Source organism: Amphibalanus amphitrite, unplaced genomic scaffold (assembly GCF_019059575.1).
Source record: "Amphibalanus amphitrite isolate SeventyFive unplaced genomic scaffold, NRLGWU_Aamphi_draft 000488F_arrow, whole genome shotgun sequence".
In the NCBI taxonomy this organism is placed as follows: domain Eukaryota; kingdom Metazoa; phylum Arthropoda; class Thecostraca; order Balanomorpha; family Balanidae; genus Amphibalanus; species Amphibalanus amphitrite.
The window spans coordinates 4,292-76,080 of record NW_024881982.1 but is presented as its reverse complement, the minus strand read 5'-3'; the positions used below and the strand labels follow the sequence as shown (position 1 = coordinate 76,080).

The 71,789-nt window shown below is 48.9% G+C and overlaps 2 protein-coding genes across 4 annotated transcripts; one reads left to right on the top strand and one right to left on the bottom strand.

The window, feature by feature from the left end:
• The first annotated feature begins 39,828 nt into the window (after positions 1-39,828).
• LOC122392507 (protein amnionless-like) lies at positions 39,829-43,382 on the top strand. The gene is made up of 8 exons (XM_043387431.1): positions 39,829-39,864; positions 40,037-40,157; positions 40,547-40,756; positions 41,010-41,178; positions 41,495-41,672; positions 41,993-42,169; positions 42,501-42,611; positions 42,922-43,382. The coding sequence occupies exons 1-8, from the start codon at positions 39,829-39,831 to the stop codon at positions 43,153-43,155; spliced, it is 1,236 nt and encodes a 411-aa protein (XP_043243366.1). The 3' UTR covers positions 43,156-43,382.
• Positions 43,383-43,683: 301 nt separating this feature from the next.
• On the bottom strand, positions 43,684-58,064 carry LOC122392508 (tubulin-specific chaperone C-like). 3 transcript variants are annotated; one of them, XM_043387434.1, is made up of 2 exons: positions 58,028-58,064; positions 43,684-45,069 (listed from the first exon to the last, which is right to left on the bottom strand). In XM_043387434.1, the coding sequence occupies exon 2, from the start codon at positions 44,972-44,974 to the stop codon at positions 43,916-43,918; it is 1,059 nt and encodes a 352-aa protein (XP_043243369.1). In that variant the 5' UTR covers positions 44,975-45,069; positions 58,028-58,064; the 3' UTR covers positions 43,684-43,915. The 3 variants fall into 3 exon arrangements, with proteins under 3 accessions (XP_043243369.1, XP_043243368.1, XP_043243367.1); XM_043387433.1 differs by lacking the exon at positions 58,028-58,064 and adding an exon at positions 57,935-58,024; XM_043387432.1 differs by lacking the exon at positions 58,028-58,064 and adding an exon at positions 54,467-54,541.
• Positions 58,065-71,789: the final 13,725 nt, after the last annotated feature.

Genomic DNA, 71,789 nt, shown 5'->3' with positions numbered 1-71,789 from the left:
CTGATTACCCAACATGTGTTACCAAGACAAGATGCGTTGCATACCATGTCATGTCAAGGTCAGGTCAGGTTACCAAAAATGAAATATAGAAAAGGCATGCGCAACACATGTCTTAAGTGTCATTTTCTTCATATAATTCAAAAGGCACACTCAGTTAGTGATATGGACCACATTTGGAAGAATTTCAGGTCGAGGTCAGGTAAAGTGAGGTCAAATTTTGAAGTTGATTGTTAAGACCTAAAAAGGTCTTATGCAGTTTTCCACGACGATTCGAATGGTTTTATTTTTTGTTCCCATACAAGGTCTAGATCTTCCATTCCGCTAAATATCGGAATGTAGGTGCACAGAGACTATTTCTATAACATACATTCCGTTTTTATAAACTAAATACTTTGGATTTTTAATGATTTTCCAAATATCATTTTTTAAATGGGGCAAAATCCAAACTTTTTAAAAGAAAACTAAGATAGCCATTTGAAAGACAAAGTAGAATCACAAGCTTTTGGTTACGTCTTGATTGCTTAAAACTGAAGCCGTTAAAGGCGTTTGAAGAGTTGCAGTTTTTAAGCGAAAATGGCGTGATATGAGGTCACTAAAACGTCATTTTCTCAAAGCCTTTCCGACGGATTTCGTTCAAATTTACAGGAAACATGCCAACTAGAAGTTTGATAAGATACTGAAAGTTTGACGCTACTGGCTTAACGTGTTTGGAACTTATTGGCTAAAAACGGAAGGGGACAGAACATATTTTATGATATTTTCAAATTATATAATTTTTTAGTGATAATGCATCAACTGGAAGTGGGAATGCCATCAGTTTTAACCTTTGCCCGGGTGGGGAGAGGCCGTTTTTGCCCCCAGCTGCCCGTCTTTTGCGCGTGAAAAGAAAACCGCGGCGCACAGCGCCTCGAAACTTGGTACCTATAGCTTTTGATATATCCATTTTGCATCAGGTTGACCCTTGGTCACATAAGGTCACATCACCAGGTCAAATTAAGTGACCGTGCCTCTTAAAAATTGTGTGATTCTGTCACTCCTGTCTCCTACAGCTAAATTTTGATCATCGGGAGTTAAATTGAACAGCTCCTTTTTACGAAAACACTCAAACCCCGGGTTAGGTATAAGTAAACATGACACACTGAATCGGAGGAAAATTGTGCTCTTGACAACTCTTTATGCCCCTGAGGTCATCTCAGGTCATGCAAGGTATGCAACATCTTTTTGACAATTACTTCAGAAAGAAACATGCTTGAGAGACGAAAACACCTTAAATGCATTCATCTTGACAATACGAAATGACTGATACGCAGCATGACCCTTTCCAAAACCTGAGGTCAACTTTTGAAGTTGATCTTTTCATGTTGTTGAGATGCTATGGCATGACGATGCAGCTATATTTGGCCAGCACAGACACACGTGAGTACAGCTCGATCGCAACTGCCCCGCCGCGTCCGAGCGGCCCCGCGCCCGTCCGGGTAGACACCGCCCGAGGGCAGGCACGGTCAGATAGAGGTGCAGGTTTCACCCACAGACAGACACCAACACACCTCCCCCGCGCGGTCCCCAACAAACAAGAACAGAAATGTCATCACTGACGAAGGTGAACAAACACGTGCCATTAGTCTCCTACATTTCCTCAATAAGACGACGAACTGGTTTGCGGACACGCGTCGAACGGCGTAGGTTCGAAGGTTCATCAGGACACGCATCAGCCTTAACCGGATCAGATCGAGGCACCTCTTTCCCGATGTCGACGGCAGCCGGGATTATACCGTAACGCCTCCGTAAATGGCACCGGTTACGCTCCACCTCCCGACCGTCATCATACCTCACACGGTACCGTCGATAGGGACCGACGTGGATGATGACCCCGAACTTGTCCCATCGTCTTGTCCTAACGTCTTGGACCCGTACCTGCGTCCCCACAGCGAACTCTGGCAGATCTCGGGCATGCTGGTCGTAGCGGCGCTTGACGTCCCGGCGGCGTGCTTCTAATCGATGGTCCCTCGACGTTGCAGGTGTTGCTCCCCGGTGCGTGACGTCATCCAGCCGCTGCGTGTCCCGGGATTGAAGGGTCGAGCCGAACTGCGTGGGGTGGATCGGTAGATCATCCCGCAGCGGCCTTCCGAAGACGATCTCGGCAGGCGGAGACCCACTGGTGCCGGGGGTGTTGCGCTGCTGCAACATTCCCCTCGTCCAACTCTCCTCGTCGAGGCATCCTCTGTGAACATCCCAGCAGCGTCTTAGAAGCTTCTTAGCGGACTTGACTGCCGACTCGGCGAGCCCGTTGGATCGAGGGTAATGAGGGGACGACGTCCTATGCGCAATACCCCATTGTCTCAGGAACTGTTGAAACTGATACGATGTGAATGATGAGGCTCCATCGGTCCTGACCATCGTGGGGACCCCAAAATTCCGGAAGACCTTTAACAGGGCTTGCATGACACTTTTAGAATCAGCATGGGAGCCAGTACGTTCGATACACTTCCACCCAGAATACCCATCTACAATTACAAGATACTTGCCGCCAGCGTGATCGGCGAAGTCCATATCCAAGATCTGGAAGGGGCGGACGGCCGTCTCTCGGGGCAACATCGTCTCTCGTGGGTGTGACGGCAGCTCACTTTGGCATCGGCTGCAGCCTCTTGTCACTGCGTCGATATCAGCGTCCAGTCCTGGCCAGTAAACCACTTGGCGGGCACGCGTCTTCGTCTTCTCTTGACCGAGGTGGCCAGCATGAAGAGAAGCCAGCGTTGACCTCCGGAGAGAAGCGGGCACCACGATACGCCGCCCGCACAGGACCAGCCCGCGATCCACCGTGAGTCGGTCGTGAACAGGCCAGTACTTCCGAACGGGTTCGGCAACATCAGCCCTCGACGGTGGGAATCCGTCTACAATCACGCTGATTAACATCTGCATCTCAGGATCAGTTGATGTCGCGCTCCTCACTTCTTCTAGTCGCAGGTCCGTGTCCGTGGCACAGAGCTCAGCGACTACGGTACTCTGCAGGTCCTGGGCCACAGGGTCTTCCCCACACTCATCATCGTCTGTAGCGAGTGCTGTCGGGCTCCTGGACAGGGCGTCTGCCGCTGTGTGTTGTGATCCTGGAACCCAGGTCGCCACGAAGGACCCGACCTCGCCCATCTTCATTTTCAAACGCTGTAGCCGAGTGTTGTCAATTTCATCGAGCGTCTTGCCGTTTAGTATGGGAATGAGTGGCTGGTGGTCCGTAATCACTTGGAAAGTTGGCAGCCCAGATACAAAAAGACGACACTTCTTGATCGCCCAAGCCACTGCAGTAGCTTCCAGCTCTATCGTAGCGTAGCGGGACTCCGCCGGAGTGAGGAAGCGCGAGCCAGCTTGCACCACACGCCACGTGCCATCCTCCTGCTGCTGACGCAGGATGAATCCAATTCCCTTCAGTCGACTGGCATCAGTGGCGGGAGATGTCGCACGCTTCGGATCGAAGTAAGCCATCGTGGGAACGGATGTCAGGGCAGCCTTCGCCACCGCAAACGCCCGCTCATGATGTCCTTCCCAGACGAACTCATTCTTGGAGCTGAGTAAAGGCCGGAGTGGGGTGAGGAGCTCCGAGACCTCTTCAACGAATGGCGCCACCTGGTTCACCATGCCGACGAAACTTCGAAGATCGGAGACCGTCTTCGGTGTTGGGAATGACGAGATGGCGGTTGTGAGCTGCGGATCCGGCCTATACCCATCGCGAGATATGATGAATCCGGCGAACTTGACTTCGGAGCGGGCGAGTTGCAGCTTCTTCAAATTCAGAGAGATCCCCCTCTCCTCGCACCGAGCCATAAACTTGCGCACATGGCTGGCATGCTCCTCCTTGGTGCGGCTGTAGATGAAAACATCGTCAACGATTCTCTTGTAGCCGGCGAAGCCTTGGAAGGCCTCGTCCATCCTCCGGTTGTAGTGCTCGGATATCGAACTAACCCCATACGGAGCTCGGAGGAACGCAAACCGTCCAAACGGCGTTGTGAAGGTCGTTTTCAGGACACCATCTTCGTGCAGTGGGCATTGATGATACCCCTTAGCTGCATCGAAGACTGTGGCGTCGGTACCGACGATGGAGGCGACTTCTTCCAGTGGTGTCGGAGACTGATAGTGCTCTCTGCGGACAAACTTGTTGAGACGTGACAGATCAACGCACATTCGGATGCCTCCTCCCTTCTTCGGTTCCACGACAATTGGAGCACACCATTCGGTGGGTTCCTTAACAGGAACGATGATCCCCTCTGACTCCAGTTTCTGCAGCTCTTCTTTGAGGGGCTCCCGAAGCGACAACGGCACTCTCCTTGGGCTGGTGACGCAAAATGGCACGGCGTCCTCCTTCAGATGTATCTTGAACCGCTCTCCGGGCATAGCGCGAATCCTTCCATCGAAGACTGAAGGAAACTCCGAGACTATGTCAGGGAATGGTGAATAGTCTCCCTCAGCTGTAGCACGATCGGTTGTCGCGTTCCTGATGATGCCGTTCGCTGATTCGCCACACTGCGTTTCCAGCCGGTTCATAGAGTACGCGGTGGGTGGTGCTGGTTGCGTGGGTTGCGCCACAGGCGCGGTAGGTGGCGCCACCGGTGCCAGAGGTGGCGCTGGTTGCGTGAGTGGCACCACCAGCGCCGGTGTAGACGGCCCTGAGTCTGCATTAGCGCCACCTGTCGACTGGATCGCCGGCTGGATCCCGGGTGGTGCCACTGGTGCCCCTCCTGGTGACGCCTGTCGACCAGTCGACGTCCTGTTGGCTTTCTGGTCCTCTTCAGTACTGAGTTCGGCAACTCCCAGCTACGCCGACGACTTCATCTCGCTGATTTGCCTAGGGTAGTCCTTTGGGATGATCCTGAGCCGTCTGGTGGTCTTCCAGGATAGAAGCAGCCCGCATACCCCTTCCAATATGTGGATGTTGTCGGTCGTCGGTACCTCTCCGAACGTGAGGCTCACTGGCAGGACTCCGATAGAACGGATGATCCTCCCGTTAGCTGCCCGTGGGTGCTGCTCCGGAGGCATCAGGTTCTCCGGGTACTCTCCGAGTGTCTCCAGGAAGTCCATCCCTCCGACGCAGATATCTGCACCGGTATCGGACAGCGCCATGACGGATGCGGTGTTCTGCGCCGTGACCTCTAGACGGATCCGTGGAGCACTGTCTGTTGACGTGGCTGCTATGATGGCAGAAGCTCTCGGACGGCCGGGGTTGACACCGCTGGTGTCGTTGCCACTGTCCTCAGATGACCGGAATCTGACACGCTGGTCCCGATGACGGCCGGCCGGCGGCGGCGTGTATCCGGGTGACGGGGATCGATCACGTCCTCGAGACGGATGGCTCCCCTGGGGGAGGCGCTGGTGATCGTCTGTCCGGTAGGTCTGCAGCGGAGGCGGACTGGAACTCCCTCCACGGACAGACTCCCTGACACGACGCGGAGAGCCCGGCCGGAGTCTGGAACGGTCCGCCTGCCACGGCACCTCCGTCGGCCGCCACGGGACAGGGCGAGGGCACATCGCGGCGAAGTGGTGCAACTGCTGGCAGTTCCGACAGCGCTGTCCACGAGCAGGACAGGCCTGGTCCGCTGCGTGGTAGCGCCGGCCGCATGCGGTGCACCTGCCGTCGCCCCGGCCGCGCTCGCGGCCGCGCACCTGGTACGTGATGGCCGGCCGCGGCTCTTCCGGACGCAGCTCAGCCACGCCTCTCGTAGCCGCCTCGTCTTACCTGCAAACAGTAATGGCATGCGCCAGAGACAGATTCGGCACGGCGCAGAGACGTTTTACCGTCTCTGCTGATCTCAGTCCCATCACGATACGATCCCTTATCAGTGAATCACGACACCCGTCACAAAAATTACAGCCACGGGACAATTCACGAAGGGAGGTTAGGAAATTATCAAAGAGCTCGCCATCTACTTGAACTTTCTCATTAAATCTTTTGCGTTCGAGAACTTCGTTGACTTGTCCCACTGCAAATTGCTCAATTGCAGACAGAATAGCGTCTGGGTCGGCTCTCTGTGCGTCAGTCAACTCTAGATTTCTCAAAACCCGCCGGCTGTCCGGCGTCATGCCGTTCTTGAGCGCGGCCAGTCGAATATTTGGCGGTGCTTCCCTGAGCCCGGTCAGGAGCACGTAGTCCTCCCAACTCTCTCTCCAGACATGAAACAACTCACCCCGGTCCGTTGTTAGGTCCAGACAGTCGGGTGCTCTCACTCGGCCTGCCCATGGTACCTGAGCACTTCGAGGCACGACAGCCGACGCACTATCTCTTTCTTGGTCCATCGGCATCGTTGCAATTACAAATCACACCGACACGTGCGTGCACTGCACATTAATGATCTCTACGCGGTTCTTAGGCCGGCTGCGCCATGTTGAGAAGCTATGGCATGACGATGCAGCTATATTTGGCCAGCACAGACACACGTGAGTACAGCTCGATCGCAACTGCCCCGCCGCGTCCGAGCGGCCCTGCGCCCGTCCGGGTAGACACCGCCCGAGGGCAGGCACGGTCAGATAGAGGTGCAGGTTTCACCCACAGACAGACACCAACACACATGTCAACTCGTGTGTTGTATTACGCGTCTCGACCAGAGAAACACGATGCCGGTAAAATCATTCGGAGTTAAATTGAATTACTTTTTTTGGATGAAAACACTCAAATACCGGGTACCAGGAAACGTGAAACACTGAATCAACTTATGTTTTGACTCATTGAGCCAACTCATTGAGCCGGTAAAATCAATGTACCTAATACAAGGTTGGTGTCAAAAGCTGACGTAGAAAAAATGTTTTCCGCAAAAACGTCAAATTTTGAGTTGTTCTCTCCGGATGCGAAACCTTTGACCCTTGGTCAAATCGGATAGTATTAACCCTCGCCCGTATTGGTGTTTTTCCAGCCGCGAACGTATAAGGGGGGGGGGGGGGGGGTCCGTTGGACTTTGCCGTTTCGCCCCTGATCGAGCTAGAGCTTCGCGAAAAAAAACGAGCGTGTTACCCGTGACGAGAGGAAGCCGATGATACCCAATTTCAAGGTCCTAGGTCATTGGTTGACCTTGCAGGTCAGGTCAATGACCCAAAAGTCAGGAAAATCGGGACCTGTTAGAAAGTCGTAAAGTGTGGCTGCTATGGGGTTTTCGGGGTGCTGATCACGAATATCATGTTAGTTTTGATCACAGATGATGTCTTCTTGCATTTAGTCCAGGTCGGGTCAGGTCAGGTCAGGTCAACCAGTAGGGGTCCTGCCGGGTATTCCTAGTAGGTGTCAACCGCCTCTGACAGCTTCGTAACATGTTACGAAGGCACCAAAACTACTTCGTAAATGTTCATATGGTTGCTAAATTGGAATTCAGCTAAAAAAACTGGCCTAGAAACATGTAAAACTCGAAAAAGTGAACCGAGGTCATCAAAGGTCAATGACCTGACCTGACCTTCAGGTGACCTTGACAGTTGACACCCACCCTAATGCATGGGAGCAACATCATATCACATGTTTGAACGCTTGAAACCACGAAAAGACTGCAAACGCGCGGCTAATGCGAGCCGACATACGCCGAATCACGATTCCGGCCAAACATGGTCTCGAAAAGTAGGTCACAGGTCAAAGGTCATTTGGGTCAGGGTCATGAAATTTTCAGGGTAGGTGTAAAATTGATAAACGCGATGGTACTGAAAGTTTCGTCACAATCGGCCGCTTTTTACGCGAGTTATTCGCGAAAAACCATGGGGGGTCCGTTCGACCCCCCCCCCCTCCTATACGGGCGAGGGTTATATAAAAAAAAGTTGTCTAATGCTCTTTTCTGCAATGCTGTAGCTCTACGAGTACTTGCTCCTGAGTTATGCGCCATTTGTGAACAATTGTCAAAATCAGGAATCAGAATTCGTATTAATTTTACTTTTGGTGACCTGCAGTGACCTCAGCGATGACCTGATCGGAAAATGTCCGGTACGATTCTGAAAGATGTTTTAGCGAGCTATCGCTCTTTCTGCGTCTTAGTAGGTTTCTTACTTTCGAGATAACCTGGTGTCCCCATGGTGATGTTGGCTGAGATCCCCATCCGGGCGTGGGATTGTTTCAGTAATCATTAAAGTACAATGCATCTAATTAGTAGGTGTAGGTAGGTTACATAAGACGCCTCCAAATGCCGGTAGAATTGATTCCAGCTCTTTGGACATCATTTGATCGCTACGTAATGTGTGTGATGACTGCTGCGGGCCTAGAATTCAATATACCTTTTTCAGCATATAGTGTAGGTACGGTAAGAACGCATTGTGGTATGTAGGAACATCAAACAAGTACTTAAAACGCGCATTTCAATGGGCATGCAACAATGTTGCTGAATATCGTGTTAAAGATCGGAGGATTTCTAGATTGAGGCTGTGTGCAGTCCCGACCCACAGCTGCTATTAATAGTGCGCTGAACTTCTGATCTGCTGTTGGGCTGCAGTGTGTAAAACCTGTGACTCGCCGCTGATCAGCACAGTGCTGCACCGGATGCGCCGACTCCGCACTGATCCCCGGTATAGCCGGTATATATCCGTCCGTTCGATCGTGTCCGTGCGCTCGGAAACCGCGCCCCTCGCCGCGCGCGCCAGAGCGGCATCAGCTCACAGCCGGGTGTGGTTCGGACCCGCGCAGAGATGTGTGGGAGTTGAGGGAGGCTCGTGCGGGACATGGAGACTGCCAGCGGCGTGAAATGTGCCACCAAGACATACTTGTGTATGTTTTTTTATTACTTTCGTGCTATTTGTTTCCTGACTTTAGATTCAGGTATCTACGGCAATAAGATTTGTGTTTATAAGGGACTCAGCATTGAGCAAACTGCAAACTACGTAACACAAAATAGTTAATAGTGGTCAGGTTTCATCAAGGTACTTAGTGGATTGGCTTAGGCTAGAATATTAAACGACTATATCTATAGTGCAGCAGGCTTGCCATCCTTTAATTCGCCTATGGTTTCAGGAATCACCCGAGAGCTCTTAGACCAAATCTGCGGTTACGTGAGGCCATCTGGCTGAGATTATCTCTGTAAGGAGCCTAAAATTGACCTTGAGACAGACACTGACCCCGTTTAGATGAACGGCTTAATCCTCTCTGGGAACTCGTGTTCGCTGACGTTGACCGATCGCGCGAACGTTACTGCGCTCATAAGATCTGGATATAACTTTCTGATTCTTGAAAAATAAATGAATGTGTTTTAGTGTTCAGATGAAAACTGCAATATGGAAAAGGTTTGAGACATTGGCTAGCCTTGCCGTTGGTGTGACATTTCGCTGACGCCATCCAAAAAGTGCCTGCCTTTATGAAATGTCAGATGGATGATAACAACGATTTAACGCCAAGGTTTTCATTGAGTGTCGTTTGATAACAACGTTGACGACTGACGTTATGGTTGTAATTGGCTTGTTAGGTTATATTGATTCATTTCTTTTCTTACGAAAATGCAGTAGAGTTCGCTTAATTAATATTATCGGATAATAAATCCAGCCGCTTATTCTGGCCACTTGAGCTGTTCATGGATTTCTCTATAGAAGCATAACTGACTTCGGCTAATAAAGCTACCGCCCAAATCTAAAAGGCCGTGTCACCAAGGTGGATTTATTAAGTGGATTCTACTGTAGCTACTGTCAAGTGCTACATATCCGGCGCGCGGTGGCCCTGCACCGATCACTGATGATGATCGCTGCTGGCGCCGTCACCAGCCTGTGGCCGCTGCGCGCGGTGGCCCCGCACCGATCCAATGTGCCCGCACGTGTCTCTGGTCACCGGACTTCCCGACCTTGGTCGCGGCTAATGGTCGCCGCAGCCCGGGTCGGTGGCGAATTAGTGCACATATTTCGACCCACTGAAGCGCGCTCTTCGAAAAATCCGCCACCAAAACGCCGTTATTAAGCCGTGCTTGTTGGAAAAGCATCCCAGAAAACCACTGTCTCCGAAGTGGGGTGACAGCTGGCGGCGGGATCTCAACACCCGCACCCCAGCCCAGCGAGCCATCCCACACGGCGCTGTGAAGCGCCACTGATACGGCTCTCGTTTCGTTGTGTTTATTTCAATAGTTTTATCCGCTCGGGCAGTGCGTTTTTATACCTTTTCGCTGATCGTTCGATTGGCTTTTATTAGTGAAACTTTGGAAGGATCAAGCTTAATTGCCTTTTCGAAACAGTTTATACCCAAAACATGTTAGAGATAATATCTAATAGGAGCCTCAAACCCTCCTGGCCATGTAAACGCGTGGAGTGCGAAATTTCAAATTTACCCAACTTAAGCTGAGTGAGAAGCCCAAACAAATTCGAGCCCAATAAGGTGCTATGAAATTTGAAAAGACGTTTTAGACTAAAATGCGTATGCAAACAGATACATAACGATTACTAATAACGAGTTCGTGCAGACTAGTAATTAGTGAATCGATACAATTAGGGCATCGTTGGCAGTACACGGCAGTACGTTGGCGGTACGCGGCGGAACACCTTCAATTAAGGGGGGGGGGGGGCACTGCCAACTTTTGGTCCCATTCTTTCCATGCAACGCCCATAGGGCTAATGTTAAAATGCCAAAATCAAAGGGGGGCACGGTGCCCCGGTGCCCTCCCCGTTCCGCCGCCTATGCGTTGGCAGTACGCGGCGGAACACCTTCAATTAAGGGGGGGGGGCACTGCCAACTTTTGGTCCCATTCTTTTCATGCAACGCCCATAGGGCTAATTGTTAAAATGCCAAAATCAAAGGGGGGCACGGTGCCCCGGTCCCCTCCCCGTTCCGCCGCCTATGATCGTTGGAAGAAATATTTAAACGGCAGGCGATGGTGTTGGTGACATGAAAACAGCGATGTGACAGCTCTCTCAGGGATCGTATAACCGCCCGCGGTCACCGCACATGGCCGGCTGACTTATGTAACCGTCCACGGTGATCAGGGAAGTGCGCCGTAAGCTGATTGACGCTCCGCAGTTACGCGTCCCATTATAGGCACCGAACCGCCGTGACAGAGCTTCCTTTTATGGGTGTGCTTAGCTGATTCAGCCGCGCTGGTATGTTGGATATTGATGGCCATTGGATAGGATTTTAAAGACCTTGGTGTGCTCACGTATGCGAATATTCACGTTTCGCTGCTGGTGTCAATAGGGTAGGGGAGACCGGGGCAAAGCGGCCACCCGGGGGCAAGGTGGCCACCCCGCGTTTTAGTCCTTCACGACCCCAAATAAATGGTGTATAATTATTTCTGTTCGGTTTTAATATCCTTAGAAATCGGGGTACTGGTACTCATAAGTGTAAAATTACCCATAGATGGGTAAATTTTTCTCTGTGTGTATACTGGGACGGCCGAGTTGACAAGCGCGTGGTGCCGAGCTGGCTGGGTTCACAGCCGCCGGCGATGGTATCGCGGCACAGTCTGCCTTCAAGGGGCTGATCAAAATACTGCACAATGCAAAATGCAACACAACAAAGAAGCCAGGGATTTGCTCAAATCAAACTGAGAGTCGCATCTGCAGTTCGCAACAAAATATCGATGACTTTGTTTGCGGACATGGGAAGGCTACAGGATGCGATGGTTTGAGACAGAGTTGAGCCATTGCGGATAGCGTGCATTGCAAAAAAAAAGTTAACCCGCGCGGGGCTGGGGTCTCCAGCCGAACGCGCGGGGCTGGGGGGGGGGGGTAATTTTTACCCCCCTGTTATCTCCCGAACTAATGGTCCGATTTGGAAAATTCAAACGCCAATCGAAAGATCTCATCACGAACAACTAAAAACATGTACTACATTTAAAGTTTGAGGTCAAGGTCAAGGTCAGGTCAAGGGTACAAATTGCAAGTTCCTACAGTATCGGCCTTGCACCGTAGTTGCCGAAGAATGGAGTCATGGACTGAGACTGATCGCCCAAAACGTGTTCTTCGGCTACCAAGACAATATTCGTTGCATACAATATCATTCAGAGGTCAAGGTCAAGGTCAGGTCAGGTCAGGTCAGGTCACCAAAAACAAAATATAGAAAAGGGCATGTGCGACACATGTTTTATGGGTCATTTTACTCATAGAATTCAATAGGCACACTCAATAAGTGATATGGACCACCTCTGGATGAATTTCAGGTCGAGGTCAGGTCAAGGTCAGGTCAAGTGAGGTCAAATTTTGAAGTTGGTTGTTAAGGCCTAAAAAGGTGTCTATCTGATGCAGTTTTTCACGGCGAGTCGAATGGTGCTATTTTTGTTTCCGTACGAGGTCTAGAACCTCCAAAAAAGTCATTTTTCAAAATTTTTGTGTGTCGTGACGTCATACAATTTTGAATAACTCCCACATTTTTGAACCGATTCTTCTAAAACTTGGTATGTAGGTACACATAGACCACTTCTCTGACATATATTCCGGTTTTTTCGATACACTCAAAATTTTGGATTTTATAGCTATTTTCCCAAAAAAGTCAGTTTTTTGAAAAAATTTGGGCCAAAATCAAAACTTTTCAAAAAACAGAGATAGCCATTTGATAGACAAAGTAGAATTACGTATATCCTTTTTTGTTACGTCTTGATTCCTTTAAAAATGAAGATGTTAGCGGCGTTTGAACTTTTGCCGTTTTTGAGGCGAAAATGGCGAACATGACGTCACTAAAACGTCAATTTCTCAAAAATTTTCCGACGGATTTCGCTCAAATTTTCAGGGAACGTGTCAAATTGATGTAAGAAAAGGTACTGAAAGTTTGGCGGCGCTGCGCGCCGCCGTTTTTGAGATATTGCAAAAATTCGCGAGGGGGGGGTAAAATTTACCCCCCCCCCCCAGCCCCGCGCGGGTTAAAATTACCTAGTCGACTATTCCTTTGCAAAAATAAAACCTTAAGTTTTTTTCTAACAATGCCCCTTCAATAAGTATCCCGCGACCCGTTGGGGGGGGAGGGGCCAAAGGGCCCTCCCCTGTGTTTTTTCGCAGATCACTCAGAAACGGCTGCGAATTTCGACTTGAAACTTTTAATACCTTTCTGTACATTATGTTTACACAACTCCTGAAAAAAATAGGTCCCAGGACCCAGGTCATCTAAGGTCACGAGCTAAAGAGGTCAAACTGAGGCCATTTTAGCGACTCAAAAATTAAACCGAAGCACAGTGGGGATTTTTCCGATCTAGCACGTATTTATTCGTAGAGGGCAAACCATAGGTAGTATTGAAGCCAGATTGTGCACAGATGTTGGCTGGTGTGTTCTGGTGAGAGTGTTACCTGTAAATGTGCATAATCAACATAGTATAGGGGGGTCAATTGGACCCCCGGCTCAGCCGTTTGGCCCCTGATCAAGCTAGAGCTTCGCGGAAAAATCAAGCGTGCTGTCTATGACGAGATGAGGCCGAATATATCCAATTTCAAAGTACAAGGTCATTAGTTGACTTTCCAAGTCAAGTCAATGACCCAACTAAAGATGGAAAATCGAGACCTCTTGGAACTTCGTAAAGTTAGGATGTTACGGGGTATTTTGGGGTGCTGATCACGAATTTCATGTTAGTTTTGATCACAGACGATGTCTTCATGCATTTAAGCCAGGTCGGGTCAGGTCAGGTCAGCCAGTAGACGTCCTGCCGGCCATCCATAATAGGTGTCACCTACTACTGACAGCTTCGTAACATGGTACGAAGGCACCAGAACTACTTCGTAAATATTCAAATGGTTGCTAAATTCGAAATCAACACCAAAAACTACCCTAGAAGCAAGTAAAACTCGAAAAAGTGAACCAAGGTCATCAAAGGTCAATGACCTTGACCTGACCTTCACGTGACCTTGACACCCACCATAATGCATGGCACCAGCATCATTTCACATATTTGAACGTTTAAAACCACAAAAAGACTGGAAACCGCGGATAATGTGAGCTGGCATACGCCGAATCGCGATTCCGGCCAAACATGGTCTCGAGAAATATGTCACAGCAGGTCAAAGGTCAGTTGGGTCAGAGTCATAAAATTTTCAGGTAAGATGTAAAATTGATGATCTCGAGGGCACCGAACGTTTCGTCGCGATCGGCCGCTTTTTGCGCGAGTAATTTGCGAAAACCATGGGGATTTATCCGACCCCTTCCCCCTCCCCCTCCCCACAAGTGCGATGGTTAATAAGGTTACGGTATGTATAATTTACGCTTGTCATCCTATTCCTAATGAATGTGTCTAAGAAAATATGCATCATATAAGTCAGGAAGTAAAATTATTCGCCCATGTCTGGAACATACCTATATCGTGCTGTTTGCCCTAGCGCTCCTAGAGTGGGGTATTAAGATACTCTAATGCGAATATTCCGTGTTCAGGCAATTTCCGGCAGCCAAACTAGGCGTTGTCTTGTGCAGGAGAAAGTGGCGAATTCGATAGGATATGTTTCGGAGTGGAAAAGTGTGGAAAACATTGTTGATTTCCTACATTTATCTAGAATACCATTCCTTCAATATGGTGTCTGTAAGGGTTTTTTTTTTTGTAAATGGCATTTTTGTGACCTTAGTAAGGTTGTGGCATACTTTCTGTTTGCCATTCCATTCCTAATATAGGTGCCTTTCAGAAGATATGCAACTTTAAGAACTCGCAAGAATAAAACCAACAGGACAGGACAATGAAATTGAGCCATACTTTCGGTCCTTACTGAGCCCATTGAGTAATCACGCATGAGTGTGAACTTTGGGCGCATTTTTCCTAGTCTTGCTGTGGACATACAGATAAAACAATGCCATATATGAAAAATTCAGACATTTCTTAGCCCCACTGACACATAAAATAAACAAAAACCCAAAAAAGATTTTTTGAATTAATAGGCGCTACATCGGAAAAATCCCCACTGTGCGAAGGTATAAAAAAGAATGGCAAACAAAACAGCCATCTCGAAATTTCCAAAATATGAAAATTCCTAAATCTAGGTATTTCCTAACGAATATTTATATTTCTTGGGATATTTTTGAAATTTAGGGAAATTTTCAAAACACCGGAATATATGTCAGAGAACCCCTTACACATGCCAAAAATGAACAAAATATCTCTAAAATTGCCAGAGATATTGCCATTTGAATTACTGAAAAAGTAGCGACTGTTCTTATGACACAATATTTTCGGTATGTGTGCTTGAATCAGTCGGGAGTAATAGTTATGATACTTATCAACCTCTTTCTTGCTGAATATGATCCTTTACGTGAGTAAAGTCACTTTTACGTAATTGTTTTCGTTGTAAACTGGTACAATTTGACCTTATTTGACCTTCCTGTGACGTCATAGGTCCAAGAAAAATGATCAAGGAGGTTTCTGTGGTTGCATATATATGGCATGTCTTATTAAAGACTCGAATATTCACAATTTAACATGCCTTTCCTTACCATTCACGAATGTGTTTTCTGATTGGTCGAGCCTGCCCTCTGTTGTGACGTCACAGGTCATCATCCACTCAGGTGACTAACCACATGCCAGATCTATTATATACATCATATCCAGACTCATTTTGGAAACTTAGATTTCATTTCTATGACCGACTTCTCGTCATTTATCGGGGTTACATGAGCACAGTAAATACGTATTTAGCCGCTAATTCGAATTAGGAACGCATTACCGACTCATGTAGCCACCTGCTAGTACGAATCGGCGATCCGATCCGCGGTTACATGAGCAAAGCAAATGCGTATCACGATCGGATTCACCCCTAATGCGAATCAGGAGCGTACTACCGACTCATGTATCCACCTGCTAATACGAATCGGCGGTCCGAACAAAATCCGCTGGGAAAGAGCAGGGGGGGTCCGTCCCTTTACCGGGCCCTAGGAGGAAAATTGCTTCCAAATGCTGCCAATGTGACGTCACTGGGATGGTCGAAAGCTGATTGGTCGCTGAGATTCATGCGATGCTGTCAATTCTGGCGCACCGGCGCAGTGTTTTCCAGCCGTTGCGTGTTTTGTTATACAGAGTTTGAATATTGTTTATTTGATAATAATATCACTTTTTATGTGTTTGAAGATCGGAAAAGCATACACATAAGTGGCATTCACACACTTGTCGTCTCAGAGATCATGAAGAATGACCAGCTTCAGCAGTGCAGCTCAGGTATTCAATTCAACTGTATATAAAGCATGAGTATCATAGACAGATCAGCCACGTTTCAGTTCAAGCCGGCGTTTAACCATTTTTTGTCATTTTTGGCTTTCAAAGGGAGCATGATAAACTCACGTTAAGTTGTTAAATGCCTTAGCATTGTTGAAAAGATAATGAGAAGGAGATGGAATGGAATAGTTGTAAATTGTTTCGGAAGTGGCTAGCTTCTATAAATATTAATGCTTTGTGAAAATAACTACTTATTTGTAAAATAAAATAGCATCAAATAACAAATCAATCTATGCTTACCTCCCAGACATGAAAAAATTCACACACTTTTAGATGCGTCAGGGGCTTTCATGTCTCAAAATTCAGCGCAAGCGATTTCTCACCAAAATTTTGGCACATCTTGCGTGCAAAGTTGAAGCTTATTGTTACTTCTTTTCAATATTAGTTGTTGCTAGATTTTATCATCTGTATCTAAACTTTCAAATTTTGGGCAAAAATTTTGAATTTTAAAGGATTTCTGACATGCTGTTTGCTGAAAATCCCATTCTTGTTTATGTAAAAGTTATGTAATTGACATTTGCTAACTAAACAAGCTCTTCCTTTTCTATATATTGGTTTCTATTTATACCACCTGTGCTACTACTAATTTCTATTTGTTGAGACTATTAACCTAATGCATTTGCTTCAAATGATTTTATACGCAGCCGCACCTGTGCATGGAATAGTAATGCCAGCATCAAATTCAAAATATTAATGAAATAACTTGTGTTATTTGCTTGTTTCACCTGAATTCTGAGTCAGGCCTGCAGTCAATACCTAAATATAAAATAGGTACATGTTTTGAGGAGGCTTCATGTCAGCACATGGAAAAGAAAAGAAAAGTCACCTTTGGGGCATTGATTATTTTTGCTTGCCATCGCCTAGTGAAATGTTTTTCATATTGTTGCATTGTGTTGATAAATTTGGTAATGTGTTTTGCAGGTCCGGGGCTGGTCCTCTTGGCGGCGTGCAGAAGAGCGAGGAGTGGCTACCTGCACATAACAGCACAATGACTGGCACCGAGCTGAGGGCATAAAATCACATCATATCGACTTCAGCATCTGTCTCCCAGCTTTGGAGACGTCGCCCGAGTCCCTGAGTGGCGAGCGCCAGTTTCCGACAGGAAGTTGAGGAAGGCGACCCGAAAGCACCCGCTGGGCTGCCGACACTCCTGCGCTGCCAGCAGGGCGTGCTGCGCAGCAAAGCCTCGCTGCGTGGTCTGTACGACATCCGACACCGGCACCCAGACGTGCAGTTTCTGATGACATCCCACCTCAACCAGGGCTGCCCCGAGAATCTGCTGACTGCCTGCTGCTGAGGCCGACCTGCCGAGCCTGTCGCCGCCCCGACGGACCTGCCGACGACCTGCCGGACCTGTCGCCGCCCTGGTGAGCCTGCAGCCGCCCTGGGACCTGCTGCCAGCCCGGCGGGCCTGCCGCCGCGTCTACGCTGCCGCCCTGGCGAAACTGCCGTCGCCTTGCCGGACCCGTCGCCGCCCTGGTCAGCCTGCGGCCGCCCTGGGACCTGCTGCCACCCCGGCGGACCTACCGCTGCGTCTACGCTGCCGCCCTGGTGAAACTGCGGTCGCCCTGCCGGACCTGTCGCCGCCCTGGTAAACCTGCTGCCGACCTGTCGCACCTGCCACCGCCCTAGTGAATCTGCTGCCGACCTGCCTGACCTGTCGCTGCCGTGGTGAACCTGCTACCGACCTGTCGGACCTTTCTCGCCGTCTTGACGAGCTTGGGGAGCCTGTGCTGCGGTGCCACCGCTCTGCTTCACTTGTGATGTTGCCCGGTTCCTGGCTGTCGCGTGGTCAGTCGGCACACTGTGTTTGGAGAGGCGACATCTTGTACATCTTTCCGACAGTTCGGAACATTTTATTGTACCTACTCAAGTCGCAATAGATCGGGCTTGTGCCTTATGTGTCCTCTACCAATCTGTCCAATATGGTTTTTAACGTATAACTACGATTTATGGTATGACATGAGCCGGCATATGGTATACCTACGCATTTTGTTCGTTCCAGTCAGATGTTTGGAATGTGCAATGTGCATGCTTGTGTTACGGCACAATTTCGGTTTGTGCAGTTGACACAACCTCTAAATTACGGGGCGAAATAGACGCAAAACCAGGGCTGCGGAGTCGGAGTCAGAGTCGACAGTTCTGACCAGACTCGGAGTCGATTTTGGAAGCCGAGTCGGAGTCGGGGTCACCGAAAATCCATCGGCTCGGCAGACCTGGCAGGGCTGCGGAGTCGGAGTTGGAGTCGGTCGGAGTTGATTACTCAGCCCGGAGTCGGAGTCTGAGTTGGTTTTTGGAAGTGGGGGTTGGAGTCAGAGTCACCAGAAGTCCATTGACTCCGAATCCCCGCGCAAAACAATGGCGATTTTCATCTAAGAGAAAGCCGCCGATGTGTTGGCCGGATCACCGGCGGGGCGCACGTTGGCTCGGTCCGATCCGAATAATTCCGCCAAATCTTTGAGTTCGAGTAACAGCTGGTCCTAATTTGCTTCACTGAGGAAACATGACACCGTTCTGCCTTGTATCGGACATCGAAACTGCACTAAAAACCGCTAATAACGTATTTGAACATCCGTCCTCCATAATGGCTACGGACGGCGGCCGGCGAGTTACCATCCCAGTGACGTCATTCGGGCCCGGTAGGGGGACGGTAAAAAAAACCCGGATGACCATACCTGGTTATATGGCCTTGGGAAAGAGGCTTAGAAGCGAATAGGACCAAGATACGTATTACAGGAACTATTTCTTTCCAAAAGAAACATTAAAATGCAAAATAATAGGTATTTTTTCCATTTGCTTCTTTTGAAATAATAATTAAAAAATATGTCGGTATTTTGTCAAGTTTTCATAAATAAATATAGTGAAAACCAAAAAGCAAATATCAAAGTACTTTCAGTTGAAGCATTTTTCTGACAGCACTACAGACGAATCAAGAGAGGCAAGTGCTCAATGAGTCAAAGCAAGACAACTTTATGTTTAACTTTTTTTTGTTAAGTTAAATGAGAATGTTTTGAGCAGATTAAATGCAAAAAAGACATAAGATATTAAGTTTTTAATTCAGTCACCTCTATTGCTACGGAAGTGCGCCACATTTGTATGCTATTCCGTTTGTAGTGCGCATTACCTTCCGTCAGGCCGAGAGCCAAACTGGATCCGTTTGACGTCACTGATACGAATTTGCTCATGTAGTCAGTGCACTGAATGCGTTCTTGGGGAGCTGATGCGAATTAGCGTAGTGCGTATTTGGAACGGATCGCTCATGCAACCGAGGCACACGATTCTGGCCGTATTTCACAAGAACTATTCTTTGCTGAATGGAAGCGTCAAAATGCAAAATACTAAGCATTTTTTTGGCTGGCTCGTAGAAAAAAGCAAAAAGAAATGTTGGTATTTCGGTTTAGTCTTTGAAGGTGCATTTGATAAAGATCAAAAATAAAATGAATGAAATATTTTGATAGATGATTTTTTTCTGACCACCCTGCTGTCGCTGCATGGCGAATCAGTGCACAGTGACTTAAAACAAGAAAACTTTGTTTTCATTTTTTGATTTCATGTTAATTTTAAATGTTTTTGAGCCTATCAAATGATATAAATATTTAAAATTTAGTTCAGTCGTCCCGGTAAATGCCGCAACTGCGCCATGACTGTACGCTAATCCTATTCCGTTTGTGATGCGAATTACCGGCTGTCGAGGAGTCAGCCCGGGTGAGCCAAACAAGATCCGTTTGACGTAGATAAAACGAATTAGTCTCATGTAACCGGTGCCGTAGATACGTTTTTGGGGAGCTGATGCGCATTAGCGTAGTGCGTATTTGGAACGGATCGCTCATGTAACCCCGGTAATTGTAAATTGGACTGATCTGACCTTGTTTGACCTCCCAGTGCCGTCACAGGTCAAATATGAAGGTCATCGATATCCTATCTTGTGCGTCTCGACTGAGCTCTTTCGAATGCCATTTGAATTTTTTCCGATCCGGCTATTGGTTCCGGAGATACGACGGGGGCCCTTTACCCCCCCCCCCCCCCCAACAGGACGTGGAACCTGTCAGACGTCAACGGGGCGCGGGTTATAAGTTATATGGGGAAAATATTGTTATTGCAAATTAATGCTTATTTATGACTGAGCAATGTCTGCAAAGAAATCGCATTCTGGGCTGTTCACGAAAATATTAAAATTACTGACCAGACATGAGTCAAAGTTGTTCGAATATAAGTCCAACACCCGCACCGAGTCAACCTCCAATGTAGGGTGAATAGGTCAAAAACGCCTCCCTTAAGCGCGAAACCCTCTGACACTCAACCCAACACAGATTACTTAAACCTTTGGGCACCATCATGTAGCTCATTCTTTTTACTACGCTTTGAGACCAAGAAAAGACACACCTGCGTGTGGTATTTAACCCCCAAAAAAGGTTTTCGCATACCCTTACAAAAGGGCGTTTTGCCCCATACCCTGGGTAATACGCCCACACCCATGTGCAAAGCGCCCCCACCCCATCCATCAACAGAAAATGATGAACATGGCAGAACTTGACGTCATTCTGACGTCATTTGTGGTCAACCTATCATAGCCTTTGGAATAAAATTTTGTTGCAATGTGTAAAATGGATGCCCGGAGGGGTCCTGAAAGTTTGGTGACGATATCTGCAGTCGTTTAGGATATATCAGCAAAAAAGGACAGGGAGAGGCCTTTTCGGCCCCGACCTACAGGGCGCTACCCTGCACTCTCACCACCGTGCAAAACGCCCCCCTTTCAGAAAACTGGGGGCGTCTTGCCCCATGCATCGAGTAGGCGTCTTTCCCCATCCACTCCATTTCCGGTCAACAAAATATTGACAAAAAACGCGCCACTAACGCCGCAGCATAATACATTCAACAGAATGACAATAAAACGCAGTTTTGAGTGATGTGCACAATAGCAAGTTTTGTGATATAAAGAGGGCATCAAAATATTAGGAATCTTCTGTAAAAACAACAAAAACAACACCCAAAACCAACATCAGCACCTACCCACGCTGCTCCTCAAGACGCAGAACCGGAAATAGAGACCTACGTAAACAAGCAGCTGACTATTCTGAAAGACAGGATAAAACACCTATCCGTCGATAAGAAATACGATTTTTTAGGGGAGGCGTTTAACCCAGGGGTGCGTTTTCCCCACAATTACCCTAAGTACATACATACGTATAGGACACACGGCATTGCTGACACTGAAGCTGATCGCCTGGGACATAAAATCCCAACATCAAACTAACACCGGCCAAATTACCCCACGCCACCGGCCAAATAACCCTGCTAGCGGGTAATTTGGCCGCTTTGCATACCTTTGTTACGTCACAATTTAAATATAGCTAGTTACTCCCATACCCGAAACTCAGGTCTCAGGTCAACCGGTAACATCTGAGGTCAGGTCAAGTGGCCCAAGTCACGGTTTCGTTTTTTGGTAAATAACTTCTAAAATATGGCCGCAAAGCCGCGATTTTGGAATCATCGTGCTCGTCTACACTGAAAGAAAAGTACAGTGTAGACTAGAATCAGCACCTAAATTATAATAGGTGCTGATTTATAACGTAAAACGTATAACGATTTACGTTATAAATCGTTTTTTTTATAACGTTGTGAAATAAAACGTTTCACTAGCTTAGAAAATGAAAGCTAGTCATTTTCAGTTTACTGTACAGGAAGGTGAACTGAATGCGACACCTGACAGCTTTGAGAGAGTGCAGAAATGTGTCGTCAATTTTAAGACGCATCGTTTTCTAAAAACAAGTGGCCAAATTATCCCATCCTCCCATACCCGAAACTCAGGTCTCAGGTCAACCGGTAACATCTGAGGTCAGGTCAAGTGGCCCAAGTCACGGTTTCGTTTTTTGGTAAATAACTTCTAAAATATGGCCGCAAAGCCGCGATTTTGGAATCATCGTGCTCGTCTAGCTCAGACGCGTCGAATGGTGTACTTTTTCGGGTAAGGTCAACCCAAAGTGTTGACCCCGGGTCAAAATCAGGTCAGAGTCCCTCAGTTTACAAAGTTGGACGAGTCCATGACTTTAGTTCACACAATGTCAACAATAAAAAAGCGAAGCATCGGACCCTGCAGGGAGTGCATCAAATCACGATTCCCTGTGCTTGAGATGGTTTTAGACAGGGGGCGTCGAAGTCTAGTAGGAAAATCTGGCAATCCCCGGCGTGACGTAACGTCGGGGATGACCGACGGCGCCTTGCACTGAAAGATACGGCAGAACGGCTATTTCTGAAAAATGATTAAAAATACTTGTGTGCTGTTCTGACAGATAAAACGCTTAGCAGCATGTTCCTCATCATGTGATAAAGCCATGTCCGTGGTCGAAAATAGCCCAGCCCCTCCCAATTTCCAAACATCGACCTTATAAGCAAAGGATGTAAGCGTAATCCTTAACCCGCGCATGACTGGGGTATTTTCCATAACGCGAGTGACTGGGGGGGGGGGGCTTTCCAGAGCCCCCCTCCTATCTCCGAAACTACTGGGCCGATCGTCAAAATTCAAACGGCGTCTGATAGCCCTGGAAAAGCTGTCGAGCGAAACCTATTTTCATTGACCTCGAGGTCACCGATGACGTCACAGGTCAGGTCAAAGTAAAAATTATCGACATTTTTGTTAGTTCACAATTTAGGCTCCGACCGCCGGACCGCCGGTCCGATCAGGCTCATTTTTTAGTTTACGCACTCCTTGACGGATGCCTTAGATACCCTGAGGGTACCGAACTTTTACTTCGAATTTTTAAGGTCAAGGCCAGGTCATCCTAGGTCACGAAAATTGTATATCATGTATCGGTCACGTGACGCATGTTTTGTGGTCCATTTTACTCGTAGATTTCGAAAATAGTGTCGTCGGTGTCATTTGAGATCATTGTCAGCTGAATTTACCGGAGGTCAGGTCACTTTCAGGTCAGAAAAGGTCAAATTTTGAAAATGAAATATTTTGCAACAAAAACGGTGCCTATCAGAAGCAGTTTGAGCTCAGTAACACGATGGTGCCATTTATATTGCTGTACGACGTCAAAAACGTACTGAAAAATGGATTTGAAAAAACGTAAAATTGTAAAATTTTGACAATAATGCGAATAACTCGGCTATTTTTGAAGATATTGGGCTAAAACTTGCAAATGTAGTTCATGAGTGTGTGTTCTATCACATATATTCCGTTTTTTGCGAAAAGTCAAAAACTTTTTGAAAAAAAAATCAAAAAATATATTTTTGTAATTGTAAATTAATATTTTTCAAATTTTCAAAATTTCGAAAATTCGAGATAGCAGTTCGATAGCTACGTGTATTTGTAGTCCACTCATGCAAAGAAAATGGATCTAGCTTTAAAACTGAGCTCTTGAGAGCGTTTGCCGTATTTCAGTATTTTGCATGAAAATCGGCCGACATGACGTCACTCTGACGTCATTTCCGGCTAAACTATGGTAGCTAGAAAGTTGAAATTTTAACACAAGGTGTCAAATTGATGCCAACACAAGGTGTCAAATTGAGAGAGAGAGGGAGAGAGAGAGAGAGACTGAGAGAGAAAGAGAGACTGAGAGAGAAAGAGAGACTGAGAGAGAAAGAGAGACTGAGAGAGAGAGAGAGAGAGAGAGAGAGAGAGAGAGAGAGAGAGAGAGAGGGTGGTGAGAGAAAGGAGGATAAGACTAATGAAGGAAAAGGAAAAGACTAACAGAGACTTCAGGGAGGACGGCAAGGAGACTGATACCTACAGAGAGGAACAGTAGCGGCGGAACACCTTCAATTAACCCTCGCCCGCACATGCCATTTTCCCATCCTAGAACGCACATGGGGGGGGGTGGTTGCCACCCCCCCCCCCGCGCCATTTCGTTCCTGTTGGAGATAGAGCTTAGCGGTAAAGACCAAAAAGATTCTTTGGGAAGAGACGAATCCAATGATACCCAGTTTTACCTTCTCAGGTCAGTCATTGACCTTCCAGGTCAGGTCAAACTAAAAAATGTTGCTGTTTTAGGTCACCGTTGGATATCAAGCGCGCTGCAGTGCTTGTCATATACCGATGACGATGCCGTTTTCTGGTGCCAAGCCAGCTAGAACCTCTTTGTCACACTACCCGACCAGGTTTTTGCTGCTGAGGTCATCTCAGGTCAAGTTAGGTCAAGGTCAATAATATGTGTTTGTATGTCTGTGTGTGTCTGTGTGTATACTGATGTGTGCACCGATTGTTTATGTGTCCATATTACATGAAATCATGATCTGAGAAGCTTTTACCAAAAATGTAGTCAAAAAATTTCAAAAAAAGTAAATTCAGCTTGCCTAAAACGCAATTATCTTAGATGACCTAGGTTGACCTTGACCCTGACCTTGACCTCTGTACATCGTCGAACAACATGTTTCATGATAGGTGGGAGGTAGGATTGGCATAAAAGGCCGAAATCAAGGTGTTAAAAGCTCACAAGGCCCATAGCCAACGCAAGATGTTGAGAATTCGCCATTTGGGTCATGACATGACCTGAAAAACAAGGTCATATCTCCGAAACCAAAAACCACAGAAACTTGAAATTTTTAGTGGACATCAAGAAAGGATAGAGGAGCAGCTATACGAAAAATCAGCCTTCTAGCTCTAAAAATGTTGAGTGCAGAGCAGAAAGACTACCTGGGGGGGGGGGGTGGCAACCACCCCCCCATGTGCGGGCGAGGGTTAAGGGGGTTGGGGGCACTGCCAACTTTTGGTCCCATTCTTTCCATGCAACGCCCATAGGGCTAATGTTAAAATGCCAAAATCAAAGGGGGGGACGGTGCCCCGGTGCCCTCCCCGTTCCGTCGCCTATGGAGAGGAAAGATGAGTGAGCAAGGGATTTGAGAGATAGGTAAAGAGACAGGGGAGAAATGAGATTTTATTGCTCCGCTCTTAATAACACTTCCTAAAATAAAATATAATTGGCCGTAATTATCGAATAAGAATCGGAAATTGTCAATTGAACGTCTGATTCGCTTACATTAATCGACAATCCGCCCTATACCATGTTTGACATGTTTGCAGTTTGCACCAAAGCCAGCTTGCAGGCTATAGCCTATACATCGAGGCAGTGGTATATACCTACTATACATCCCGGTGAATTCCTGCATATAGCCGAGACCTCCGGCGGTATTTTCCCACGATCAGCCGGATTTCAAAGTCGTGTATTTTTCGTCCATGGCAGGCGGCCGGCGCAATCTCGGGGAAAGAGGCGCTCCAGTAACAAAAGCACGAGCAGATCGCCGAAATGCCGGTGGCCGCGATAATTTCTCTAGTTTCTGAAGAATTTTCGGGACCCATGCTCTTTTCATACTGGATCGCGTGTGCCTTACAGAAACTTAAAAGTTCTTCCTATATCAAAAATATAGAAAATAATATTTTGTTATAAAAAGGTTTTATTTTCTTTGCTGATCATTTTGAACATAAAAAATCATAAATCCATTGCAAAAAAATAATTCCGTGAAAGTGAACTATTTCCTTTAAGGGCGACTTTCCCTTACATATCCGTACATATGCGACCTTATGGAAATCGGTAGTGTGGCGATAAGCGACGCGCGCGACATCTGTGCCGCGACTGTAGCGACACCTGGTGGCTGCTTTTCTGCTGTATGTAGGTATTGGGGTTTTGCCAGATATGGTTCCTACTGCTACACCTCTATGTTGACCCAATACTAGAAAGTTATTTTGCCAGTAAAAGGCAAGCAAATTAAAAATATATTTATAAAATTGCTTATAAATGATTACGAGATAATAACGAAGAAGTTTTTATTGGTTAATTATTTAAATATTCAACCGTGAAACTATATTCTGGTAGGTTTAGTAGAAATTAGTCCGTGCAACCTTGTATTTAGGGCCTTGGTTTTAGACATCCCCGGCGCCAAAAAAACAGTTTGCATATTTCTTCATTGACTTATAATAGCGAGGCCACGTGACCGACCTGACCTCATGTGACTTTGTGGTTGTGGTCAAAAGTTGTCGTAGAAAAAGTAACCGCAAGAGCGTCAAAGATTGCGTTTTTGCCCTCTTATGGCTAAACTGTTGACCCTAGGTCAAATCTAAGAGCTTTATTCAGAAATATGTTTCAAAGAGCCATCAAATGCGCCTTTCTGCGGCGCTTGAGCTTTATTCGTTCCCGAGTTATGCGCCGATTTTCGGAAAAAAAAAACTGTCCAAATCGGGAATATGTTTCGTGATAATTTTACATACTTTTGAGGACCCTCTAATTTTACCTACTCTGGTGACCTCAGCGATGACCTGATCAAAAAATCAACTTCATGATTCTGAACGATCTTATAGCGAGCTACCTTTTGCTTCTCCGCGTCTTTTTAGCTTTCTCACAGTTTCCAAGATAACCTAGCCAAATAATGCCCCCCCCCCCGGCCCCCCACCATGGCGCTCGGGCACGGGCCACGGGGGTAACGTAACCTAAAAACGGTGATGCCAATTTGATATTTTTTCGATGCGCAGGGGGATGCAGGCTCCGGCGATATCATGCATTATTTTATTTCGCTTTGCCAAGAAGTGATGTTTTCACCTGCTCAGTGTTCATAGCATAATAGGTAGACATGTCTTGTGTCTGCATGATTTGGCTGTCACAGCTAGATGGAATTTGCTCTGTTTTCAAGATTTGTCAGCTTCTAGAGAGTGCAGTATTAGCGTTGTTCGAAGAAGTCCGCTCTGAAAACCCACGAACACAGCAGCAGGTGCACCACCTCTGGCAGATGTCGGCCTTTCCACCGTCTCCCATTGCTCGCCAAACGGTCGGGTCGGACTGGTTTCGGGCTGGGACGACAAGGTCAACACAACGGTGCGATGCTGCCAATGACGCAATGTAGGTACACAGTGCCATCTGCGATTATCCATCTCTGATCGAAGTGTTACGCTGAGGTCTGAGGGAGTAAGGTCAGAGTTATTTTAATGGTGTGAAGTGCTCTAGCGAGGAACATAGCGAGAATAGATACGTGAAGAATCATTGACCTTTTCCTCGAAAATGTAAAAACAATGCCAAAAGTTATATTGAATGCGGTGAGCTTTCGGCTACAAGCCTTCGTCAAACCAACAAAATGACACGATACAAAATTCAAAGCAAGCGGCTGCGCCACTTGCTTCGCGGCGTAGCCAGAAAATGCGGCAGCAGCCAATTTGCTTTCGAATGGTATTTGATTTAAATTGATCTGTCGTCTGGAAGCAGAAATATGGACGGGAACGTGCGGAGGAAAATTTTGAACATAATAATTATTCTGAGGGCTTAGTTGGATGAAATTTGGGTCATACGGGGTCAAGTCAGGTCAACTGGGTCATACTGGGTCAGGCCAGGTCACCTTCGGCCAGGCCAGGTCGTATAGGTCATCACGTCACATTCGATCGGCCTGGGCCACACTTCTACTACTTCTACCCATACCACTACTCCTACCACTACCCCTACCCCTACCCCTACCCTTATCACTACCCCTACCCTTACCCCTACCCCTACCACTACCACCAACACTACCACTACCCCTACTACTACCCCTACCACTACCACTACCCCTACTACTACCCCTACCACTACCACTACTCCTACCACTACCCCTACCACTACCCCTACTCCTACCACTACCCCTACCCCTACCCCTACCCTACCACTACCACTATCCCTACTACTACCCCAACCACTACTACTACCCCTACCACTACCCCTACCACTACCCCTTCTACTACCCCTACTACTACCCGTACCACTACCCGTACCATTACCCGTACCACTACCCCTACCACTATCCCTACTACTACCCCTAACACTACCCCTACCACTACCCCTAATACTACCACTACTCCTACCGCTACTCCTACCAATACTACTACCACTACACTACCACCACTACCACTGGGTCATGTGAGGTCACAGACTATCATATAAACTGATGAACTAAAAAAAGAGTTCCTAACCCTGCTTCTACTCGTGTAATTCCATTATTCTTCATCATATTTGGTGGAAATAGCGCATTGCGACGAATGTGGCGCGTTGCGACAAACGTGGCGCATTTGTACCTGTCATTTTGTCATGCATCCTTCCACCGAATTGCACCTTTATCGGACCATATTTGATAAAGTTGTGCGATTTGCGACAAAAATGGCGCCTCGTGACAAATGTGGCGCACTACGGCAAACGCGGTGCATTCGGTTAAGCGCTTTGAAAACTGTCTTTATTTACCGAAAATCAACACCTTCATTCGCCTCTGTTTATCAAAATAAATAACTTGCCAATCTGCAAATGAGAGGCACCCGCTGCCGATCGTCATGCATTTTAGTTGCAAAGTTCATCAAACCCGTCTGCCGATGCCTTGAAGCCGGCTTGAGAACCGAACAAAATTCTGAGAAAATACGCACTTTTCCAGGGCGTGCCACGTGCGAACCATCCACCCCCCGAGACTCGAACCTCGACACTGCACGTCCGCGTGACGTCATCAACACCCTGCGAAAATTTCAGCCCAATCGACCGTACCGTTTGACCTGCGCACGGCGTCAAAGCACCCCTCTGCACGGTGCAAACACACAAGGGCGGATCTAGGGGAACGTTTTGGGGGGGGTCACCAGTCGGCCGACATGCCAGGTCTGATGAATGAATTCTGACGACCGGGGGGGGGGGGGGTAGGGAGCGAGTATGTCGAGATCAAATGACATTTGATCTTCGTCGTTTCTGAGTTGAAGTTTTATCGTAAGTCACTCGGCTCAGTAGTTTTAGTTAGTGAAACCCACCTATAGAGGAGCGTCGCCACGGATTTTTTTACTGGGGGGGGGGGGGGCGGATCGACCGACTTAAAAACCCAGAAGTAGTAGATATAGTTACCTCACTTACCTATGCATTAGTCTAATGCCCAATGCATTAGTAGCATACAGTCACGATCTCTCTTATTGACCTGTGTATGAATCGGCGGCGCGAAGCGCCGCAAAAATTTGAAAAAAGTTGTCAAAACACAGCTCTAAAACACAAATATTACAACCCTTTTAGCATGCTAGTACAAGCCGGAGTTCCTTCACAGTGCACATATGAATTCCGATTCAATTTGACACGGTTGGTGTTATTACAGTCACGATCTCTCTTATTGATTGGTGTATAAATCGGCGGCGCGAAGCGCCGAGAACATTTGCAAAAGAATGTGTCAAAACACAGCTCCGCTCCAAAACACAAATTTTACCACCCTTTTAGCATGGCAGTACAAGCCGGAGTTTCTTCACAGTACACATATGAATTCTGATTCAATTTGACACGGTTGGTTTATGTAATTACAGTCACGATTTCATATTGACCTGTACGTATGTACATGAATCGGCGGCGCGAAGCGCCGCGAAAAATTTGCAAAAACATTTGTCAAAACACAGAGGGGGTCTCCTCTCTACAGAGGACCACCGATCTCTACTGCGGGCCTCCTCTTTTCACAGGGCCTCTTAACTACAGAAGGCTTCCTCTCTACAGAGGGCTTCCTCTCTACTGAGGGTCTCTCCCTTTCAGAGGGCCTCCTTTACAGAGGACCTCCTCTCTTCAAAGAGCCAGAGGACCTCATCTCTGCAAAGGGCTTCCTCTCTTCAGAGGGCCTCTTCTCTACAGAGAGCCTCCTTTCTTCAGAGGGCCTTCTCTCTACAGCGGGTCTCCTCTCTTCAGAGGGCCTTCTGCATTCAGGCGGTCTCCTTTCCACAGAGGGTCTCCTCTACAGAGGGCCTCCTACCTACTGAGGAGTCAGAGGGGCCGACACAGACACTAGCGGTTATTCACTGGAGGCCCCAGGAAGTAAGAAGGGCCCTAGCTGTCAGGCTGGTCAGAGTGCCCTGAATGTCCTGACGTGATTTTTGGGATTCCCGTGAATTTCTTTCGCCTCCGACGTGATTTTGACCTGCCAGGGCCCAGGGGCACTAAAAATAAAACAAACAAAATAAAAAAATGGAAATAGGACATCACCAAAATTAAGTGGCCGAAATCCGTTGAGTTTTTAATTTTGCGTATAGGTAGGGGCACCACGAATTAAATTCATGACCATCCCCTTGGAGTTTTCCTGGATCATCCCCTGGTGCTCGCACGGTTGAGACAAAAATGAGTAAGATTCTGGCCTTCAATACGCCTTTTCACGCAACACGATCCAGAAAAACAAAGGTATTAGCTCAGAAGTGTTTGACATGTGATTTTGAGCATGCAAGACGGCGTCTATAGCGCATTTAGGTCTTCGGCTTTTGGGGGGGGTCAAATGACCCTCTCAGACCTTTTGGGGGGGGTCATGACCCCGTGGACCCCCCCCAGGATCCGCCACTGCAAACACACAGACACACAGAGTTTCATTTCACAAATTAAATTTTGTATCGTGTCATTTTGTTGGTTTGACGAAGGCTTGTAGCCGAAAGCTCACCGCATTCAATAGGTAGGGTAACTGTGGGGAAAACGCACCCCTGGGTTAAACGCCTCCCCTAAAAAAATCGTAGATCTTATCGACGGATAGGTGTTTTATCCTGTCTTTCAGAACAGTCAGCTGCTTGTTTACGTAGTTCTCTATTTCCGGTTCTGCGTCTTGAGGAGCAGCGTGGGTAGGTGCTGATGTTGGTTTTGGGTGTTGTTTTTGTTGTTTTTACAGAAGATTCCTAAGCTTTTGATGCCCTCTTTATATCACAAAACTTGCTATTGTGCACATCACTCCAAACTGCGTTTTATTGTCATTCTGTTGAATTTATTATGCTGCGGCGTTAGTGGCGCGTTTTTTGTCAATATTTTGTTGACCGGAAATGGAGTGGATGGGGAAAGACGCCTACTCGATGCATGGGGCAAGACGCCCCCAGTTTTCTGAAAGGGGGGCGTTTTGCACGGTGGTGAGAGTGCAGGGTAGCGCCCTGTAGGTCGGGGCCGAAAAGGCCTCTCCCTGGCCCAGTTTCACCAAGTGGGGTAATTTCGGCATGGGGTAGATTTCCATTCTGCCCCATGGGGTAAAATCCAGTTTCACCAGCTCAAACTACCCCCATGGGGTAGTTTCGGCGTCTCTTGTGAATGTTTGCTAAGCAAGCAGCATCAGCAAAACAACGGAACGTTTTGATTGGTCGAGAATTTCATTTCACGACGGCGTGAAATGAAGAACACATTTGATTTGGCTTCTTGTATTTGTCTACCAATCACCTTGGTAACGATGGCACAATGGCACCTCAGTTTCCAAGATTCACAACTTTATTGAGAAAGGAATGCAATGCACAACCGCGAATCTTGATGGATAGGTTACAGAACAATGGCATGTTTTATTATAGAATAGTATCGAATGTTTTAAAATTAATTAGTGTTTTAGTAAATTTGACGTTTACATTAGATGTTTAAATTAGATGTTTTAGATTAGATTAGATGTTAAGTTTTATAATTAGAATGTTTCATGTTTTACTAGTATCGAATACACCTTGCTTGGTATTTTTGACGACTTTTAACTACGAATCTTTTAGTTTTGCACCAGATGCTTTTATTTCTAATGTGCATTACAAAATACATACAGTACCTACAGATGCACGGCACATTTAACGCAACTTTATTGAGATATGCACAACAGCGACAAAAATAAAAACATAGATATGGAAAGTATCGAATCCACTTGGCCTGGTATTTTTAACAACTGCTTATTACGAATTACTTGCACCATATGCTTTTTATTTCTAATGAGAATTACCTAGGTATGCACGACATTCTCTTGCTGATTTAGGTACGGCATTTTTATTTTTATTTCAGTTGTTAGCGTCTTGACATTTGCTGGATATTTGCACATTGACCGTAAGGCATATAGATACCTCGAATGATAATTTGAATAGATCACACAAGTTGAAGTACTATGATCATTTCAACAAGACACATCGTCAGCATGTAACCACCGTGAAGAATGTGCATTTTTATTGTTTATATTTCAAGGCTTCCTCATCCGGTATTCAAGGTCACTGTTGAAGGAAAGCCTTTAATAGTTAAAAAAGTAAAAATCCTGGCATTCAGCTATGGGCGACATCTATAATGCTTCTTTTGGGTGTTGCAATGCAGATCACAAGCATAGGTGGTGCAGGCTACATGCAGTAAAATATTTGGATGAAACTTGAAGTACCTATGCTATGAATAATGCATACTCAAACATGACAGGTGATTGGACTTCAATAAAATATGTTCTTATTACTATTTTACTGTCAATTATTGCTCACAATTCGTATCATATTCACAGATTACCCCACGAATGTCAGCCGTAATTTTGGTCGGATATTTGGGGTAGAATTGCCGGCAAACAGCTGATTGATTGGCTTGTTCAGATGCTCACGGACCGTGAGCATCTGTTTGCATGGCAAATTTGGGGTAAAATAAGAACTGCCCCATGGGGTAGTTTGGAAGTGGCCAATCAGAACCTACCCCATTTGGTGAAACTGGTTTGGGGTAGTTTCGCCGAAACTACCCCAAACAGAGCTTGGTGAAACTGGGCCCCTGTCCGTTTTTGCTGATATATCCTAAACGACTGCAGATATCGTCACCAAACTTTCAGGACTCCTCCGGGCATCCATTTTACACATTGCAACAACATTTTATTCCAAAGGCTATGATAGGTTGACCACAAATGACGTCAGAATGACGTCAAGTTCTACCATGTTCATCATTTTCTGTTGATGGATGGGGTGGGGGCGCTTTGCACATGGGTGTGGGCGTATTACCCAGGGTGTGGGGCAAAACGCCCTTTTGTAAGGGTATGCGGAAACCTTTTTGGGGGGTTAAATACCACACGCAAGTGTCTTTTCTTGGTCTCAAAGCGTAGTAAAAAGAATGAGCTACATGATGGTGCCCAAAGCTTTGAGTAATCTGGGTTGGGTTGAGTGTCAGAAGGTTTCGCGCTTAATGGGGGCGTTTTTGACCTATTCACCCTATAACTTTTGGCATTGTTTTTACATTTTCGAGGAAAAGGTCAATGATTCTTCACGTATCTATTCAGAGTTATTTTAGTTTGATTCATTGTCACATGCATCGCGAACCCTCACAACGCGCCTTCTGAGTTCTGAGTCACTGACTCTGCTACTGTCATTAGCGGCAAGTCTCACAATTAGTTAGATGTGTTACCCGCGCCCCGTATGGGGAGGGTGAAACGCCTCGTCCCTGTATTTTCCGTGGATATCTCCTAAACAACTGCAGATATCGTCACCAAACTTTCGGGACCCTTCCGGGCATCAATTTTACACATTGTGACAAAATATTTTTTCCAGAGGCTATGATAGGCTGGCCACAAATGACGTCACAATCACGTCATGTTCTGCCATTCTCGACCCAAAAAGGTTTCGCGGGAAGAGCTGTCAGGCCTACATGGCTTTGAAGATACACTGTAGGTATACAAAAATGTGTAGTCATGAAAGGTGTAGGATTTACACGGCTATAAACTGCTATCTCGTATTTGTGAATTTTCTGGATTAAAAAACGTACCTATTTTTGCATATAATAGCCAAAAATCCCCCCAAAAAATGGAAGTTCCAAAAACGGAATACATATGATAGTCCCTACCGTGTTCTATCCACATCGCAAATTTGAGATTGATACCTACCTCTTTTTGGCCAATTTATAGCGAAAAAAACTGTGCAAAATTGATGACATCTAATTTTCAAACTCAATTTTCAGCGATTCTAGGCCACGTAGTGCAACACAAAGACCCCATTAGACTCTTTGTGACGAGCTGCATCGAATCGTTACCCATTTTATGCAAAATATCAACTTTGAAATTTGACCTATTTTGACCTGACTTTACCTGATTTTCACCAGAACATAACCTAAACTGACCCCAAAGGTCGCCTGACCCACATAATCGCATTTATCGTGTAAAATGGACCATGAAACTCACACGACATTTTCATATTGTTGCCCTCAGTGACCTGACCTTTGTGACCTGACCTGGTATCAGTGACCTCAACTAGCAAAATATTTGTTTGACGAACAATAATTTACCAATGGTTTTCAAAAGCATGCCTTTAACTCGATTTTACAACACATTTCTTGAAATGCCTGTAAACCGTGAAAATCCGACCTTTGACCTGACCTGTGACGTCATCGGTTGGACCGAGGCCAGTGAAATTGGGTCACAAGGTAGTTCTCCGGTGGGGCTATCGAACACCGTCTGAGTTTTGAAAATCGGCCGGTAACTTTCCGAGATCTTAGGACGGCCGAAACGCCCCCTTCCCCTTACGGGTAGGGCCGTTTTCACGACGGCCATCTGGTACACATTTGGTGCACATCTGGTACAGATTAGGTGCAGATTTGGTCAAATCAGGTTCAGTGTGTCTCTTAGCAGCTATCAGCTAGGGTTGCACTAATTGCTTATATACCTGCTTTGTCATATTATCAGAGAGCATCATCGATTAAAACACTGAAATTAATTCATAAAATGAAGATATTTGCTGTAAAAGAAATTAGTTAGATGCAGATTTGGTCAAATCAGGTGCATTCGTCGGATAGCCCGTCGTGAAAACGGCTAATATGGTCCTTTGATAGCCCTACGGGGCGCAGGTTAATGTAGCTAATGTATGGTACCTTAAAGTAGGTAAACAGATGGAGGCTTTCTTTTATCATGCCTGATCGGATGTGTTGTACTTTCTTCTTGGTAGGTAGGTACGGTATTTGTCCCAATACCTATGATCGTATAGTTTTCTTTGTGCAGTCAAACTCATGAAGAGCTACATGAGGCGCATCGCATCCTTTGCATTTCGATGCCAATTTCATGATCCATGGGGCTGAAATTGTTATCTCGACCGCCATAATTCCTCAGTTCCTTATTTTTGTAGGTCTTGCGTCTAGTACCCTACCTATCTTTAAGTACCTACACTACCTATAGTGTACCTAGGTCACACATTGTCATACCTAAGCGTACCGACTGACGCGCACACGGCGGCGCGGCGCGAAATTCGCCGTTTTGTTTCAGATTACAAGAACTTCCGTAGCTTTATCATTGTGTATTTGTATTCTTTTTACTTATTTTCAGAGTGTGATTAAAGAGATTTGACTTTCCCATTCATAACCACATCGAGTTTTTCTCATATGCGAAACAAGTCCATGATATTCCGCACCTGTTGTTTGATACCATTAGTTTCGGGCAGCGAAGTGCAATTGTCGGCCGCCAGTCCATTCCACGAGCCCTATGCTTTCGGTCCTTTTAATTCGTGCTGTCGTCGTCATCCCGTGCCGTCAACCCATGATTGTTCCGACAATAGGTATACGGATCGTCAATTCGTATCGACCATCCGTATCGTCAATCCGTACTGTCAGTCCGTACCGACCATATGTATGTGCCCGTTAACCCGTGCCGTCGGTCCCAGAGTCCGAGTACGGCTGCGGTTCGGCTCGCTGCGGCTCCGACTCTGACTCTGGCCGGTGCAGTGAGGCCGTCCAGCGGCTGGTGCCGGCCCGCGCCGTGTGCCGTCCGTCACCGCCGCGCGGCCTCATATCGTATTACGGGGGACCGCGTGCCGATCTCGCTGGCTACGGCAGTCACCCACGCCGCCCACCACCGCGCCACCGGTCTCAGTGAACGACACACGTAGCCAGCGCGCAGCAAACTGCTCTCCGTGCACACAGTGGTCCGCGCCAGGACTCCACACAGTGATCGGCCCAGTGCCGCGAGTCAAGGGCTCGACGCCTAGTGCTCATTGCGTATGTGCCTATTCTCTGTTCTATGCCTAGCGCCACGCATCCTTTATAGCCCGGTGCCAGTGTTGAGTGGCCGGTGTCCGGTCGCGGCGTTCGTAAAGTTTCGAGCGGGGCCTTCCTGGCTGTGCGTGAGCGCTCGGTAAGAGGATGTCGTGCGTGACGCTGGCCGGACTGCTGCTGATATCAGGTAAGGCAGCAGGTCCGGATGCCCCAAGTAATTGTGCCTATCTTTATATAATTCCTCCGCAGAATCCGGATCCGGCTCGGGCGCAATGTTGATCCTATAGTTCGGGTGAAAAGTATTTTTACTAATTCCTGCAGGTAAAGACTGAAGCCATTTAGATATGAACGGTAGCATTTTGCACCGTGCACGCAACCTAATTCGATTTGATATGCCAAACTGACCATCGGCGACGCCCTGCACCACGCTTTTGTAAACTTCGCTGAACAGGGATCAGCGACTGACAGTGGGTTCATGGGCGTTACTCGCCTGTCACCCCCCCCCCCCGTTCCGCGGGGTACTTCCCCTGGCGTTGCAATGCAGTGTAAAACAATTCATTTTTCAAAGTTGTTTAGTTTTATCTAAACCGATAACCGAGAAAAGATGGCTTTTCGTCAATTTTGGACGATGCGGGAGAGGCAAATCCTCCAAATGCCATCCTACGCTTTCCGTCGAAGAACAGGTTTCAAAACAATCTCTTGTCATTATCTAATTTTTTCGTCACCCTGCTTGGAAGTAAAGGGAAGTATGTGTGTCATGCGTTTCATTTAACCCTCGCCGGACCTATTGGTTTTCTACATACGCGCCGGCCGGGGGGGGGGGGGGAGGGGGCCGGTAAGACCCCCCTCGCCGTTTCGCCCCTGGTGGAGCTAGCGCGTCGCGGAAAAAAACGAGCGTGTGCGCCGTTACGAGACGCAGAGATTGGTATCCGATTTTAAGGTCCTAGGTCAACCGGTGACCTCTGAGGTCAGGTCAAGTGCCCCAAGGTACGGTTCAGTTTTTGGTGAATAACTTCGCAAAAAACGGCCGCAGAGCCGCGATTTTGGCAGCATCGTGTTCGCCTCGCTCAGGCGCGTCGAATGATATACTTTTTGTTCGGGTCAGGTCAACTTAGGGTGTTGACCTCAGGTCAAGGTCAGGTCAGCACACCCAGGTCACGAAGTTGGTCGAAAGATGTCATGTCGCATATCATTCGATTCGGCAGGTCTTCCTGAGTCCATTGGTGGCTTTCCCGACTCGCTAGCTCAATTTGATCAAGAGTTATTGACGAAAAACTAATACGACCTTGATGACGTCATAAATGACGTCACGCAAGGTCAAAATTGCAAAAGTGACGCATCTAACCTTGCAAGGAGTGCATCAAATCACGATTATGTGTGCTTGAGATAGTTGGAGATCGTTCCCGGCGCCAGAATAGCAGTTTTCATTTTTCCCCATTGACTTATAATGGTGAGGTCACGAAAATGGCCTGACCTCATATGACCTTTAGGAAAAATCCGAGATATACAAGTTGTGGGACTCATAATGGATACTAGACCCTGCAAGTTTCATTTCCCTGTGACATCTCCTCTGGCAGTGAGGGCGTTGCGAATTTGCGACATCTGAAGACCGTGCAGAGGTTCACTTATGACGTCATAGGTCAGTGACCTGACCTGACCTGAAAATGCGGTTGGTGTTAAAAGATCCGGCTTGAATCAAAGGTCAGGTATGCCACGTTTCAGCTCTCTATCGCCAGCGGGTTCGGAGCTATCGCGAAAAAACCCTATGGGGGGCGGCACCCGCCCCCGCCCCCCTCGGCCGGCAAGGGTTAACAGGGCGCGTGGTGTCCCCGACTCCCCGTAAATGACGAATTTGCCTATCTTGTAATAAGGAGCAAGTCTTAAATCATGTGTAGGTATAGCATATTTCGTGAATCCCCTGAGATGCCTACCTACACCATGGAATGACCGATCGCGCTTTTAACAAGTGACGGTTAATGAAATATCCCTCAGTTATATGTCGTAGAGTGTAGACTGACCGTCCGCTCTCCCCCGCACCCGGTATCGTGTTTCAGCGGCGCTGGTGCCGGCGCCGGTCTGCGCCTCGCTGAAGGTGTGGGGCCGCCAGCTCAGCATGGACTCGCAGCGCGACTGGCTGGGCGGTCGGCGGCCGTGCGCTGGCCAGGTGGCCCTCCTGCCCGACAGTCTGGCGGTGAGAACTGAGTACCTGCTGAACTCTGGGGCCGTGTCCTCACTCCTCGGTCGTCTTGGCTCTCTTCCGATGCACTTGGGAATATGATTATACACTACGTTTGAAATGGCCGTCTGTGACGATTCTGACGGTTCCACTACTCCTCTTCAGGTCTACCTGCACGAACAGTTCGAGGCCCGGACGATGGTGCTGCCCACTAACGGCGAAATCATCCTCGGGGAGGGCGCGTCCGTCGCCTTCGCCGACCGGCCAGCCCCGGCCGACAGTCGCTGCCGCGGCACTGGTGAGAGCTGAGACCCACCGATCCGCCGTATGGGCTGTGAACAGGGTGCTGAATCTGATGTGAAAAAAACACACATGACATGTCTCAATGGCACCAGCGTGCGGGAGGTAGCTCACTGATGGGTGTGATTGATGCATTGTGCGTTGTAGATGGCAGCATCTCGCTCCGTCAGCGATATTAAATTTCACATGTAGTCTCGTCCCGATCTGTGTGTGGTGGCGGTCGCACCAGTCACCACTACTTCATCTCGCTCACTAACAATGTGACAATCCCACAGTACCAACAAGGTGACCATTCCCACACTGTACCCGCCTCGGCCACCCGACCGCCTGTTTCTCCCCCCGCTCCCCAGGTGGCAGCACGGTGCAGTTCGGCGGCTCGGCGGCGCGCTGGATGGACGCCGGCTCGTGGCGCCAGGCGGCGCGCCCGTCGCCGGTGCCGCACTCGGAGCGTGTGCCGTGTGCCAGCGGCGGCGACTCGGTCCGGTTCCCGGAGAACATCACTTACCGGGTACAGGTGCAGCGCGCCGTCACCGTGAGCGCCCTCAGAGTCGGACCGCACGTGAGTCCCTGCCGAGGGGGAGGAGAGGAGCGCTATAGGCTTACACGTCTCCTGTCCTCGGGGGGTGCACGGGCGTTAGGAAGGGTAAGAGTGGTTGATGTAATGCCTGAATACTGTACAGATAAACTTTTCTTCCAGTCATTTTTAAGGAGAGGAGACGTGTATTCGCTGTTACCGCTCAGCTGATCCCGCTCAGCAGTGACCCCTGGTGTCCGACTGTCGGTCCGCTGCGCCCGGCGGCCCCTGCTGCCGACCAGCGCACAGTGAGATGACGCCGCGCCCCCCCGCCCCCGGTTCCAGGCGATGGACACCGCGCGGTTTCGGACGTTCCGAAACACCACCGTCGGCAGGTCCCTGTTTGACGTGCGGGCCGGCTTCAACATTACGGGAGTCGGCCGAGCCTGCGGGATAGAGGTGAGCCACAGCGCAGCTGCATGGGAGTGCGTACCGACATCATGGGAGTCAGCGAAGGCCGCGGTACAGACGCAGCTCCGCGGCGCGTGGGTGGGTAGTTGGGTACTCACTACTCACAGACCGCCATTACGGTAGTTCTGTTGCTTTGCTCACCGTGCTCTAGCGCTCGATTAAATAAGAGAGCTTCTCTGTAATCAGGCAGTGCTGTAATGTGGAGACGATAGGCTCTTAAACCTCAAAGTGATTATTCCTGCTTAGAATTGAAACAGGAAGCAGACATGTGCACGGATCCCAGACAACCAATCACGGAAATCGAGATGGCCATTAGATTGACGGTCTTCAAGCATGAAATTATGATGGAAAACATGGCTAATAGAAGCCTCTCAATGAACCAACTTTTTTGCATTCCTTCAGAGTTAACAGTTCTGAGTAAATCCCTCAAGATCCATCTCGGATCCATGATTCGTGATCGTGGATCCGAGATGGATCTTGAGGGATTTTCTGAAAACTGTAAGCACTGAGGGAATGCAAAATAGTTGGTTCGTTGAGAGGCATCTATTAGCTATGTTTTCCACAATAATTCCACGCTTTAAGACCACTAATCTAGTGGTCATTTTGATTTTCGTGTTTGGTCGTCTGGGATCCGTGCCCATGTCTGACAGGAAGCTCCTCGTTTGGACGATCCCGGTGTGTGCAGCACGTTCCTCATGCTTCCTCAGGCATCGCCACCTATTTTCTTGCCTTTGTATTCCTTCATTTTTGCTCTCTCGTGCTGCTGCGGGGGCTGAGTGCCCTCCATTTTTCTGTAGGGGTGACCGTACGCGTATTTTCCGGCTGAGCATTTTTGTGTTATTGGCAGGAGTGCGCGTGCGGTAACGACCGCCCCGAGATGCTCTCGGTGATCTGCGCGGCCACCGAGTGTGGCGAGGCGCCGTGCAGCGACCCTGTGCAGCCAGTCGGCCACTGCTGTCCCATGTGCGGTGAGCGACCGAACAGACTCCGACCATCAGTGATGCTGTGTAGGTGGGCCACGGCCCACGGGCGGCGGGTAGGGGACAGCCGCGAGGTCACCACTAATTGATGTAGACGTGGCACCTGTGTAGTGTAATGATAGCTGATAGGAGATAGTCTGATGTTGGCGGTTTTCAGTTCTTTAACCGCCGTGTTTTATCGGTCTGTCGGTGACACTGACGTCTGACATTCTGTATTCTACCTCCCACTAGGTCCATCAATGGCTGGATGACCTGGCCGTGTGTCCCTCCCATCAGTCGCCGGCACATAGCCACCGCCATCCGTCCGGATGTGCCCGCTGCTCGCCCCGCCTCCCTCCCCGCCCTCTGACCGTGAGTCCCGCCCCGCCCCGCCCCAGGAGCCGTGGTGCGGGTAACACCGAGCGCCGGGCGGCCCGCGGCGGCGGCCGCTCTGCGCCGGCTGGTGCGGCAGCTCCGCGGCTCGGGCGCGGTGCGCTGGCACGTCTCGGCCACCCACGCCGGCCGTCTGCAGGCCGTGCTGGTGGACGCGCAGACGGAGCGGACCGACAGCGCGCGCCTGGCCCGGGAGCTGGCCGACCGGCTGGCCGGTCAGTGGGCACGGACGAGCTGCGGGGGCTCGGCAGTGGGGTGGTGGGACAAACTGCGCCACCGGACTCGTGATAGTTAACCCCTGTGCGGCTTCGTAGGCTTGATGTTATTAATGTTATTGATATAGGCTTGATATATTTGTCTGATAATAGTTTTTTTAGCCATATTTAAACTCACAAGTTTTCATCTCCCCGTCTCAGCCGTCGTGACTGACGTATGCCTCTCCTGTCTTCCCCATCCGTGTCTGTGCAGCCGAGCCGGGGATGTCCGGGCCGGAGGTGCACGTCTCCGGGCCCCGGCACGCCGCGCTGACCGGCGGCGGGGGCGCCGGCGGCGGGCGGTCGGCCGCCGGGCCCGTGCTGGCCACCGTGGTCCTGGCCGTGGTGGCCGCGCTGCTCGTCTGGGCCGTCAGGACCAAACGGTCAGTGGCCCCCAGACAGCCAGCTGGTGTATGCGGACAGGCAGTTGGTATATGGTTATCTATAGTGAACTGTTGCCACGCGCACTACCCGTTTGTTCACAGAAGCGAGCCGTTTTTTAGTTCCTGTTGTGATCGTGTGCATCGCCAAGTCCACTATCCGCAGCGATACCTGATTGGTGGACCAGCATGCCCCCCCCCCCCCCTGTGCTACCGTCCCGTCACTGCCTCTCGAACGGTTGTTATTGCACACCTCTGCCGTGCTGAGTGGTGTAGTTCTGCCGCCCCACGGCTGACCCGTCTGCGCCGTGTGCGGCAGTGTGAGTCTGCCGAGCAGGGAGCGGCTCCGTCTGCCGCCGCCGCCATCCCAGTGGCACGTGGCGGAGCGGGCGGCCGCGCTGGCCGGCCAGCTGCCCGCCGTGCGCCGCCGGCTGGCCGCCGCCGCCGCCGCGCCCTTCCACTTCGCCAGGTTCCGCAACAGCACGTGCGGCTCAGAGGCGAGTCAGTCTTCTCCGCGGGCGTACAGAGCCAGAGCCAGGGGGTAGTGCGACCAGCTGCGTCTGCCAGACAGGGCAGGCGGGCTCATGGCTCAAGTGTTACGTTGTAATATGTGTAATCAATTAAGCATCTTCTGTAAACTACGCACAGCCAAGCTTGTGCCAAATAACTTTTCGCCAGGAATGCACAAGTATGAAAGTTCTTCACTGACCTAATGGTAGTGTCCCGATAGTCTGTCTGCGCTGCCCTCCCCCGTCCTGGCAGTGAGCCAGCCGGCGGCGTATCGTCACCGTTACCACTGGCTCTCTGGCCGCCGCAGGTGGAGCTGGGCCAGCGTGTGGAGGAGCTGGACTCTGCGCACGACTCGGCCTCGGTCCACACCGCCGGCTCCAGCGAGCCCGACACCGGGTCCGCCGCGCCACCCGCCGCCGCCCCGCCCAAGGCGCCGCGCTCCTTCGACAACCCCCTGTTCGGAAACTCCCAACTGGACGACCACGTAAGTGCGCGCCCCCCCCCCCCCCCCCCCCACAGGAGCCTGCCAGAGCCGAGTGTCGCTGTCGAGAATCCTTAGAATTTGACCAGCACTGAGCAGCGAGTATGTACCACGGACCGGGTGGGGGTAGATCCTTAGGTCCTTTCCTCCCCGTTCGAACGATGTACAGAGCACTGCGCTGTGGACAGTGTGAGGTGGAATGTCCTTCCCTCACTCCCGCCTACGGCTGGTGTAGGGTCCAATGACCTTTCCTCCCGTGCTGTAGACAGCACGAGGTGTAAATGTTCTGCCTGCCGTGCTGGATGTAATCAGCCCCCCCCCCCCCCCCCCGCAGGTGCCTGCCACGCTGCTGGCGCCCAGCAGCGCCCTCTGCGTCACTCCCGACGGCAAGTCGGTGGCCAACCCTTTCTTCGGCGTGCCCGTGATCACGGCGGCCGGAACAAACGTGAGCAGCCGGACCAGAGGGCGGGCGCTGGGATACAAGCTCAACGGAACAGTCCGGCCAAAACGCTCCGGTGTCGGCCGTTTGCGGCTGCCGCAATGTCTCAGTTTTGTTCCAAACGTGTTTGTTGAATAATGCTTACGTGCGTACTGTATGATATGAATGATCAAATGCTCTGTGAAAAGCGATAATGTGAACACATATATTGCACAATATCGCTTTTCACAAACGTCAAACTGTCATACCACGATCAAATGCTCATCGTTCCACTCATTCAGTGTTCTAAGGTATTGGTCCGTGCCACCCCTTCCAGGCTGAGACGGTTGGCGCACCGGGCCCTGGCCTGGAGGACAGGGCCGAGCCGAGCCCGGCAGGCCGGGAGGACAGCGGCGAGTCGTCCCCCGCGCCAGCGGAGGAGGCCGCTGAGCCGGAGCCGCCGTGCCCGCAGCCGGGGGACCACACAGGGCCCGAGCAGGGAGCGGACGGAGCCGCCCGCGGGCCGCCGGCCGAGACCGAGCTGCTGATCGACGTCCAGGACTCGGACTGAGCCTGGCCGGGGGGTACGGGACCCTCGGACTGAGCCTGGCCGGCCCGACCGACAGATGTACAACGGCTACATACCCAACCCGAACAGAACCATGCCATTCTGATTTCTGATCACACTAGTCCCATTAAAGGATAGGCGGACCTGCTGGACATGATCGACCGTGCATGACACCATTGGTGCACAGTAGTTGAGTTCCGGACGATAGCTGTGGTGTGGCGAGCTGCAGTGCTTCTGTTTTTACTACACCATATCCCAATCGATTGAGCTGTTGTTTATTTTGCACAAAAGGCATTTATCGTTATTTGTTAACATCTATATGTAATTAGCTTATCAAGTGCCTAGAATGCGACGTTTCCGAATGCCGGACCTTATAAGTCATTGTTAAGTGCCATTGTCGCATTCAATCACGGTAATCGTATCGTATATCGAATTGAACCGAGGACATGTCTGCCGTCCAAAGGCAAAACCGCATGTGTCGGGTCAGGTCATGACCCGACATATGCGTTTTTGCCTTTGGACGGCAGATGTATCCACCTGGCAATGCTAATACATCAGCAAAAACTATTGTTATATCAGTTGCTTGACACAGTTTTGCAACGCAATGACTAGGCGACTATCCCAGTGCAATCGAACATACACCAGTTTACAGCTGGCAAAGCCAAGAATGGGCGCCGAGAGCCCAGTCTGACGGCGGACGGCATGGCGTAATCACATAGTGCGTTCTGCCGGTCGGAATGACTCCCCACTGTGGGCGCGCGGCTCACCGGCTCTCGGCGCCGCCCGCCGGCCCGTCCCAGTCGGTGACCCGCTCGGCCTCCGGCAGCACGCTCCAGTTGGGCGACGGCTGCGCCTTGGACAGCCAGTTGAAGTCGTCCACGTCACTCCAGTTGTTGGTGTCGGCGGCCAGGCCGGTGGTGGCCCAGTCCGCCGCCACGTCCGCGCCGGTCAGCGTGTACGGCGCGAACCGGAGCCGCTGGCAGTGCTCGACCACGGCGCGGCTGGTGACGTGCAGGTAGAGGTCGCAGTCGGCGCTGGTGTGGGCGCGCAGCTGCTGGCAGGCGGCCGCCAGCGTGCACCGCTGGCAGTCCTCCAGGAACACGGAGCTGGTGACGGGGCCCAGCAGGAGCCGGCAGTCGCGCAGGTGCGACAGGTGCACCGTGGCCGGCGCGCCCGTCACGCGCACCGTGCACCGCGTCAGGCACGTCAGCGTCACGTCGCGGCCCGTCACGGCCGCGCCACCCAGCGCCAGGCGCGCGTCCGTCTGGCCGCTGAAGCCGCACTGGTCGGCGGCGGCGGCCGGGTCCGCTCCCGTCGCCGGCTCGGTCGGCGCCGCCGCCTCGGCCGGGCGCGGCTCGGCACGCGCCGCCCGCTGGCCGCGGAAGCCGAACCGTTTGCGGGGCACCAGCTGGTCCTGGCGCTGCTGTACGAACTGCTGCAGCTGGCGGGCGCGCTCCTGCGCCCGGCGCAGCTCGAACGCCGGTAGAAAGGCGGCCGAGTCGGCGATGAACCGATGCACGCTCTGCAGCCGGCGGCTGGCCGCGTCCAGCGCGTCGCCCACGGCCGCCCGGTCGGCGCCGTCCGGCAGCGCCAGCTCGGCGCGCGCGGCCGCCTCCTCGCGCTCCAGCGCCGCCCAGAAGTGGTCGGCCTGCTCGGCCTGGGCGGCGCCGGCGGTGCGCTCGGAGCGCCGCTGCGCCTGCGACTCTAGCCGCTCGCGGTGGCGCTCGTCCAGCCGCTGGCCGAGCTCCCTGCGCCGCTCAGAGGAGCCGATCACGTCGGCCGGCGGCGCGGCCGCGTCCACGGAGCCCACCAGGCCGGCCATGGCCGCCACAGGCGCTGAGCGGCTCACCCCGCTGCACTACAGCACAACACACTGCGACTGGCAGAGGACTCCAGTAGAGGCGACGATGGACTGACCTGGAACATAAGTAAAGCCATAAGAAAGGAGATGCTGCCGGCATTGTGTGGACTGCTGTCATTTTGATGACCTTTTTACGGCCAAAATATAAAACTCCACCCGAAAAGTGGGGGACGGGCTTGTCTTTATATACATGGAGACGGGACGAGTGCCACACCCCCAGACAGTTTTTCGCGATTCCTCAAAACGCGCCGGCTATAGAGAGCTGAAAGTTGACACACTTCACCTTTGTATCAAACCGGATCTTGTTGCATCGACCGCATTTTCGGGTCAGGTCAGGTCGCTGACCTATGTCGTCATACGTGAACCTTTGTACGGTCAGTGAAATACCGCAATCCGCGACGCGTTCAGTGGCTTTTCAGGAAGATACGCTTAAAGCCTCGCACTTATAGCGGGGTCAAACGGACCCCCCTCGGCTTTTCGCGAATAACTCTTAACCCGCGCCCTGATGGGGTCTGCCGAGCAACGCGGTCTGATGGGGGGGGGCATTTTGCCCCCCCCCCCCTAAGATCTCGAGAACCACGCAACATAGCGACAAGCGGTAAACGGCGTTGGATAGCCCCAACGGGGAACTACCTTGTGACCCAATTTCATTGACCTCGGTCAAACCGATGACGTCACAGGTCAGGTCAAAGGTCGAATTTTCACCGTTTACAGGCATTTCAAGAAATGCGTTGTAAAATCGAGTAAAATGCAGTTCATTGAAAATCATCGATGGGGAAATGTTCTTCAAACACATATTTTGCTATTTGAGGTCACTGATACCAGGTCAGGTCACAGAGGTCAGGTCACTGGGGGGGGGGGGGGGGTCACAATATGAAAGTGTCGTGTGATACATGTTTCATGGTCCATTTTACATGACAAATGCGATTATGTGGGTCAGGCAGACTTTTGGGCCAGCTTAGGTCACGTTTTGATCAAGGTCAGGTCAAGGTCAGGTCAAGGTCAAGTCAAATTAGGTCAAATTTCAAAGTTATTATTTTTGCATAAAATGAGTATCGATTCGATGCAGCTCGTCACGGGGAGTTCAGTGGTGGTCTCCGTTTTGCGCTACGAGGTCTAGAATTTCTAAAAATTGAGTTCAAAAATTTGACGTCATCAATTTTTAACAGTTTTTTCGCTATAACTTGGCCAAAAAAGAGGTATCGATCTAAAATTTGGTATGTATATCGAAGAGCGCAGGGACTATCAAATATATTCCTTTTTTTAAATTCGAAATTTTTTTGGAAATTTTTTAAGTTTTTCTAAAAAAAAAATCTTTTTTATTTTTTGGTGATCAAAATCCCAACATTTCGAAAATCTGAGATAGCAGTTTTGTAGCGCCGTCTTTTCTCTACACAACCACATAAAGAACTTTAAAATTGCTTGTTAATAACTGTAGAATTGGTGAGCATTTCAAGATGTCATGTTTTTTGATCATTTTTACTCGAACATGACCTCAGTTTGACCTCAATAACTCCTGACCTGAGGTGACCTGTGACTTGAAATTTTGTGTGATGGTGTCAAATTGATGCCCGGTAAGGTAGCCAAGCGCCGCCGTTTTCTCGCTATTTAAGAAAAACCACAGGGGGGCCAAAATGCCCCCCCCCCCATCAGGGCGCGGGTTAATAAAAAGCGGCCGATCGCGATGAAACTTTCAGTATCCTCGCGTTAAGCAATTTTACACATATCCTTTAAAATTCATGACCCTGGCACAAATGACCTTTGACCTGTGACCAACTTTTCGAGACCATGTTTGGCCGGAGTCGAGATTCGGCGTATGTCGGGTCGCATTAGCCGCGCGTTTGCAGTCTTTTCGTGGTTTCAAGCGTTCAAACATGTGATATGATGTTGCTCCCATGCATTAGGGTGAGTGTCAAGGTCACCTGAAGGTTAGGTCAGGTCACTGACCTTTGATGACCTCGGTTAACTTTTTCGACTTTTACACGTTTCTAGGCTAGTTTTTTAGCTGAGTTCGAATTTAGCAACCATTTGAACACTTACGAAGTAGTTTTGGTGCCTTTGTGATGTGTTACGAAGCTGTCAGAGGCGGTTGACACCTACTACGAATATCTAGCAGGACCTCTACTGGTTGACCTGACCTTACCTGATCCGACCTGGCCTAAATGCATGAAGACATCATCTGTGATCAAAACTAACATGGTATTCGTGATCAAAACCCCGAAAAACCCGTAGTAACCACACGACATTCTTACACTTATCACAGATAACAGTAGTATTACTGTACTTCTGTGCACTTATATATCACACTTTCCCATAAACACTTTTTGAGCAAATATGGCTGATGAAGAAGCAGTGTTCTAAAATTGGATTTTGGTTGGGTGTGCCGATGAAGAAAAAAAATCCTAGGATGAGAAAAAAGGAAATGAATAACCGAAGTATATTTGCAAAATGGTCTAATGCCAATTTGTATGCCAACTGCTAAACCAGGATTTCATGTCAGAATCTTGACAGGGTGTAAAACAAGAGGATGTGGGTGCATCAACTGTCAAGTGACATGTAAACTGGCTGTTGGGAATACATTAAACTTTTTTCAGAGATGAAGTAAAGTCGGTCATTTATATTTTAGGGATGAAAGTATTTTCCCCATTAGGTGTGATTTGCCACCAAAAAGTCTGAAAAATGGAACACTGTGAAGAAGGCAGTAGCCTTTAAAAGCTCTCTTTATATAAACTTAACTGGTGTTTAACAATTATTTTTATATTAAAGACCCTCCCCGGTCATTAACCCTCGCCCGCACATGGGGGGGGGGGTTGCCCCCCCCCCCCAGGTACCTAGTTTTTCTGCTCTGCACTCAACATTTTTAGAGCTAGAAGCCTGATTTTTGTATAGCTGCTCCTCTATCCTTTCTCGATGTCCACTGAAAATTTCAAGTTTCTGTGGTTTTTGGTTTCCGAGATATGACCTTGTTCTTCAGGTCATGTCATGACCCAAATGACGAATACCCAATACCTTGCGTTGGCTATATCTTGTGAGCTTTTGACACCTTCATTTCGGCCTTTTTTGCTGTCCTGTTCATGTACAAATTCCTTTTCTGGGCGTCCTTCCTCAGTCTCGAGCATCTGGTAACAGCAACTGACACGTTACCTTTAACCCGGCAGTTGCTGGGGTATTTCGCCACCCACCGTTTGCTGGGGGGGGGGGCGTTAAACGCCCCCAGCCGATAGCTCGAGAACCAATAGGCGCAGCGAAACGCACGAGGCGGCAAACGAAAGAACGCGACGAGACGCTTCAGATGACCACTTTAAATTTGAATTTTGAGGTCACAGGTCGGGTCAAGGACAGGTCAAACACCTGAAATCGGGCTTTCAGTAGCATGGACTTCGCAATAGGCGCCTCTCGTCATAAACTCTGTCAAAACGGTGCACAATCCTTCATATAAGGCCTACAAGAGTGTAAGCTCCATGTAGGGGTCAGTCAAGCAGAGGTCAGGGTCAAGTCAGGTCAACCGGGTAGGCACATATCCCCGAAAATCAAAACTGATATTCGCAGCCTGTGACATATGTTTTACGGGTAATTTGGGGCGTAGAACACGATGGTGACATTCATTTTATCATATGTGTACGTGTTTGGTTCAAAAAGTTCAATTTAAGAAATGCATGTATCATGGTCGTGACTTGTGAAGTAGTCACGAGAAATTGCCAAGATTCAGTTCAAGATTTTGGAAAATGCGGAACGATAATCAATAATCGAAGATAGCCATTTGATTGATTATGGTATTGGCAGTCTAATGGCGTTTACGGCATGTCTGTATGTCTATTCTGTGATTTTATATGATTTTTTGAACATATGCCGTTTTTGGTCGAAAACTCAGAAATCATGACGTCACTAAAACCTCGATATCTCAAAAATTTTCAGACCAATTTTTTTTGAAACTTTGTCGCAACAAACTTCAGTAAATTCCCTACAGGTTCCCAAATTTTGGCGCGCCTGCGGCGCGCCGTTTTTATGCTATGGCCCGACGTCCATCAATTGAGCAGCACATTGATATTCGCGAATATCAAACTAAAAATTCGATATTCGGACGGGGAACGCAATAACTCAAGAACCAGTGAATCGATTTTGATGAAAAGACCCTCATTCGATTCCTCGTTCCTCATTGCAGGTTGACAGCGATTTCCAGGTCACTAGGTCATGACCTTCAAGGTCAAGGTCAAGGTCAAAGGACGGGGAACGCTCTACAGCCTAAAGTTAAAGTCCGATTGGCTTGTAAATGGTCTAAATCGATTCCTCGACCCTGATTCCAGGTTGACAGCGATTTCCAGGTCACTAGGTCATGACCTTCAAGGTCAAGGTCAAGGTCAAAGGACGGGGAACGCTCTACAGCCTAAAGTTACCGTCCGATTGGCTCGTAAATGGTCTCAATCGATTCCTCGACCCCGATTCCAGGTTAACAGCGATTTCCAGGTCAATAGGTCATGACCTTCAAGGTCAAGGTCAAGGTTAAAGGACGGGGAACGCTCTACAGCCTAAAGTTACCGTCTGATTGGCTTGTAAATGGTCTCAATCGATTCCTTGACCCCGATTCCACGTTGACAGCGATTTCCAGGTCACTAGGTCATGACCTTCAAGGTCAAGGTCAAGGTCAAAGGACGGGGAACGCTGTACAGCCTAAAGTTACCGTCCGATTGGCTTGTAAATGGTCTCAATCGATTCCTCGACCCCGATTCCAGGTTGACTACCATTTTCAGGTCACTAGGTCATGACCTTCAAGGTCAAGGTCAAGGTTCGCGAATATCAAACTAAAAATTCGATATTCGGACGGGAAACGCAATACCTCAAGAACCAGTGAACCGATTTTGATGAAAAGTCCCTCATTCGATTCCTCGTTCCTCATTGCAGGTTGACAGCGATTTCCAGGTCACTAGGTCATGACCTTCAAGGTCAAGGTCAAGGTCAAAGGACGGGGAACGCTCTACAGCCTAAAGTTACCGTCCGATTGGCTTGTAAATGGTCTCAATCGATTCCTCGACCCCGATTCCATGTTGACAGCGATTTCCAGGTCACTAGGTCATGACCTTCAAGGTCAAGGTCAAGGTCAAAGGACGGGGAACGCTCTACAGCCTAAGGTTACCGTCCGATTGGCTTGTAAATGGTCTCAGTCGATTCCCCGACCCCGATTCCAGGTTGACAGCGATTTCCAGGTTACTAGGTCATGACCTTAAAGGTCAAGGTCAAGGTCAAAGGACGGGGAACGCTCTACAGCCTAAAGTTACCGTCCGATTGGCTTGTAAATGGTCTCAATCGATTCCTCGACCCCGATTCCAGGTTGACAGCGATTTCCAGGTCACTAGGTCATGACCTTCAAGTTCAAGGTCAAGGTCAAAGGACGGGGAACGCTCTACAGCCTAAAGTTACCGTCCGATTGGCTTGTAAATGGTCTCAATCGATTCCCCGACCCCGATTCCAGGTTGACAGCGATTTCCAGGTCACTAGGTCATGACCTTCAAGGTCAAGGTCAAAGGACGGGGAACGCTCTACAGCCTAAAGTTACCGTCCGATTGGCTTGTCAATGGTCTCAATCGATTCCTCGACCCCGATTCCAGGTTGACAGCGGTTTCCAGGTCACTAGGTCGTGACCTTCAAGGTCAAGGTCAAGGTCAAAAGACGGGGAACGCTCTACAGCCTAAAGTTACCGTCCGATTGGCTTGTAAATGGTCTCAATCGATTCCCCGACCCCGGTTCCAGGTTGACAGCGATTTCCAGGTCACTAGGTCATGACCTTTAAGGTCAAGGTCAAGGTCAAAGGACGGGGAACGCTCTACTGCCTAAAGTTACCGTCCGATTGGCTAATAAATGGTCTCAATCGATTCCTTGACCCCGATTCCAGGTTGACAGCGATTTCCAGGTCACTAGGTCATGACCTTCAAGGTCAAGGTCAAGGTCAAAGGACGGGGAACGCTCTACAGCCTAAAGTTACCGTCCGATTGGCTTGTAAATGGTCTCAATCGATTCCTCGACCCCGATTCCAGGTTGACAGGGATTTCCAGGTCACTAGGTCATGACCTTCAAGGTCAAAGTCAAGGTCAAAGGACGGGGAACGCTCTACAGCCTAAAGTTACCGTCCGATTGGCTTGTAAAGGTCAATCTTGACCTTGAAGGTCATGACCTAGTGACCTGGAAATCGCTGTCAAAAATGGAATCGGGGTCGAGGAATCGATTGAGACCATTTACAAGCCAATCGGACGGTAACTTTAGGCTGTAGAGCGTTCCCCGTCCTTTGACCTTGACCTTGACATTGAAGGTCATGACCTAGTGACCTGGAAATCGCTGTGAACCTGGAATCGGGGTCAAGGAATCGATTGAGACCATTTACAAGCCAATCGGACGGTAACTTTAGGCTGTAGAGCATTCCCCGTCCTTTGACCTTGACCTTGACCTTGAAGGTCATGACCTAGTGACCTGGAAATCGCTGTCAACCTGGAATCGGGGTCGAGGAATCGATTGAGACCATTTACAAGCCAATCAGACGGTAACTTTAGGCTGTAGAGCGTTCCCCGTCCTTTGACCTTGACCTTGACCTTGAAGGTCATGACCTAGTGACCTGGAAATCGCTGTCAACCTGGAATCGGGGTCGAGGAATCGATTGAGAACATTTACAAGCCAATCAGACGGTAACTTTAGGCTGTAGAGCGTTCCCCGTCCTTTGACCTTGACCTTGACCTTGAAGGTCATGACCTAGTGACCTGGAAATCGCTTTCAACCTGCAATGAGGAACGAGGAATCGAATGAGGGTCTTTTCATCAAAATCGGTTCACTGGTTCTTGAGTTATTGCGTTCCCCGTCCGAATATCGAATTTTTAGTTTGATATTCGCGAATATCAATCTGCTGCTCAATTGATGGACGTTATGGCCCGACGAAAAAAGTGGGGGCGTTTAACGCCCCCCCCCCCCCCCCCAGCAACTCGCGGGTTAAAGGTGGTGTAGGACTCTTCGATGTCCATGTCCGCGAGCTGCAACCAGTTGCATTCCTCCAATTTCTTGGGGAGGCTTTCATAGTCGATGACTGCATGGTGAGATGCCTGGCTTGGGTTTCTGGGAGAGTAGCATACCAGGGTAAATCTGGGTAAATCTGAGAATGACGTTGTCGCTGCAGTTCAGGCCGGGTAGGTACTCCAGGTTGGAGACCATGCCTTCCTCGCTCTCTTCACGGACGACGCGAAATTGTATGCGTGTCCTTGGCTGGAAGGAACCCAGGGCCGCATCCAGATGCAGTTGGACCTGGAATCCCTCGAACACTGGTCCACGACTTGGCTGCTGCCTTTTAATCAGAGGAAATGTAAGGTCCTGCATCTGGGGTCTGGCAATCCCAGACACGAGTACTCCCTGCTCGGAGCCCCTGTCGCACAAGTTGGGGAGGAGAAGGATCTGGGAGTCATCGTCGACGAGCAGTTGAAGTTTCGGAAGCAGGCTGCCACGGCTATCAAGAAGGCAAACCAGATCCTGGGGATCATCAGGCGTTCTTTCGAGCTGCTGGACACTCGGACGTTACCCCTTCTCTTCAAGACACTGGTGAGTGGTGCGCCCCAACCTGGAGTATGGGAACATTGTCTGGGGACCCTTTACCAAGGAAGACCAGCTTCTTGTGGAGCGAGTACAGCGCCGAGCTACCCGGCATGTCGCGGAGATCCATCATCTTCCGTATCAGGAGCGCCTCAGCAAACTCAAGCTTCCATCCCAGCTCTACAGACGACGCAGAGGTGACGTCATCATGGTGTACATGCTGATGAATGACCACCTCAACGTGGCAAAGGACGACTTCTTCCAGCCGGCTCCTTCTACAAGCACCAGAGGTCACTCCATGAAGCTAGCGAAACCGACAGTGCTGACAAGAGCTCGGAGAAACCACTGGAGCGTCTGGGCGCTTAACGACTGGAACTCCCTGCCTCCCCACGTCGTGACGGCGACCTCTGCTAACGAGTTCAAGAACCGGCTTGATAGTCACTGGTCTGATCATATTTATGACATACCTACCTAAGCTAGAGCAATAACCGAGATTCAAAGAGCTTGATGAGAACGGGTCCAAAAGGCCTCTGGCCTCCCAAAGCCCTGCCATTAGTAAGGTAAGTAAAACCTGTTGGTGAAAACTTCATCCACAAATAAACTGTAATTGTTTTGTTCTGTTACACCACATGTTAACATCATATTTGGATTCAGGATGTCAAATTATGCAAGAATATGCTAAATTTGTTTGAACGGTGAATAGGACTTTTTGTAATCATTTACCAATGCATTCCTCTTGAGGCACCACATTTAGGTTTAGGTTTAGGTTTATAGATGTGAGCTAGGATTAGACCAATGTCCAATTGGTGCTCACTATGACAAGTATGGTTGCAGTTGGTGTCACGCCGTAGCCAGGCGAAGTGCATGGGTACTGGATTTGGATCACATTGAGGATGATTTTGTGGCCCAGTGTTGGTCTAGCCTCTCTTTGAAAGAGTTTGTTGATGGAGCCAGGACAACATCATCTGGCAGTTTGTTCCAGTGGTTGATGACCCGTTGTGAGAAAAACTGGCTTCTTGCTTTGTGAGTAACTCTCTTCTTGGTCAATTTCAGGTGATGTCCTCTTGTTCTGCTGTCCTCAGTCCTTGCAAAGAAAAGCTCTGGGTCCATCCTCGTCTTCCCTGTAAGGACCTTATATGTCATGATAAGGTCTCCTCTCAGGATTCTCTGTTTGATGCTCTGTTTGAAAATCATTTTCCTGAAGGGAATGATTTTAGAACTGAAATTGATATGTCTTTGAGTGGCCAGGGTCATTGTTGGGGCATAAAAGCTTCAGAATTGTGCTACTTTCAACTCATGCTACAAAACTGCTATTCTAGTTTAAGAACCCATGTTGAAGTGGTACTATTGGGCTCAAGATAAGGGTCCAGGCAACCTGGAGTTTTGATGCAGTGAATACCCTTTACCCTAGCCACAGCTAAGGCCAAGTAGCTATGCCGGTCCTGTAGCTCAGTCGGTAGAGCGTTGGACCCCATGTGGTGAGAGCATGAGTTCCCGGTTACAACAGTCAGGGTTTGAAGCGCGACGGGCGCTTGACATTTATGGGCCTCCTGACAAGTATGGTTGCAGTTGGTGTCACGCCGTAGCCAGGCGAAGTCAGTGAGGGGACCAACTGTGCGCGGCTATGTGCGCAAGTTAAACTTTGGAATATAAATTCTGCCATAGAATCGGAATTGTGCGATCAGAGGGTAGAGGGCAGGGTCAACGCAACAAGGTTCGCTTAGCGGGGGCTCTGTCCTTGTGATTTGTGAATCTCTCCAATCAAAAGGTTCAGACTAAATTTATAAAAAAGTAAACGGTAAATATTTACTTTAGGACCGGCACACTTTTTCAAAGGGAAATTTTCGACAATCTTCCATTATTTGACATCCTAAATCAAGAAATGATACTTACATGTCACCAAAACTAAAAAAGTCACACAAAAACTTGATAAAATCCAGCCATCTCACCCCGCGTCACGTAACGTACACCGACGAAATTATACGAATGCGGCGATTACGATATAAACAAATACGCTATAAGCACAACGTGTTTGCGCCATTGCCATTTGCGAAAAGGAAAAATATGTGCATGTTTAATTCAATGAAAATGACGTCATAATACCAAAAAAATACATATTGGCGAAATTTAAATGGTTAAAAATTGGGTGATATGGGGTAGGATAGCAAATTAAACACGGAAAAAATTATCAGAACATAACCTAACCTTACCTAACCTGACCTACTGATATTTGCCTACCCGGGGATAAGGAAAAAGTTGCTCGCATGAATAGATTGCAAGCAATGGTAGGTCAAATATTTTTAGGTTAAGTGATTGTGCATTAGGCTTCAGGCCTTCGGCCTGAAGCCAAATACACAACCTGAAGTGGAGGGGGGCTTAGAAAGCGAGCAGGCCAAGTTCCTTGATGAATGTCTGAACTCGTTCTTATACCAGCATGTGAGAGAATTCACAAGAGTTAGAGGAAATGACCAACCATCTGTTCTTGATCTTGTTCTAACAAGGAGTGAACTGGAAGTGATTGATCTGGAATATTTGTCACCTGTTGGTTCTAGTGACCACTGTATACTCAGCTTCAGATTCACTGTTGACCATGGAGACCATCAGGGACAGATGGATGGACAGGACAAGAGAAACTTCCATAAAGGGGACTATGAGCTAGCCTCCACCATGTTCGATGAGGTCAACTGGGAGGGTGTTTTAACCCCCCTGGATGTAGATGAGGCCTGGAATGTTTTTCTCAACAAATACCAGTCAACAATCGCCCAAACAGTACCCCTCTACTCCCATGCACGAAGAGGTCGTTACAAGAAAAAGTGCGTGACAAGGGAGGTTCTCCAGCAGGTTAAGCTGAAGGAAGACGCATGGTCGAAACTACGGAAGAACAGAAATTCCAAGAGACTGAGACAGCTATATGTCCAGGCAAGGAATACAGCCACCAAGACAGTGAGGAAAGCCAAGTACGATTTCGAACACAAGTTAGCAAATGAAATAAAATCCAACCCAAAGGCATTTTATGCATATGCTCGAAGCAAGACCTCAATCAAGGAAGACATACTGATGGTCAAGAAGCAAGATGGGAAACTGACAACGACACTAGAAGAAACATGTGAAGAGATGAATGAACAATTCCAGAAAGTATTCAACAAGACGGCTGGAGTATGTCCCCCAGGCCCTCCATTCCCTGCTGATGACAGACTTACGAGGTGTGAAATTGATGTTGATGATGTGTACAACATACTGACACAGCTGAACCCATCTGCGCCTGGCCCAGACGGGATCCATCCTGTTGTTCTAAAAAGCTGTGCTAGAAACTTGGCAGAACCACTGTCGATCATCTTTGGGAAGTCTCTGGCAGCAGGAAAGCTCCCCAGTGACTGGACAAAGGCCAATGTGACCCCGATTCACAAGAAAGGGAGACGCACCGAGCCACTTAACTACCGTCCAATAAGCTTGACCTCCGTCCCCTGCAAGGTGTTGGAGAGGCTGTTAAAGACAAGAATAGTGGAACACCTCGAACAACACAATATTATCACTCAGAACCAGCATGGCTTCAGGTCCAGGAGATCCTGTGTCACTCAACTTCTTGAGTATATGTTTGACCTGGAGAATGACCTCGATGATGGCTACTGCGTTGACGCTGTGTACCTGGATTGTCAAAAAGCGTTTGACTCGGTCCCACATCCGCAACTGCTTGTCAAGCTCAGGAGTGCTGGCATCGATGGAGAGATCCTGCAGTGGATTGATGACTTCCTGACGACTCGCAAGCAGAGAGTATGCGTTCGGGGCCATTGCTCTGGATGGAGAGCAGTGTGGAGCGGCGTCCCCCAAGGCAGCGTTCTCGGGCCAGTACTGTTCCTGGTGTACGTTAACGACCTTCTGGATGACCTACAATCACCAAGGAAATTGTTTGCAGATGATGCGAAAATCTACAGGAGCATCCAGTCTGCCGACGACCATTCCATCCTACAGGCTGACCTAATGAAGCTGGACCAATGGAGCAAGACTTGGCTGCTTACATTCAACCCCGAGAAATGCAAGGTCATGCACTTTGGTGACAGGAATATGAACCATGGGTACACGATGAAGGGAATTGCCTTGGCAACCACTGAACGAGAAAAGGACCTAGGAGTACTCCTGACACCAAGCCTGAAGCCGTCAGCACAAGTCGCACAAGTCGTGGCCGGAGCAAGTGCAATGCTGGGAAGAATCAAAAGAACATTCACCTGTATGGACCAAGAAATGTTCATGTCGCTCTATAAGTCCTTGGTGCGCCCCCGACTCGAGTACGCGGTACAAACCTGGAATCCATATCTGCAAAAAAATAAAACGAAACTTGAGAAAATCCAGAGGAGAGCTACAAAGCTTGTGCCAGGCCTAGCGGACCTACCATATGAAGAGCGCCTAAGAAGACTGGACCTAACTACCCTACAGGAACGTCGGCACAGAGGCGACTTGATCCAAGTATTCAAGATACTAAAAGGCATTGACCTGGTGAACGCTGGCGACAAGTTTCTTGGACTGCAAGCAGGACCACACCGACACAGGACTCGTGGACACCCCCTCAAGTTAAGTAAACCGAGACACCGGACACACAAGCGGAACATGTTCTTCTCGTCCCGAGTCGTCGACAGCTGGAACAACCTGCCAGAAGATGTGGTCATGAGTCACACCATCAGTACATTTAAGAAGAAACTGGACCAACACATGTCGAAACAGTGAGAGAGGCAGCATCCTATGAGCAATCCTGCTCCCATGCCTCTTATCCAATCTACTAGGTGAGCATCTACTAGGTGAGCATCAACCACTTAACCTAAAAATATTTGACCTACCATTGCCTGTAATCTCTCCTAAGGCATTGCCTTCGGCACTGCCGCTGCTTCGCGACGAGAAATTTCATGACGTCACTTTCCTCACAGTTGAATAGCATCGTTAATTTGTATTCACTAAACCTTGGAGCGCAGTGCGTGGCCGGTGGAGTATGCAGCAGTCGGTGGGATCTACGGAGGTGACGGTAAATATTGTATTGGTGCATTTTAACTTGTTTGTGCCATGAATGACTATCAGCTATGAAATCAAAAGGTCAAATTATGTCATGCGATATGCTTCTTACTATCACTTGGGGTTCGCAATGAAAGTAAAGGCTGCCGGTCCTAAAGTAAATAAATACCACCCTCGCCACACTCGAGCTGTGGCGAGGGCGAGGGTATTCACAGCATCCAAACCACAGGTCACCTGGGCCCTTATCTTGAAACCAAAAATAGGTACCTATATTTCCTTTGATGAAGGACTACACACCAACCTGAACCGCTGCCTGAACAAACACCCAGCAGAAAGCATGTGAAAATGAAAAAATATGTGTACCTAATACCTGTGCGCTCAAAACCACGGTATATCAATATAGATAACAGATAACTGCCTAGTAGCTAATAAAAAAGGCCTTGGATAGGTACCTACCTGCCCACTAATCACAGTATATGTAAATGTGTTGTTGTTCTGGGTTAGGGCGCGTAGCAATTGTAATGTGATGTAAATGTGATGGTAATGCCGGTTAATAATTTGGTCACATAATGGAATGTCTCGAACGTCCCAAGTGCGCATCTTTCGTGGTACTAGGGGCTGCCAGATCCAAGGCCAAATGGCAAATGCCAGATCTTGGGTCCCGGAACAACACTATTCGGCCGCAACTATAACAACCATCCATAAATAAAAAAAAAACTCATAAAATTTACAGAAACAACAGGACGCCGGTGAAAACAGGGCGCCGGAGGGCATATTAGTCACGTGACATTTGGAAAACCTCCCCCTCCGTGGCCTTTCCACACGCCAAACGTCACGTGTAAATTTCGCGAACCTTGATCAAATCGCCCCAGGCGCCCTGTTTTCACCGTCGTCCAAAGGACGCCGGTGAAAACAGGGCGCCGGAGGGCATATTAGTCACGTGACATTTAGAGCTTCTCCCCCTTCGTGGGCCTTCTAAGTGCCAAACGTCACGTGTAAATTTCACGAACCTTGATCAAATCGCCCCAGGCGCCCTGTTTTCACCGTCGTCCCGTCCAAACAACAAAGGTGCTTTTGAAATCACAGTGGTCAATTTATGCATATCAGCTTTAAATGTGGTGACCCTAAGTGACCTTGGTGACCGTCTGAGGCGACTTCACCGCTTTCGTCTATTGCAGCATCCTTCAACAAAGGAATTGCCGATTGCGTATACCGGCTACCGCGCTGAACGAGATAAAGACACCACCCACCAGTCGCTTTGCCGTATGCATTTTCACCAGTAGTTTTCAACATGGCGACATCGGTAGCCTGTAAAGCTTAGCTTAGTGTTCGTTTTTGCGTTTGCCTCAGCCACTTTGTAACTCAGGAACTGACAATTATCGAATCGACGAGACAGCGCAACCGGACGATTCGCCGTACACGGATAGACCAGTTACTTTGTATATGGCTACTTTAGGTGACCTCGGTGATCTCGATGGGTCAACCCAAGGTTCAGCCTTTAACAGTTCATCTATTTCACCCATCAAAGTGCCATAATCACCAATACGATTGAGACGAGAACGCCACCGCTCGATAAGTTTACTTAGCAGTTTTCAGCCGGTTCCAATGAGCAGTAAGCTCAGCGACCTCGAGTGACCTCCAGTTAACCTTTGAAACTGGAATTCAAAACAGCTGGTGAAATTGCATACGGCAGGTCGATTGGTGGCGTTCCCGCCTCGATCAGCCTAAATTGGTGCCTCAGTTAGGTATAAGTAAGCGACAATTGGTGTGTGAATTCATCGACGCTCCCTGTGGTCATCATTTTCAATAGGTTTCACGAAGTTGTATACTTACGGTTCATCAATTGGCCGCCTTTTTTCGTCTCCATCAGCCAGGTATTGCAGCTTGCAGTTGTAGGATGCTGGATGGTTGGAGTAGACCAGATCGCTAGGCAGTGCTGACCTCCCAGGGTCACCGAGGTCACCACGGTCAAAATGGCTAATAAAACTGTCAGTTCTGATGCAAATGGTGCTATTTGTGTCTCAGGGCCTCGGCTAAGGAATTTTGACTGGTGGGCCACTTGGGCAGCGACATGGACTGACCTTCGTAGCCATAGCCCCCCTCCCCCATTTTCGATTTCTCCCCAGATTTCGGCCACTTTATTCTGCAAAAAACGTCAGGATGGCATTAAAAAAATGTAAAAAACGGGGCTCGACCCCACCCCCCCCCCCCACCCCGACTCTTCAGAGAGAGGAGAGAGTAGGGAGTAGGGACCCACAACGGGCCCATACCTCTATATATAGTTCTCTATATACCGTGAACGGGCCTTGCCCACAACCCTCTCAGTGGTGATACTCCGGCGGTGCACATAAAATCGCACAAGTAGTATGCACAAAATATTGACGCAGCTTATAAGACTTTGGACGATAACTTACGGCCGGTCGGATGTTAAAAATCAGCGAGCCCTGAATGGATCGCTCGCCGACTAGTCGGAGATTCGGAAGCGGTCGGACGGGATCGGGCGCTGTCGGGTGGATCGGGAGGAATTGTGAACAGCACGAGTGCAACTTTATATATAAAGTGGGTTGTAGCAGAAACCCCAAAAGGGGGTTGTAGCAGCAACCCCAACATCTCTGAAAATGTCATTAAGCCTATTGGTGTCACTGTCGCATGGAAAAGAATTGACTCAAAAGCCCAAGCGCACTGCGCAACCCTAATATTTTCTAAAAAACTAAGTTATGTACACTTCTGGTGAACAGTGTCCCAAACTTCAGATTTCTCTTGGGTGTCTGAGTGGAAATTCTAGCCACCCAAAATGTGAGAGTGGAAAATTATCCATTCTTATTCTTGAGTGTCATCTTCAGCCCAAATGAGAAATTTTTGGAACGCTGACTGTAAACGGTTCGAAATCCGTCCGACTGGTCAGATGTGCGACTGCAAGCATCATACCGGTCGTGAAGACACATCGCTTGCAGACTTCAATCGGCTGGAAGTTGCCGACACTACCTCTAGTTTGACTCTGGCTTATATCGTGTCTATCGGCGAGCCGTCTGAGATCGCTCGCAGGCTTATCTCCGACCGTCCGAACTGGTCTGTTCTTTATTCGTAGTTTTTCTTGTAACCGACTGGTCTGCGGCAGATGCTTAAGGCCGTGTTACACTGCCGAATTTTGGCCACGACCCCGTCGCCGAATCACGTCTTGTAGGAAATCGGCGAGCAGTTCGCCGACAGAGCCCGATTTGCAGAAAACGGGTGGGGGCCCCCTAATCGTGCGCGGGTCGAAGCTGATCCATGATTCGGCGAGCATCGCGAATGAATGGCGAATCTGTGGCGAATAGTCGGCGATACCTTGGCAACAAGTCGGCGCACGCAACGACATGTCGACGGCGACTCGGCGACTGTTTGGCGATCATATTCGTTTATCATAAGTTCGGCGAACGGCCACGAAATTTTCATTTTTCATGAAATATTCGTGGCGGTCGTGAGTCGCGACGAACCGTAAAAGTCGCGCGGTGGACACCGACTGGTCTGCGAAATGCCAAGACCGTGGAAGAAAGATCCCGAATTGGTCCGCGACATAGGATGCTTTGCATATTCGTGCACATTCGTGTACCAAAATTCGGCAGTGTAACAAGGGCTTTATGTGACTTTATATCATCAAGCCCTTGGTAAGCCCTTGAACCACTCGATCGATCGGAAAGCTTGCAAGAACTCTCGCAGACCTCGACCGGCTGGAAGCCGCCGACACTATCTGTAATTGACAGAGGCAGACGTCTTTCACGATTATTGCATAAAATTTAAAGCCTCGGTCACACTTCACCGGATTGGACCAACGCACAGTGGGGATTTTTCCGATCTAGCACGTATTTATTCGTAGAGGGCAAACCATAGGTAGAATTGTAGCCAGATTGTGCACAGATGTTGGCTGGTGTGTCCTGGTGAGAATTTTACCTGTAAATGTGCATAATCAACATAGTATAGGGGGTTCAATTGGACCCCCCGCTCAGCCGTTTGGCCCCTGATCAAGCTAGAGCTTCGCGGAAAAGTCAAGCGTGCTGCCTATGACGAAATTAGGCCGAATATATCCAATTTCAAAGTCCAAGGTCATAAGCTGACTTTCCAAGTCAGTTTAATGACCCAACTAAAGTTGGGAAATCGAGACCTCTTGAAACTTCGCAAAGTTAGGGTGTTACGGGGTATTTTGGGGTGCTGATCACGAATTTCATGTTAGTTTTGATTACAAACGATGTCTTTATGCATTTAGGCCAGGTCGGGTCAGGTCAGGTTAGATCAATTAGTAGGCGTCCTGCCGGCCATCCATAGAAGTGTCACCTACTACTGATAGCTTCGTAACATGGAACGAAGGCACTAGAACTACTTCGTAAATATTCAAATGGCTGCTAAAATCGAAATCAGCACCAAAAACTACCCTAGAAACAAGTAAAACTCGAAAAAGTGAACCAAGGTCATCAAAAGGTCAATGACCTTGACTTGACCTTCACGTGACCTTGACACCCACCATTATGCATGGCTCCAACATCATTTCACATATTTGAACGTTTAAAACCACAAAAAGACTGGAAACCGCGGATAATGTGAGCTGGCATACGCCGAATCGCGATTCCGGCCAAACATGGTCTCGAGAAATATGCCACAGGTCAAAGGTCAGTTGGGTCAGAGTCATGAAATTTTTAGGTTAGATGTAAAATTGATGATCTCGAGGGTACCGAAAGTTTCGGCGCGATCGGCCGCTTTTTGCGCGAGTAATTTGCGGAAAACCATGGGGTTTTATCCGACCCCTTCCCCCTCCCCCTCCCCACAAGTGCGATGGTTAATAAGGTTACGGTATGTATAATTTACGCTTGTCATCCTATTCCTAATGAATGTGTCTCAGAAAATATGCATCATATAAATCACGAAGTAAAATTATTCACCTATGTCCGGAACATACCTATATCGTGCTGTTTGCCCTAGCGCTCCTCGAGTGGGGTGTTAAGGTGTTAAGATACTCTAATGTGAATATTCCGTGTTCAGGCAAGTTTCGGCAGCCAAACTAGGCGTTGTCTTGTGCAGAAGAAAGTGGCGAATTCGATAGGATATATTTCGGAGTGGAAAAGTGTGGAGAACATTGTTGATTTCCTACATTTATTTAGAATACCATTCCTTCAATATGGTGTCTGTAAGGGTTTTTTGTAAAGGGCATTTTTGTGACCTTAGTAAGGTTGTGGCATACTTTCTGTTTGCCATTCCATTCCTAATAAAGGTGCCTTTCAGACGATATGCAACCTTAAGACCTCGCAAGATTAAAACCAACAGGACAGGACAATGAAATTGAGCTATACTTTCGGGCCTTGCTGAGCCCATTGAGTAATCACGCATGAGTGTGAACTTTGGGCGCATTTTTCCTAGTTTTGCTGTGGACATACAGATAAAACAATGGCATATATGAAAAATTCAGACATTTCTTAGCCCTACTGACACAAAAAATATACAAAAATCCAAAAAATATTTTTTTGAATTAATAGGCGCTAGATCGGAAAAATCCCCACTGTGCAACGGACGAGAAACGGATGAGAACTGTCAGCGTCCGGTGATGTCCGTTTGTTTCCGTTGGACGTCCGTTTGTCATCCGTTAATATCCGTTCCATGTCCGGTGGTGTCCGGTTGAGCACACCGAACACCACCGGACATGGAACGGATATTAACGGATGAGAAACGGACGTCCAACGGAAACGAACGGACATCCCCGGACATCACCGGACGCCGTCCGTTTCTCGTCCATTGGTCCAATCCGGTGAAGTGTGACCGAGGCTTAACCTACGGCTGTCTCAAGAAACCGGGAATGGTGATGGTATTAGGCGGGCAACGACGATCAAGTTCTTACTTTAAATGCAACAATGTAGTAGGGCCTCTGTCTCTGTCTGTATCACAATGTTACCTACGTCGTGATGTAAAATGTGAAAACTTAGATTTTTCGGAAAATTACTGGTGGGCCAAATCTTTGAGGCTGGTGGGCCATTTCGGGTCACTGGTGGGCCATTTGGCCCACCAGTTAACATGTTAGCCGAGGCCCTGTTGTGTCTCGATCAACTTGGTGATTTCCGATTTATGGGATGGCTACGAGGATGGCGGTCGAATAACGTTCCAGCAACCGGAGCCAAGAGGTTTTTAGTTCAAACTAAAAAACTACCAAATTATCGGCTTAGTAGGAAATGTAGCTACGATACGACGCAGTTTGGGGCTCGGGCGGTTCGGGCACGGTATATAGAGAACTTTTAGGAGCACTGTAGTACGGGCAATATTTACCTTCGGATGTGTTTATATAATGGCCTTGGGTGTACTTTGGGCCGTGGGCGTCGGTGATTGTGTTCTTCTGCTGGGGTGTAGCTGAAACAGCTGCTGTCTCGTGGAGATTCCTGGAAGACGAACTGCACGACTTTAAAGGTACCTGTGAAAGTGTGAAGCCTTCTTGAGTTCAACAGTTCTTGCAAGCAAGATTACTTTTCTAATACTTGCAATGCCATGCACCTTCTGCGACTTGTCAGTTGTCATTGCCTCTCAAGGCCGTATAAGAGAGGTAGAATCATCCCGTGATTTCCAATGGACCGGTCGCTAAGCATTAGCGTGACGTCACTGGTGGAGACCGGACGGCGCCCGGCTCCAAGCTGTACGTCGGGTACATTTGGCACTGTATAGTTGTTATTACTGAACGTAACGACAACTAATGACTCTTGATAACTTTTTACTCACCTAAAGCTGATTTCCTTGCCGGTACATTGCCGACCCGAGCCCCAGGGTTGACAATCATGGGATATGAGTCGGATGGGCGACCTCGCGACGGGAGAAGGAACGATTGCAATTGTTGTGTCCCGCACCGCCGATTGCATTCTCTATCTGCACCGGGGGGGGGGAGCAGGGGGCACGTGCCCCATCGGATCAGGGGGCCTCTCGGGCCCGAGGGGCCTTGCGACGCCAATTGGCGGCTGAGGGTCCACGCTGGCATCTTTCGACTCAGAAGGGCCCCACAGGGCTCGGAAGAACACCTTATGTGCTCCGAAGAGCCACACTTCTCTCGATAAGAGCCCCACACCAGCTTTTTAGTGTCCCTTGTCGGCCTTTGAGGGCCCCTTGCCGGCTTCTCAGGGCCTATTGGCGACCTTTGAGGGCTACTTGCCGGCCTCTGAGGGCCCTTACCAAACACCTACACTCTACAGGTCACTCCGTTTTGGCAGTTTTTGGCGTGTTTGAGGACGTAAGGACAGGAGCCGCGGCCCGGCACCGGGCAGGCGGCGCCGAGGGCAGGCCATTTAACGGCCTATCCGGGCTATCAGGGACCAGCAGCTCTAAGGGTTCCACACACGCCTGCCATGACCCCCTAAACCAATGGTTGAAGGCCCCCACAACGGCGCCTGCAAGGGCCCTCACCGGCGGCTGTGAAGGCCCCACACCGGTGCCTAGCTGAGAGCCCCACACTGCCACCTCTGAGTGCAACCGGCACCCCTGAATGAGGTCCCGAGGCCAGTGCTTCTTAAGGCCATATATCGGCGGCTTTGGGGGCTCAACGCCGGACTGCCTCTGACGGCCTCAGACGGGACCTGCGCATCGGGCGGCCACTCACCGGTGACTTTTGAGGGCCCCACACCGACGACTCTGAGGGTCCCACTGGCGTCTGAGTGTACCTTGCTGGTCTGTAAGGACTCCACAGGGCTCCCGAAGACTCCGAAGACCTCTTGAGAGCCCCTTGTCGGTCTTTGAGAGCTCCTGTCGGCCTGTAAAGGGTTCGAGCCAGCAGCTCTAAGGGTCCCACACCCGACTGTGACAACCCCACACTGCAGTGTCTCTGAGGGCCCACAACGGCAACTGTAATGACCCTCACCGGCGCCTCTGAGGGCCCACAGCGGCACCTCTGGGGGCCCCGCACCAATGCCTCTGAGAGCCACACACCGGTACCTGTGAGGGCCCACACCAGTGCCTCCAAAGGCTTCATAACCGGCGGCCCTGAGGGCCCTATACACGGGTGATTTTGAGGGGCCTACCGAAGGCACCACACAATCCCTTAGTCTCGCTGAGCTTCTATCCCAATCCCATACCGGCTTCTATCCCAATTCCGGCTCAACTAATTAGCAGCCCCCCCCCCCCCCCCTCCATGGGTCAGCAGCGCCGCGCCGGTGCCGGGGGCCAGCGCCATCGGGGCGGCAGTCGGCCACGCGCACTCAATGGTTAGCGCTTAGCGCCGGCGGGTAGCGCACGCCCGGTGTGTTATCGGCCGTGAGCCGCTCCAAAACGGCTGCAGTAACTAGTCGATATAGGTAGTAAGCAGATGCAGAGATGCAGGTGGATTGATGACCGGCAAGCTTTTGTGTTTTACGAGGGTGAAGGGTCGAAGTCGGCTGCTAAGTGGTGAGCGGATTTTATCAGATGCCGGTTCACCATGACCTTTGTCCGGGTCCTCGTACCCTGACGCACTCTTGGAGAGCCGAATCACAGCAAAAATCCATCCACCACTGTATCTATACGGCTTACGCTTTTCTGAAAACGTCTGCGTTTGGCCTTCTACGGGCCCGGCCGGCCCCGATTGGCGGTCCTCCAGTGACGTCACCGGTAGTGTTAAGCTGATTGGTGAATAATACACGGGCGGTCCCGGGATGACCGCCCCCTGATTGCCTCTATTGCATGTCCATAAAGTTAGCGTCGTATTCGTATTCGGATTCAAATTCGAGTGTTGATTTCGCGCTCAAAATTGGCATACAGAAAGCCCATGGCCCACTGAGCTCGAAAATGGTGACCTTTTTTCCTAGGTCAAACCGTTTGACCTTGAGAGGTCAAAACACTGCGTACCCTGTATAATCTTTGTTTATGGACCGATTTGAAAAATTCGCCCACCAGAGGGGTGTTCACGGGCACCGCACACTGCTGCGTGCGGTGTGTGCGGTGCTTCCAACAGGCGGGGGGGAGGGGATGGGTAGGCGGTTCTGACGTCACGGCTGCGTGCGGTGGACGGTCCGCTTTGGCCAGTCCCGAACGGCCACAGCGATCGCTGTGTGCGGTGACGGAAGGCTGACGTAGGGACGAAGTGGGCGGAGCTTCGAGGCTGTGTGCGGTCCGACCGCACACAGGGCCCGTGAACAGCCCTCAGTGTGTTCCTCTCATCGAGAAGCAGCATCGCATTAAAAAAATATGAGGTCAAGGTCATAGATCAAGGTCAAGGTCACTTTAAAAGTCGCCGTACCCTTTAAAATCTTCATTTTTGAAGATATTGGAAAATTTCGGCCACCACTGTGTTCGTCTCATCGAGAAGCAGTAGCACCTTTAAAAAATCCGAGGTCAAGGTCATAGGTGAAGGTCAAGGTCAAGGTCACTTTAAAAGTCGCCGTACCCTTCAAAATCTTCATTTTTGAAGGTTTTGGAAAATTTCGGCCACCACTGTGTTCGTCTCATCGAGAAGCAGTAGCATATTTAAAAAAAAAATGTGAGGTCAAGGTCATAGGTAAAGGTCAAGGTCACTTTAAAAGTCGCCGTATCCTATAAAGTCTTCATTTTTAGAGATATTGGAAAATTTCGGCCACCACTGTGTTCGTCTCATCGAAAAGCAGTAGCAAATTCAAAAAAAATCCGAGGTAAAGGTCATACGTCAAGATCAAGGTCACTTTAAACGCACATATTCGGATTCAAATTCGAGTAATGATTTCGCTCATAATTGGCATACAGATAGCCCATGGCACGCTGAGTTCGAAAATGGTGACCTTTTTTTCTACTAGGTCAAACCAATTCACCTTAAGAGGTCAAAACACTGCGTACCCTGTAGAATCTTTGTTTATGGTCCGATTTGAAACATTTGCCTACCAGTGTGTTCGTCTCATCGAGAAACAGTAGCACTTTTAAAAAAAACGAGGTCAAGGTCATAGGTCAAGGTCAAGGTCACTTTAAAAGTCGCCGTACCCTATAAAATATTCATTTTTGAAGATATTGAAAAGTTTCGGCCACCACGGCTTGACCACTGTGATCGTCTCATCGAAGAGCAGTAGCACATTAAAAAAAAACCGAGGTCAATGTCATAGGTCAAGGTCAAGGTCACTTTAAAAGTCGCCGTACCCTATAAAATCTTCATTTTTAGAGATATTGGAAAATTTCGGCCACCACTGTGTTCGTCTCATCGAGAAGCAGTGGCACATTAAAAAAATCTGAGGTCAAGGTCATAGGTCAAGGTCAAGTTCACTTTAAACGAAAATATTCGAATTCAAATTCGAGTAATGATTTCGCTCAAAATTGGCATACAGATAGCCCATGGTACGCTGAGTTCGAAAATGGTGACCGTTTTTTCTTAGGTCAAACCGTTTGACCCTGAGAGGTCAAAACACTGCGTACCCTGTAAATCTTTGTTTATGGTCCGATTTGAAAAATTCGTCCACCAGTGTGCTCGTCTCATCGAGAAACAGTAGCACTTTTAAAAAATCTGAGGTCAAGGTCATAAGTCAAGGTCAAGGTCACTTTAAATGTCGCCGTACCCTATAAAATCTTCATTTTTGAAGACATTGGAAAATTTCGGCCACCACTGTGTTCGTCTCATCGAGAAGCAGTAGCACATTCAAAAAAATCCGAGGTCAAGGTCATATGTCAAGGTCAAGGTCACTTTAAACGAAAATATTTTGATTCAAATTCGAGTAATGATTTCGCTCAAAATTAGCATACAGATAGCCCATGGCATGCTGAGTTCGAAAATGGTGACCGTTTTTTCTTAGGTCAAACCGTTTGACCTTGAGAGGTCAAAACACTGCGTACCCTGTAAATCTTTGTTTATGGTCCGATTTGAAAAAATTCGCCCATCAATGTGTTCGTCTCATCGAGAAGGAGCAGCACATTAAAAAAATCTGAGGTCAAGGTCATAGGTCAAGGTCAAGGTCACTTTCAAAGTCGCCGTACCCTATAAAATATTCATTTTTGAAGATACTGGAAAATTGCGGCCACCACGGCTTGACCACTGTGATCGTCTCATCGAGAAGCAGTAGCACATTAAAAAAAAAACGAGGTCAAGGTCATAGGTCAAGGTCAAGGTCACTTTAAAAGTCGCCGTACCCTATAAAATCTTCATTTTTAGAGATATTGGAAAATTTCGGTCACCACTGTGTTCGTCTCATCGAGAAGCAGTGGCACATTAAAAAATCTGAGGTCAAGGTCATAGGTCAAGGTCAAGTTCACTTTAAACGAAAATATTCGGACTCAAATTCGAGTAATGATTTCGCTCAAAATTGGCATACAGATAGCCCATGGCACGCTGAGTTCGAAAATGGTGACCGTTTTTTTCTTAGGTCAAACCGTTTGACCCTGAGAGGTCAAAACACTGCGTACCCTGTAAATCTTTGTTTATGGTCCGATTTGAAAAATTCGCCCACCAGTGTGCTCGTCTCATCGAGAAGCAGTAGCACATTTAAAAAATCTTAGGTCAAGGTCATAGGTCAAGGCCAAGGTCACTTTAAAAGTCGCCGTACCCTATAAAATATTCATTTTTGGAGACATTGGAAAATTTCGGCCACCACTGTGTTCGTCTCATCGAGAAGCAGTAGCACTTTTGAAAAATCTGAGGTCAAGGTCATCGGTCCCCCCCCCCCCCACCCATAGGTTTTATAGCTCAGAGCGCGCCGGCGATAGAGAGCTGAACCTTGCCATACCCGACCTTTGATTCAAGCCTGATCTTGTGACTCCAACCACACTTTCAGGTCAGGTCAGGTCACTGACCTATGACGTCATAAGTGAACCTCTGCACAGTCCTCAGATGTCGCAACTTCGCAACGTCCTCAGTGCCAGAGGAACTTCCACAGGGAATTGAAACTTACAGTGCGTAGTATCTTTCAGAGGTCTCACAACTTGTACCTTTGTCTCGAATTTTTCCTAAAGGTCACATGAGGTGAAGTCTGTGCCGTGAATGGGATCTCACCTATAAGTCAACGGGGAAATATGGAAACTGTTATTTTGGCGCCGAGAATTATCTAAAACTATCTCAAGCACATGGAATCGTAATTTCATGCACTCCTTGCAAGGTCCGATCCTTGCAAGGTCCGATGCTTCACTTTTGTATTGTTGACCTTGCATGACATCACTTATGACGTCACTGAGGTCATAAGTTTTTCGCTAATACCTCCCGATCAAATTGAGCTAGCGAGCCAGGAAAGCCACCAATGGACTTGGAACGACCTACCGAATTGACTGATATGCGATATGATATCCTTTGACCAAGTTCGTGACCTGAGTGTCTCTGACCTGGCTTTGACCTGCAGTTGACCTCACCCGGACTTCGACGCGCCTGAGCAAGACAAAGACGATAGTGCTAAATTCGTGTCTCTGCAACAATTTTTAGCAAAGTTATTTACCCAAAAACGAGCCCGTGCCTTTTGGCACTTGTCCTGACCTCAGTGGTCATCGGTTGACCTGAAACCTTAAAGTGGGGTAACAATTGCTGCGTCTCCTAACGGCGCACGCGCTCTTTTTCTCGTGAGGCTCTAGCGCCATCAGGGGCGAAACGGCGTGGTGGGGTCGTATACCCGCCTCGCGCTCGGCCGGGACGTCTATAGAAAACCAATAGTCCGGCGAGGACAGCCGGTGCTAGGAGTCGGTGTCTGGGCTGGAGAAGTCGTGTACTGCTTAGCCAGGAAAACCCTCCCTCCTTCACTGAGCCGTTGTCCCTATTCCCTCATGCCTTACGGTGGTGCGCCGCAGTCAGGTAGCCCGGGACCACCGAGACCCAGTCGATGCGGAATGGAGCCATGGATCACCGGCGCGTCGATTACATTTTTCGGCCAAGAGCCACCATTCTGGGAGCTTTGGGAACTGGCAGCCGGGTCTTTACACGCAATGTGCGGGCTGCACCTGGCCTGGCCTGGACATTGCGATGGTAGCAGCGATATAGTTGACCCGACAGCTCTGGCCTCGGCGGGCTATAGGTACTTACAGCCCACCGCTAAAGTAATGTAGGGTTTTACCAATCTCAACGGTTGGCTTTGACTGGCGATTGTTAATGCGGAGTGATCGAACAGAAGATGTCAATAGCTGAAGTTGCAGCTGCAATGGTGACGATACATATAAGCTACATTCAAAGTTTCATTGTAGTCTGGTTAATCGTTCCTAAGCTTCAGAAGCAGAACATACCCATGACTGAAACCCCACCTTAGGGTAACTGTGGGGAAAACGCACCCCTGGGTTAAACGCCTCCCCTAAAAAAATCGTATTTCTTATCGACGGATAGGTGTTTTATCCTGTCTTTCAGAACAGTCAGCTGCTTGTTTACGTAGGTCTCTATTTTCGGTTCTGCGTCTTGAGGAGCAGCGTGGGTGGGTGCTGATGTTGGTTTTGGGTGTGGTTTTTGTTGTTTTTACAGAAATTTCCTAATATTTTGATGCCCTCTTTATATCACAAAACTTGCTATTGTGCACATCACTCAAAACTGCGTTTTATTGTCAATCTGGTGAATGTATTATGCTGCGGCGTTAGCGGCGCGTTTTTTGTCAATATTTTGTTGACCGGAAATGGAGTGGATGGGGCAAGACGCCTACTCGATGCATGGGGCAAGACGCCCCCAGTTTTCTGAAAGGGGGGCGTTTTGCACGGTGGTGAGAGTGCAGGGTAGCGCCCTGTAGGTCGGGGCCGAAAAGGCCTCTCCCTGTCCTTTTTTTGCTGATATATCCTAAACGACTGCAGATATCGTCACCAAACTTTCAGGACTCCTCCGGGCATCCATTTTACACATTGCAACAAAATTTTATTCCAAAGGCTATGATAGGTTGACCACAAATGACGTCAGAATGACGTCAAGTTCTGCCATGTTCATCATTTTCTGTTGATGGATGGGGTGGGGGCGCTTTGCACATGGGTGTGGGCGTATTACCCAGGGTATGGGGCAAAACGCCCTTTTGTAAGGGTATGCGGAAACCTTTTTGGGGGGTTAAATACCACACGCAGGTGTCTTTTCTTGGTCTCAAAGCGTAGTAAAAAGAATGAGCTACATGATGGTGCCCAAAGGTTTAAGTAATCTGTGTTGGGTTGAGTGTCAGAAGGTTTCGCGCTTAAGGGGGGCGTTTTTGACCTATTCACCCTACTTCTGCTGTGGACTGTACCACCGCGTCCCCCGCTTGTAACTCATTCAGTACATACCGCGGCTGATGCTGCGGTGGGTACTTTGGGACCGTGGCCCACCCCGTCCCGCCGAAGGACGTGCTGTGTAGAGGACAGGAGGGTGGCTCGTCGGCAG

Coding starts and splice junctions, on each gene's coding strand:
- LOC122392507 (XM_043387431.1), top strand. CDS start 39,829: ATGTCTGACAGGAAGCTCCTCGTTTGGACGATCCCG. Junction 40,158..40,546: donor CCACTGCTGTCCCATGTGCG/GTGAGCGACCGA, acceptor GCCCCGCCCCAG/GAGCCGTGGTGCGGGTAACA. Junction 41,179..41,494: donor TGGGCCGTCAGGACCAAACG/GTCAGTGGCCCC, acceptor CGTGTGCGGCAG/TGTGAGTCTGCCGAGCAGGG.
- LOC122392508 (XM_043387434.1), bottom strand. CDS start 44,974: ATGGCCGGCCTGGTGGGCTCCGTGGACGCGGCCGCGCCGCCGGCCGAC.